The 71,719-nt window shown below is 40.7% G+C and overlaps 3 protein-coding genes, 2 long non-coding RNA genes and 1 pseudogene across 10 annotated transcripts; 3 read left to right on the top strand and 3 right to left on the bottom strand.

Moving 5' to 3' along the window:
• Nucleotides 1–947: 947 nt before the first annotated feature.
• On the bottom strand, nt 948–4,177 carry LOC146558429 (uncharacterized). Its single transcript, XR_014888600.1, has 3 exons — nt 4,036–4,177; nt 2,076–2,120; nt 948–1,502 (listed from the first exon to the last, which is right to left on the bottom strand). It is a non-coding gene; the product is annotated as an uncharacterized LOC146558429 (long non-coding RNA).
• Nucleotides 4,178–10,003: 5,826 nt separating this feature from the next.
• Nucleotides 10,004–16,937, top strand: LOC146558428 (inositol polyphosphate-4-phosphatase type I A-like). 2 transcript variants are annotated; one of them, XM_085247206.1, is made up of 5 exons: nt 10,004–10,423; nt 10,796–10,881; nt 13,136–13,319; nt 13,385–13,595; nt 14,643–16,937. In XM_085247206.1, exons 1-4 carry the CDS (start codon nt 10,301–10,303, stop codon nt 13,436–13,438), a joined length of 447 nt encoding a protein of 148 aa, XP_085103332.1. In that variant the 5' UTR covers nt 10,004–10,300; the 3' UTR covers nt 13,439–13,595; nt 14,643–16,937. The 2 variants fall into 2 exon arrangements, with proteins under 2 accessions (XP_085103332.1, XP_085103331.1); XM_085247205.1 differs by lacking the exon at nt 14,643–16,937 and having other exon boundaries at nt 13,136–13,438.
• An 11,836-nt stretch (nt 16,938–28,773) lies between these two features.
• Nucleotides 28,774–30,880, top strand: LOC146558427 (uncharacterized; annotated as a pseudogene).
• A 75-nt stretch (nt 30,881–30,955) lies between these two features.
• Nucleotides 30,956–34,637, bottom strand: LOC146558426 (uncharacterized). 4 transcript variants are annotated; one of them, XM_085247875.1, is made up of 5 exons: nt 34,389–34,637; nt 33,517–33,621; nt 32,621–32,647; nt 32,363–32,529; nt 30,956–32,138 (listed from the first exon to the last, which is right to left on the bottom strand). In XM_085247875.1, exons 1-5 carry the CDS (start codon nt 34,429–34,431, stop codon nt 32,130–32,132), a joined length of 351 nt encoding a protein of 116 aa, XP_085104001.1. In that variant the 5' UTR covers nt 34,432–34,637; the 3' UTR covers nt 30,956–32,129. The 4 variants fall into 4 exon arrangements, 2 of the variants coding, with proteins under 2 accessions (XP_085104001.1, XP_085104000.1); XR_014888707.1 differs by lacking the exon at nt 30,956–32,138 and having other exon boundaries at nt 32,420–32,529; nt 32,737–33,621; XR_014888706.1 differs by lacking the exon at nt 30,956–32,138 and having other exon boundaries at nt 32,410–32,529; nt 32,621–33,621.
• Nucleotides 34,638–46,744: 12,107 nt separating this feature from the next.
• LOC146558425 (uncharacterized) lies at nt 46,745–51,055 on the top strand. Its single transcript, XM_085247896.1, has 4 exons — nt 46,745–46,993; nt 47,761–48,761; nt 48,853–49,019; nt 49,244–51,055. The coding sequence occupies exons 1-2, from the start codon at nt 46,951–46,953 to the stop codon at nt 48,534–48,536; spliced, it is 819 nt and encodes a 272-aa protein (XP_085104022.1). The 5' UTR covers nt 46,745–46,950; the 3' UTR covers nt 48,537–48,761; nt 48,853–49,019; nt 49,244–51,055.
• Nucleotides 51,056–64,436: 13,381 nt separating this feature from the next.
• Nucleotides 64,437–71,370, bottom strand: LOC146558424 (uncharacterized). Of its 2 annotated transcripts, XR_014888768.1 has the most exons (3): nt 70,951–71,362; nt 67,779–68,238; nt 64,437–66,731 (listed from the first exon to the last, which is right to left on the bottom strand). It is a non-coding gene; the product is annotated as an uncharacterized LOC146558424 (long non-coding RNA). The 2 variants fall into 2 exon arrangements; XR_014888767.1 differs by having other exon boundaries at nt 67,779–71,370.
• Between the last annotated feature and the right edge of the window lie 349 nt (nt 71,371–71,719).

Raw genomic sequence — 71,719 nt, 5'->3', positions numbered from 1 at the left:
GGAACATCTCACCCAGGAGGTGTTCAAGAGGCACCCTTGTCAGATGCCTGAACCTCCTCAACTGGCTCGTTTAGATGTAGAGGAGTAGCAGTTAACTCGGAATGAGACAGACAGCACCTACTGCTGGGGTGGGCCTACAGGAGGGAGAGCTCATGTCGTCTCTTCAGGACACATCACTGGACCCCAAGAAGCTCTCCCCGGAGCTCCCTTTGGCTGCTGGGGTCGGCATACGTTCAACTTTAAAATCACTCTTGGTTCTTGGCTAGCTTTGTGTTAGCATCCTTTGTGTACTGATGCTTGCAAGAAGCTAAAGTTGCTTTGGCAGAATTTTCTTTCTCATATATGCACACATAAGGAGAGAGATGTTTTATAAGCTTTAGTCATCACCGTGCACTTTTCCTGATTCACACAAAATACAGCAATCTGGCACCTTCCCACAGGGTCTTGCACGAGTATTAAACATGTTCATTTGTGCTTTGGACTGTCACCAGATTTCTTCTAGAAGTTTCTTGCCAGTCAGCAACTATCTTGGCAACACCACTTGAGTTTGTGTGTTGCATGCTAACATCCTTATCATATGTGTAATAATACTAAAGCTTCATCTTATGCACACACAAAAAACAAATATGGCTCCTTCGTGCAGGGTTTTCTGGTATGTTCATTTATGCTTCCCAATTAAAAAAAAGAAAAAAAAAAAAGAAGAAAAAGCAAAGTTCTTGCTTCTCAGCCACTGCGGCCACATCCTCACCGTTTTTTAGGCAGTTATATAAACATACTGTGAGTGAGTCATAAGCTTAAATACAATAGTTGAAGGAACAAAAACTTAATGTTTAAAAATACCAGTCAAATCTGATTAAAGTAAATAAATAATAAGTATACAATGTAGTTTTAAGACTTCTCAATGTTTCGTAACATTAATGTTCTATGAACTCGTGAGTCCAGAAATCTGAATGTCATGAAAAGTATTTATTATTCGTGTATTATTATTTTACAATACAAGGTTGTTTTTTTCCTGATACTTCATGCAAACCACATTTCTCCAGGCCTGTCCTAATCAGCTTACTCAGTATCACTAGATCCAATGCTGCTCCTCCAGCAGAGCACACAAAAGTAGGAGAGACCAGAGATGCCATGGCTTAGTTAGGAGACTGTTTGCTTCAAGGCCACTAGAGGGTGCTGCCATAAAACTACAATAAATGAATTGACCTTTTGACCTGCTCACACTCTTTTATGCAAAACCCTGTTGATGTTACACACACACACACACACACACAAAGAGATTCTAGGTCTCACCAACCATGGGCAAAAAGATGACAGTCAATAAAATTCTAAAATTTTATTTATAAACACAATGAATAGTAGTTAGAAGTCCAGTGTCCCATTTAGGTACAAAGTAAAAACACACAGTCCAAGGCCAGAGCCAGCTATGCCACAAAGCCAGTTGCACTCCACACGTTGTTCACTTCAACAGGGGTAGCAATTGTCCTCTGAGACCCACCACCCTGTAAGTAGAAAGCCTGCACAGAGCGACAAAATAAGACAATTCACTATATAATTCACAGCCCATCCATCCCAAACATATCAGATCATTAGAGGTTTTGTCACATTACATACCTGCACTGAGAGACAAAATAACACAGCAGTGTTTGTAATGTGGGCTATAAGTAGACTAGCATATCAGTGCAATCAATTACACCTGCCTCCAATTAGTCCAGCCCTTTTACAGTCATTGACTGGGTGAGAAAACACGAGCAAATCAACCCAAGAGACAAGCAGGAAGACTCTCTGAAGGCTCCTGTGGCTGCACAGGCAGTCTTACAATTACGAGGTTGGAGAGTTGTTGTTTCAAAATGTTCACACTGATTTCACATGCTCATTAACTCACAACCAGCTGACCATATATATTTCTGCTGCTGAGCTGCTTTTTGATGGAGATTTTCTGAATTTATTTTGCTACCATAAGAGCAGACTCCATGCTGAAAGCATGTGCACTGTCACTTGCAATGAGTGGCACTAATGACGCTAAATTTAATTACAGGTCATGGACAGCCTTCATAAATGCTCATATTACTCACCCACACTGAATTCCAGCACAGGTTCATCTGGGTCCTGACTATTTCCTGCAAAGTAACACAAACGTCATCAGAACATTAAGTCAGAGAAACAACATTTGGAGCTTTTGTACATGATAAATTATACTGCAGTAGTAAAACAAAGTCAAGCAGCAGTACATTTATTGAAATCACCTTCAGCTGTAATATTTAAACTGATTTAGTGTCAATTTAGATTATGTTTAGATTAAAATGAAACTAGTACCCTTGTAATGTCTTTTTAAATTAGAGGTAAATATTTGTATATTTTTTACATAATATAATTATATTTACTGGATTTTCTCTCTATTGTAGTTTAGTATTATAGTTATTACTTGTTTTTTATTGACTTGTCTTGTTTTTACAATGATTTGCTCTGAATGCAGCCTTTAAAGAAAAGACTATCTGTTCAGTAACTATCCATCAGACTGGGTCCATGTTACCAGCCAAATGGGTAATAATTAAAGTAAGTTTTGAATTACGTATATTTGGGTGTTTAGGTGACACTTTTGCAAAAAAAAAAAATAATAATTAGGTTTAAAAGAACTAAACATGTATGTATTTAAAAACAATAAGTGTGTTAGAATTACTACAGCAACAGCTTGTAGCTCACTGTACTATTTTTGAGCACAACTTTGGTGCTTTTGCCTCATTTTTAAATCAGTGATCCCAGTAGCACAGTCTAAGCAGAGACCTCAGTGCTTGGCAAACAATCAATAGAATCAATAGAATTATTAAAAAGAAACAAAATAAATGCCAACCATATTAAAAAAAACATAAACTTAAGGAAAAAACTAAACTTGATTTTGTGTCTTTAGGCTATTGTTAACAGCAAGCATGAGGTTAGTGCATATGTATTATTATTGGAAAGATTACTGCAAAGAAAAAAAGGTTGAACCAGGAGGGGGCGATATTGCTCTTCTTACCATGAGTTACATGCAGGCTATTACTTACCATGTCACTCACATTTATTTCACAAAACAGCTGAACCCACTTAATTCGATTTAATTGTATTTATGCAGAGCTGAATCACAACAACAGTCTCCTCGAGGTGGTATAGATTGTAAGGTAGAAAGTCTACAATTAAAAAGAAAAAACCTCAATACAGTGGGAAGGAACAACTCACTTTTAACAGGAAGCACCCTCTGGCAGAACCACGGTCAGGGAGGGGCAGCCCGCTGCGACCCTTTGGGGATGAGGAGACGAAAAAGGGGACAAAAGACACACTGTGGACGAGAGCCAGAGATGAACAAGAACTAATTATTGAATGCAGAGAGGTGTATAAACACATGGTGGGAATCCCCCAGCAGGGTAGTCCCAGGGTAACTAAGGGAGGATTCATGGTCACCTGATTCAGCCCTAGCTATATGCGTTGGCAAAAAGGTAACTTTGAAACTTAATCTTAAAAGTAGAGATAGTGTCCGTCTCCTGCATTCAAACTGGGAGCTGGTTCCACAGAAGGATGATCCCCTTCTACTTCTAAATATCCTAAAAACCACAAGGAAGCCCACAGTCTGAGAGCAAACTATCAAACTACGAGGTCTTTAAAATAAGATGATTATTCAAGACCTCATGTGTGATGGGAAGGATTCTGAATTTGATGCTGGACCCACAAATCATAAAAGAGAAACACTAACTCACACACACCAGAAAGTGCCAAGAATTATAATTATATGTAATTTAGTTTTGCGTTCCTTTATAATGCTTTCAACTATACAAATAAGACACTTCATGGGGGCGCCTGAGCCTTGTAGACACAACAAATACTGAACAAACCTCATGCGCCCTGTTGTTGACAAAACGATAAAAATGAATGTGTACTTCTGTCTTATTTAGGTCATTTTTGTAGTTTTTGTAGACAGACTACTGTAATTTCTCAATAAAATGTCGCTTATTATCGCTCACTCTCAAGAACAAAAACGTGAGTAATTTCCCAGTAGCTCACCATATTTGGGATCTTCTAACATCCACACTTCATGTTTAAACGGTGGTGCGGAGGCGGTGTACCGTCGCAGGCCGGATGTAGCATTCAGCGCGGTGTGCCTTTTTTTCAGTTGCTAAGCAACAGATTTGTCCCGCCCCTTTCGTTATGACGGGGCGGGCCAGTCCTTTGACTGGTGACGTTACAAAGAAACGTCAGGTGACGTTACAAAGAAACCTTAAACCGACCTTATATATAGACCTGGCTGTTCAGTTGAAACGCATTCACACAGCGGGACAGCAGCGCTTTAAACGTTCAAACACGGAGTTTAACACAAAACAACATTTTAGACATAAAAAACAAAAAAGTGAAATGGCAAGCTCGAACTGTAACACAATGACAAATGATGAAACAGTTCAGACCAATGGGGATAATTCTACAGTACATGCTTTGGTATCCCTCTTGAATAACTTGTTCAGTAGTTATTCGATCAAGCAGTGGGGAGAGCTTATCTCAGGCTATCCGGATTGCTTCACTGCTAAGCGGCTTGTAGGTTTTGTAGAGGACGTAATGGACCTGTGTGCACAGTCAGTAGCAGTATCACCACTGAGGTCTTCCCAGAAGTCCCCTGTACATGAAAACTGTTCTGTCCACACCACTACTGGCAAAACGGTTTTGTCACGTGTGAAATTTTTGGACGATTCTGCTGAGCAGGAGTTTGATACAGCACAGAATATAGATGCTAACAGCCAAGAAACAGCTAACACAGAAGAAAGCTGTCAAAATGCTGACCAACACAGTGCTGCAAAAGCAGAAAACAATCCAATTCCAGATCCCCAGCAGCAGAAATCCTGTGTTGAACATGAAGCCAGCATCCCACCGTTAACAAACGTAAGTCAAACGGAGTCATATAAAAAGATACAGCATCACAGATCTTCTGTAGACTGTGAGCCACCTGAAAAAACCTTAGACTTTGAAAGATGGTTAGAGACATTAATTCAGGCTGTGCTTTCAAAGCTTGGTAAACTTTTAAAGTGCCCTCATTCTCACCAAAAACGTTTGTTGGATCTACTCTTGGACAAATTCAAGGGGATGGATTTGCATTTAGACCGAAAAGTGCAGAATTATTTTGACTGCATTGCTAATGCGATTTTCACTGATATTTGTGACAAATTACATAAATTGTCACTAATATCATTGAAAATGGGGAGGAGTGGGGAGGAGGGTTCAATGAATTTAATGGAACAACCAATATTTAATATCATAACTACTTCAGTATTCCAAGAACACCTGTTGGCAGTAACAGTTACTGATAGACTGGAATCATATGAAAAGAAAGAAAGATGCAGATTTTCAGTGGAAATCTTTGTGGAAGGACTGATTTCCCAGGTTTCAAAAAAATCAGGCACAGTCTTCAGCATTGAAAGTGCTGAAGCTATCTCCAACCGGCTTACCATGAAAATCTGGACTGAAATCAGGGCCAGATACGACAAAATCCCACCAGAGAAGTTCAAGAAACTCAGCGAGAGGGTTTTCAAATCCCTCTGTAAAAGATGGAAGCATGCATCTTTGGTGACATTCTGGCAATTAAACTTCCAAGATCTTGATGAAGATATTGTTAAAACTTTCAAAAGAAAGATATTCACAGAACCAAGTTGCATATCTAAGTGCTTCTCATCGGTGCGGGCATTTTTTGGGAGGTGTAAGGGAAGAAACAAAGTTTCCACTTTATAGTGACATCGTGATATCAACAGCAAAATATTTTCTAAAACTCACTGGACACTTTAAATGAGCTAGTTTTACATTTAGATCAGATCAAGTCATTTTTGAAATCCCCAGGAATGGTCGCGGCAGATGGCCACCCCGCCCTGAGCCTGGTTCTGTCGAAGGTTTCTTCCTCTTAAAAGGGAGTTTTTCCTTCCCACTGTCGCCTCGTGCTTGCTCAGAGGGGTTTGTTCTTTTGGGGTTTTCTTTTTAATACTGTAAGTTGTTACCTTACAGTGTGAAGCACCTTGAAAACACCATTGTTTCCTTTGGTGCTATACAGATTGAAGTGACTTGCACTGATAACATAACTAAGCTGGGACTTTAATTTAACATCAATAAAATTATAAAAATATTACATCTTGATTTCTGCTTGTTTTCATTGTCTGTGACTTAATGAATACAAATGTGTAATTTAACAGATTCTTTCTTTATGTTAGTCTGACCGGTGATTCCACGTTGGCCTTAGGTGTTGGCGCGGATACGCTGCAGCCCCTGAGCCATTAATGGCCCAGCACACTACAGTAAAAACAAAACAACAGCCATCTGTCCAACTAGGAAAGGAAAATAATAAACTGCCTCCTTGGAGGCAACCTGACTCAAAACAGTTGCAGTCCAACTCAGACCGACTGCAATCACTCTCAGGCAGATTGATGAAGATCTGCAAATAACTGTTGTCTAATTTATAAACGCAGACAGATTGCCAACACGTCTGTTCACAATAGAGGACTGTACTTACATGGTTGCAAACTGGTTGTTATCTTGCTTATATGAAAACATTGCTTTGGAGCAATGAAACTCAAACACATTCATTTTTAAAATGCTTCAAAATGAAATTTTGAAGCATTTGGCTTTATGCTTTGAAAGTGCCGTTGTGAGTGGGAGTGTGAAATCCTTACTTGATGTGTTCCCTTTGCCTTTACTGTTTTCAGTTTTATCAGTTTTCAGTTTTATTTGTCATATGCAAGTTAGCACAGGGTCAACATTGCAATGAAATGTGTTTGACGAGCAGCAGTCACTCAGCAGCATGGTACAGTAGAAGAAAATATAATAAAATATAATAAAATAAAATAAAAAATAGAAAAATAGTAAAGAGCAAAATATTTGAAAGACGTGGTAAAAGAGAAAAGATGACTAAATATATATATATATGTATCTATAAATATATGTACACTAGTGATTAAATAAGAAAATCTTGAAAAGAAATATGACGGGAGGTCAGATGGGATATTGCACAGGAATGAGCAGCAGAAAATTACAGTATTACTCAGACTTTTAATAGTCATATTGTCAGTTTTGGCCGACGGTCATGGGTCACTTCCACTAAAATAGCACGAGACTGGAGTAAAATGTACTTTATTAATGAGAACACATGGTGATACAGCAAAGAATCCAACCCTTCTGAAAAGCAAATGGCTTCCTGTTATACTCTACCTGATTCAGGTGAGCATCTGGAATAGACCAAGTCTGGGGGTCAGCAAACCAAAGGGAAACAAAACCCTCCCCATAAGAAAACCACTACAATATAACCAACACATCATAGACATATGAAGATTTGTAACAAGTCCTATAAATAACTCCATAACATATAAAGATTTGTAACAAGTCCTATAAATAACTCCATAACATATAAACTTCAGTCTCTTCTATATACATTAAAACAGCGGTCCCCAACCTTTTTTGCGCCACGGACCGGTTTATGCCCGACAATATTTTCACGGACCGGCCTTTAAGGTGTCACAGATAAATACAACAAAATAAAACTAGTACCGGTACCGGAAAAAAAGAAGATTTATTCATAACACACGTGAAAGACCCAGGAAAACAGAGTTAACGATAAAAACGATAACAAAATAACGATAAAAAACGATAAAAACTCTGAAAACCATACATTTCACACCCGAGCCTCATCTCTCGACCAAACGACGGTCCGTGGCCCGGCGGTTGGGGACCGCTGCATTAAAACACCTTAACCACAGTTAGGTTTCAGCCCTCGCTGACTCAGAACAAAGTAAGACAATCAGAGTTCGATTGGTTTTTACTTGTGCAGGGGAAGCCTGGTCGGATTCTCAGAGTTGCAAGCTCTACACCCAAACTCAGACAACTCCAACTCCAGCCTCCACTCGCAGCCTTTTATTGAATGAAAACAGTTACACAACCGCCCATTGTAAACCCCATATGTTGTGTGGTAAAAGCTAAGGCACTGTGTGTGTGTGTGTGTGTGTGAGAGAGAGAGAGAGAGAGTGTATGTGTGTCTGTATACGTGACTTCCTGCTTACAAACGTTTTAACCGCATCTCTAGTCATAAAAGGGTCATCTCCCCTCAACCTCCTCTCTAACAGTCCACCATTTACATGGTGAGCCCATAAAGGGCAGGAAGTGAACATTCCTTACCAAATAAGGAAACCAGAATCTTACATAGATTGTGCCTGCAGTTGAAAACTATAGCTAGTAACATCCCCAACATCCTACATGTGGGGGAGGAACAGAAAATATCTGAACATACAGTTCAAGACAAGGTCCAAGCACAATAATGACAACTTTTAACAAAATCACTCCAACACACACTCCCCTAGCCTGGCACATTGGTTTTCTCCAGGAGCTCATAAGCAGGTGATTGAGCTGCTTTTACTCTTTACAAAGTGAGTACTGTTAACACTTCTCTTTTTACATATACAACTAATTTAGGTTACAGACAAATGATTAAATGTGAACAGCTCTAACACAGGTTCTTTTCCTGACACAGGTAGGATGGCCAGTCCCCCTGTCTCTTCACCTTTAACGAGTCACTTAAATAACAACCCAAAAAGCCTAATAAAGAATCACAATCAACCAGTGTGTGTTTTTCTTCATTACGGTTTTTAAATACAAATCAGTCAGTCAATTAATAAAAATACAAGTAAGGGTAATGGAACCCCTGGTCTCCATTACACACATAAATACCATAAAGACACTAAGTCGTAGAGCTCTGAACTCCTTGCTTCTATGATATTTACACTTCTTCTTGGCCTTCTCCTTCACTCTGAGTCACTCCAGGATAAACGCATCAGCTCAGACATACAATAATTAAAATATGTGTAGGTGACCGTTTGGCAGAAGACGATGTCGAGGCGGTACTGCAGTGACACGTCCGTGGCTATCGTCGGGGCGGTGTCCTGCATCAGAAGGAAGTCAATAGACTTCTTGGCTTTGTTGCTCATCATGGCGCTGTAGTCCGTGGGCGTGGCCTGCAAAAAGTGTAAATAAACCATCAGAGACCAAACACAAATATGCCTTCCAACCACTAGTTTAGACAACATCTTGCAAAGAGTGTGTATTTCAGAGTGCAGTTGTTTTTAAATTTGACAGAAACAGAAAAAAGGACGGAACAGAAGGACAACAGGGAAAGCAGAAGCACCGACACACTGAAATCTTTTAGGGTCAAGCTCCAGAACTAGCCACAAATCCTGCTGGAAAGAACCTAAAAATACTTAAAAATACTTGCAGAGATCGAATGGAGCCGTTTGACTCAAAAGCCTGGTGTCAGGCATGTTCTTTAATAAATAAGAAACGAGCTGATATGTTACAGACCCCAGTCTTTACGTAAAGAAAAAGCTGACATTTAGAGAGAGAGGTCTGGGCTTCTCTGCTTGGGCTGCTGCCCCCGCGACCCGGCTCCGGATAAAGTGGAAGAAAGTGGATGGATGAATGAATCTTGAAAATGAACAAGTCTTCCAGTACAGAGTAAAACGTGAGAGTGAAAATATTGCGTGTACTTAAAACCCCTGGAGGGTCTTGGGTCGATTTGTGGCTATTTTCAAATTTTGATTACATGCCATTTGCACAGTGTTGAATGGACTATAGCCAAATTCTCCAAAAAAAAAGTTTGATATGATTTTATTTCAAAATTCAAGTCTGACTTCCTTCAATTAGCTTCAGTGGCTAAGCTACAGACAAACTTACACTATTGTGCTTAGTGGTCGATTTGTGCCCCATTGAAACCCATTATAAACGCTATTTTTCACTGCAAATTAATTACGGTCAAAGGGATCGTTGATGTTTAGCGTTCATTTTCATTTTGCAGGACGGGCCTTAGAGTTGTAATGTTTTTATTTGTCCACCGGGTGGCGCCCTTGCTCCACATTTGACCCCGGGCTGGAAAACAGCGGGCTGCTTAGATAGACCTGCGGGAAATGAAGCCTCATTTCCGGCGTGCAGCAGCGGCTTCGCCCGCTGATCGGGCGGGACAATTTTTTTGGTCCCTAGGACCGTGAGAGGGTGCTTTTTTTTTTTTTTAGTCAACAGGAAATGACGTATTTGTTGTCACGTGGTATCGGGCGTGTGTGCTGGAAAAATGGGTCCCCGGTGATCGTGCCCCGGTAACAATGGCGTGTCCAGCGGGGTGGCCTGGGGGGGCACAGGCCACCCCCCAAACCAGACTGGCCACCCCAGGTGCCACCCCAAAGGCAAAACAATAAAATTCAATCAAATATCAAATGTCCGATTATGTTTTCACGGTGACGCTCAGATATCCGAGTGTAAGTGAATGCAGCATCGCTTCTGCGCTATGCGCATCACGTTAGCAAAGGTAGGAGAGCCAAGCGCGAAAGACGGCACTGCAGGAAACAATTTTTCGGTGAAAGAAAATGAGGACAGAATAAATGTCCCGGTAAGTAATATCAAGTTTGTTGAGTTTAGTAAACTTCGGTGAAATTAGAATACCAAGGAAAAAAATAACACTTAAAGAATTATTGCAGCTGTGGAATATTTCAGACAGTATGCTACTGAGGGCAGCTAACATAAGAGTTATGCGTTATAAGATATAATCTAAGTCGTAACATTGCTGTATGGAGCTGCAGATTTGGTTGCAGGTTAACATAGCTGGACTGGCCATCGGGCATACCGGGCATATCCCCAGTGACTTATTTTTTATTTTTTTTGTAATGGCATGAACAATGAGAGGTGGTGGATTGGCCAGATGCAGGTCGATGTGTAGAAATAACTCAGTTGTTTGGTGGTGGCTATGACGGGGCTTCCACAGAGGCAACAGGTGGATGAGGGAAGGGGAGGCAGGAGGAGAGACCCGAAGCAGCCACCAGTCCGAGTGTCAGGTGAACTGAACTTCAGGTAAGAAGTTATGACCTGCAGTCTATCTGGGTCAGATATAAACCAAGTTTAGGTGGAGTTTATTTTCATGTTGCTGACTTTTTACTGTCAGTTGCAATAACTCATACTGCGTTCTAGCCAGTTTGACGGAGTTTTTATACAGCTGGGTGGGTGCTATGATGTTACTGATAGTGAACTTTATTTTATTCATAAGGTTAGTAGAGTTGCCAACGGCTCCTTAAAAAAATGGAATGGTCCCTCATTCAGAGAAAATATTACGCGTTTCGTATTGAGCTGAGAAGAGACGCAGTTTGTCCCGGACTTTAGCTAGAATGGAAAAAAGACACAAAGCTGGATTTATTCTGTCTTTATGCTGCACAGCTGCCTCTTCTCTCATTCTCTCCCCCTCCCTCTCCTGTTGCTACTTCAATCATGAAACTGATCAATGATCAGCTGATCGGCTTTTCTCTCTTGTTTATCGCCCACTTTGCGCCAGAAAGAGGAAACCAGCAGATGTTGCGCTAAACAACAGCAGCACGTTTAAGCTTGATCGGCTGTTGTTAGAATGTATTTAATATTAATTTCTAGTATCAGCTGATGTTTGCTGGAGCCACAGCTGTAAAGCTGCTGGTCATGATGTCTGTTTAGATATGTGGTGAGAGGGAAACATGAAGATGAAACCAGGAGATGTCCTTACTGAACCATCAGAGCTGAACAGGTGATGGAGAAACAGGTTTACCTTTTAGGTGACATGAATGAGTTGAAGGGAAGTTATGAACTGTTTCTGAGAGACAAATAACACCAGGATCCTTTTTTATGTAGCAGACAGCTGGTAACTGTGCAGGGGCGGGTCTAGCAAAGTTTTGCCAGGGGGCCAGGTAGGGCATTAACAGGGAAAGGTGGGCACAAAGAAATACTTTTCTTTCTTATTCTCATTTAAAATACCTAGTTTTTATTAAATAATTATCTAAATCTTACAACCAAAGTTTTTATCTGACGTAAAATGTATAGAAATCATACATATACCAACAAGACTGTACATCACTGTCACAACAGGGTTTGTTTTCAGTCAAAGTCTTTATGGCTTTACTACCTGGTGGGTCGGTCTGTAGTAAAAATGCCCAATTTTTTTGTCCCAGTCCAGCCCTGCAGGTTAATACTGGCAGTGTCACCATGCCAGCTGACTGTATTTTATCATCAGCCAGTGTTGTTCTTTATCAATATTACCAAAGTTTACGATAAGGCAGCATAGAAAGTATTTACTTGCTTTCAGGTTTCATTCAAATGTTAGTCTTTTCAGTTGTTTCCCCACTTTTTTCCTGTTTCAAAATCAAACACCAGTTTGTGAGAAGATTATCTTCTTTTTTTAACAGGCAGATAAAGTTTTGCATTGGCATTGGCTAATTTGTCAATTGTTTGTTACAAATGTTCGTATTTTAATATTCAAAAATGTTTTTGCCCAAAACATATGTGCACTATATGTCAGTAAAAATACTATGCAAATATTGTTGTCCTTGACTGCTGAGTAAACACTGACAAAGCACTGATTGTATCTCTTGTACTTTATCAACGCAGTATCTAAAAACTTTGCACCGTAGTGGTTAAAATCTCATTCTAATAAGAGTTAAAAGTGCATTTGGTTATTAGGTTTATAGGATTATTGAATTATGGTTAAGGGTTGGTAGAATTTTTTTTTAAAACATTATCTGCCAATTAAATCTGCCACCCTTCTCCAAATCTGTGCCCCTACCTGGCCCCCCCAACAAAAATTTTCTAGACACGCCACTGTACACAGATGGTCTGAATTTGTGAAGCGAGTGGTATCGCATTTATCGAAGTCGGCTCCTCGTTGTTTTTTCTAAGCCACGATTAGGCTCATTGAGAGCAGGCATGTGCATGCAGACAGTGTTTGTTTTTACATCTGGTGGGTAACGTCCCTCCCTATATTTTTGGAACAGTACCTCTGAAGCTTGATTTAGATTTCTGCAGGAAATTTACGTTCTAACTTCAGATGTAACACCTCTTAACACTAAACCGGTCCATCATGCTGTTGTTTCCAGTTACAGCGTATATTTCCTGTTGAAGCATATTTCAGGCATAAGACAGAAACATTACAAAAATATACACCTGCAGGCCACTCTATTGTCTTTATTTGACTAAATGCACTAAATTGCTGCCACAAGCTTTTGAACACATGTACCTAATAAAGTGGCTGGTGAGTGTCCTCAGTCCCAGCTCGGATACAGATGTGTCGGTGTGTCTTTGTTCCCTGCAGTAGTGCCCTCTCCAGCTCAGTCATCATCCACATACCCCAGGACACTGTCCGAGCCAAAGAGATCATCGCCTACGTCAACACGCTGAAGACTCAGGTCAGCTATTACGCAGAGAGGCTGTCTCAAGCTGCCAAAGACCAATCGGCCAGCGGACTGGAGTGGACGCTCGCCAGTCTGGTTGACAAGGTACTAAAAGTGTTTGACGTTACGTGGGGACGCTTCATATTTCATTCATACCCTCTTCCTTTCAGACCCGTCAGCTGGTGACAGTGTGCGGCTGCAAGCTGCTAGCTTCAGCTATTTAGGCCCTGAACGCAGTACGAGTACATCGCAACCAAAGCTTCTCCTTCCGCTGAGTCTGAACAAGTAGTGCTCCGCAATGACCAGGATACGCTGAGAGCAAAGTACAGCGGTCACAACAGCCAGTCGTCACTGCACGTGGACTGGCACGAAGAGGAGTGGGTGAGTTGATCAGCAGTTATTGGCTGTTTTCTGATTCCAGATTTTTTATTTCTTTAGCATGACAACAGACAAGCTTAGTTTCTTGGCACACATTGTGGATACAGCTTGATATCTTAACTACACTCTGAACTCTGTTTTTCTTTTCTTGTTGCTTCTTCTTCTTCTTGAGTCATCCCTCTCATGTTGATTTCCAGCTCAGGTCACTCCTTACTTTTAAGAAGTTGGAGGATTCGTGAGCAGATTTTTCCTTCACCATATCAGCCGACTTTATTCTATGAGAAAATACTCTTAAATGACTCGTCTTTAAAAAGTGTTCAGTGTTTTATGTCTGGTCTGTGTGTCATCTTTGTCTTTACAATGTTGCAGCAATACTTTAGTAATGATATGATATGATATGATATGATATACCTTTATTAGTCCCACAAGGGGAAATTTAAATGTTGGTTTAGTGTAAGCTCAGCTTTTTAACTAATGTAAGAAGTGTTATGACTGACTCGTTTTTAATACCTAAATCTGGCCTCAGTGCACAAACCTAAATGAATCGGTACATATGAAAGCGCCCAAGTCACGAGCTGTGTTCAAGGACATGGATAAAACAAAAAGGTTCAAATTTGTGCCCAAAAACCCCACAAATCAGTGTCACTGTTTTAAAATCTGCTGCGAGACCGCTCTAAATGTCAGCTTTTTCTTTACGTAAAGACTGGGGTCTGTAACATATCAGCTCGTTTCTTATTTATTAAAGAACATGCCTGACACCAGGCTTTTGAGTTAACGGCTCCATTCGATCTCTGCAAGTATTTTTAAGTATTTTTAGGTTCTTTCCAGCAGGATTTGTGGCTAGTTCTGGAGCTTGACCCTAAAAGATTTCAGTGTGTCGGTGCTTCTGCTTTCCCTGTTGTCCTTCTCTTCCGTCTTTATTTCTGTTTCTGTCAAATTTAAAAACAACTGCACTCTGAAATACACACTCTTTGCAAGATGTTGTCTAAACTAGTGGTTGGAAGGCATATTTGTGTTTGGTCTCTGATGGTTTATTTACACTTTTTGCAGGCCACGCCCACGGACTACAGCGCCATGATGAGCAACAAAGCCAAGAAGTCTATTGACTTCCTTCTGATGCAGGACACCGCCCCGACGATAGCCACGGACGTGTCACTGCAGTACCGCCTCGACATCGTCTTCTGCCAAACGGTCACCTACACATATTTTAATTATTGTATGTCTGAGCTGATGCGTTTATCCTGGAGTGACTCAGAGTGAAGGAGAAGGCCAAGAAGAAGTGTAAATATCATAGAAGCAAGGAGTTCAGAGCTCTACGACTTAGTGTCTTTATGGTATTTATGTGTGTAATGGAGACCAGGGGTTCCATTACCCTTACTTGTATTTTTATTAATTGACTGACTGATTTGTATTTAAAAACCGTAATGAAGAAAAACACACACTGGTTGATTGTGATTCTTTATTAGGCTTTTTGGGTTGTTATTTAAGTGACTCGTTAAAGGTGAAGAGACAGGGGGACTGGCCATCCTACCTGTGTCAGGAAAAGAACCTGTGTTAGAGCTGTTCACATTTAATCATTTGTCTGTAACCTAAATTAGTTGTATATGTAAAAAGAGAAGTGTTAACAGTACTCACTTTGTAAAGAGTAAAAGCAGCTCAATCACCTGCTTATGAGCTCCTGGAGAAAACCAATGTGCCAGGCTAGGGGAGTGTGTTGGAGTGATTTTGTTAAAAGTTGTCATTATTGTGCTTGGACCTTGTCTTGAACTGTATGTTCAGATATTTTCTGTTCCTCCCCCACATGTAGGATGTTGGGGATGTTACTAGCTATAGTTTTCAACTGCAGGCACAATCTATGTAAGATTCTGGTTTCCTTATTTGGTAAGGAATGTTCACTTCCTGCCCTTTATGGGCTCACCATGTAAATGGTGGACTGTTAGAGAGGTTAAGCCATATACGAGGTTGAGGGGAGATGACCCTTTTATGACTAGAGATGCGGTTAAAACGTTTGTAAGCAGGAAGTCACGTATACAGACACACATACACTCTCTCTCACTCACACACACACACACACACACACACACAGTGCCTTAGCTTTTACCACACAACATATGGGGTTTACAATGGGCGGTTGTGTAACTGTTTTCATTCAATAAAAGGCTGCGAGTGGAGGCTGGAGTTGGAGTTGTCTGAGTTTGGGTGTAGAGCTTGCAACTCTGAGAATCCGACCAGGCTTCCCCTGCACAAGTAAAAACCAATCGAACTCTGATTGTCTTACTTTGTTCTGAGTCAGCGAGGGCTGAAACCTAACTGTGGTTAAGGTGTTTTAATGCAGCGGTCCCCAACCGCCGGGCCACGGACCGTCGTTTGGTCGAGAGATGAGGCTCGGGTGTGAAATGTATGGTTTTCAGAGTTTTTATCGTTTTTTATCGTTATTTTGTTATCGTTTTTATCGTTAACTCTGTTTTCCTGGGTCTTTCACGTGTGTTATGAATAAATCTTCTTTTTTTCCGGTATCGGTACTAGTTTTATTTTGTTGTATTTATCTGTGACACCTTAAAGGCCGGTCCGTGAAAATATTGTCGGGCATAAACCGGTCCGTGGCGCAAAAAAGGTTGGGGACCGCTGTTTTAATGTATATAGAAGAGACTGAAGTTTATATGTTATGGAGTTATTTATAGGACTTGTTACAAATCTTCATATGTCTATGATGTGTTATATCAGCCCGTTCTCACTCCCGAGGCGTAACATGTCGACGTTTTGTCACGTCCCGCGGCGTTCCTGAGGAACGTGAAAGGAGACCTTCGGCGTTCTTATGGTACGCGGCGGGCTATGGCTGGAATCCAGTGCAATGACGCTCCCGCGGTAATAGACGTTCCAGCCCTGTATTCCAGCCCTAAACCTAACCTTATCCCTAGCCCTGACCATAACCTTATTCCTGACCTTAACCAGGACTTTAATGATGTTAAATAGCGTGTTTCTAAGCGATTTGAAGAAAAAGAGCAAACATGTGTAGATTCAGTCCAGACAGTTCTCATATTTCCTCTTTTTTCCGAGGTCGTCATTTAGGAACGTGGTGGGTAGCCAAAAACGTAATATGGTGACGATTTGTCACCTAGCGTAAAATGTTACGCTTTGGGAGTGAGAACGTGTTGGTTATATTGTAGTGGTTTTCTTATGGGGAGGGTTTTGTTTCCCTTTGGTTTGCTGACCCCCAGACTTGGTCTATTCCAGATGCTCACCTGAATCAGGTAGAGTATAACAGGAAGCCATTTGCTTTTCAGAAGGGTTGGATTCTTTGCTGTATCACCATGTGTTCTCATTAATAAAGTACATTTTACTCCAGTCTCGTGCTATTTTAGTGGAAGTGACCCATGACCGTCGGCCAAAACTGACAATATGACTATTAAAAGTCTGAGTAATACTGTAATTTTCTGCTGCTCATTCCTGTGCAATATCCCATCTGACCTCCCGTCATATTTCTTTTCAAGATTTTCTTATTTAATCACTAGTGTACATATATTTATAGATATATATATATATATATATATATTTAGTCATCTTTTCTCTTTTACCACGTCTCTCTAATATTTTGCTCTTTACTATTTTTCTATTTTTTATTTTATTTTATTATATTTTATTATATTTTCTTCTACTGTACCATGCTGCTGAGTGACTGCTGCTCGTCAAACACATTTCATTGCAATGTTGACCCTGTGCTAACTTGCATATGACAAATAAAACTGAAAACTGATAAAACTGAAAACAGTAAAGGCAAAGGGAACACATCAAGTAAGGATTTCACACTCCCACTCACAACGGCACTTTCAAAGCATAAAGCCAAATGCTTCAAAATTTCATTTTGAAGCATTTTAAAAATGAATGTGTTTGAGTTTCATTGCTCCAAAGTAATGTTTTCATATAAGCAAGATAACAACCAGTTTGCAACCATGTAAGTACAGTCCTCTATTGTGAACAGACGTGTTGGCAATCTGTCTGCGTTTATAAATTAGACAACAGTTATTTGCAGATCTTCATCAATCTGCCTGAGAGTGATTGCAGTCGGTCTGAGTTGGACTGCAACTGTTTTGAGTCAGGTTGCCTCCAAGGAGGCAGTTTATTATTTTCCTTTCCTAGTTGGACAGATGGCTGTTGTTTTGTTTTTACTGTAGTGTGCTGGGCCATTAATGGCTCAGGGGCTGCAGCGTATCCGCGCCAACACCTAAGGCCAACGTGGAATCACCGGTCAGACTAACATAAAGAAAGAATCTGTTAAATTACACATTTGTATTCATTAAGTCACAGACAATGAAAACAAGCAGAAATCAAGATGTAATATTTTTATAATTTTATTGATGTTAAATTAAAGTCCCAGCTTAGTTATGTTGTCAGTGCAAGTCACTTCAATCTGTATAGCACCAAAGGAAACAATGGTGTTTTCAAGGTGCTTCACACTGTAAGGTAACAACTTACAGTATTAAAAAGAAAACCCCAAAAGAACAAACCCCTCTGAGCAAGCACGAGGCGACAGTGGGAAGGAAAAACTCCCTTTTAAGAGGAAGAAACCTTCGACAGAACCAGGCTCAGGGCGGGGTGGCCATCTGCCGCGACCATTCCTGGGGATTTCAAAAATGACTTGATCTGATCTAAATGTAAAACTAGCTCATTTAAAGTGTCCAGTGAGTTTTAGAAAATATTTTGCTGTTGATATCACGATGTCACTATAAAGTGGAAACTTTGTTTCTTCCCTTACACCTCCCAAAAAATGCCCGCACCGATGAGAAGCACTTAGATATGCAACTTGGTTCTGTGAATATCTTTCTTTTGAAAGTTTTAACAATATCTTCATCAAGATCTTGGAAGTTTAATTGCCAGAATGTCACCAAAGATGCATGCTTCCATCTTTTACAGAGGGATTTGAAAACCCTCTCGCTGAGTTTCTTGAACTTCTCTGGTGGGATTTTGTCGTATCTGGCCCTGATTTCAGTCCAGATTTTCATGGTAAGCCGGTTGGAGATAGCTTCAGCACTTTCAATGCTGAAGACTGTGCCTGATTTTTTTGCAACCTGGGAAATCAGTCCTTCCACAAAGATTTCCACTGAAAATCTGCATCTTTCTTTCTTTTCATATGATTCCAGTCTATCAGTAACTGTTACTGCCAACAGGTGTTCTTGGAATACTGAAGTAGTTATATTAAATATTGGTTGTTCCATTAAATTCATTGAACCCTCCTCCCCACTCCTCCCCATTTTCAATGATATTAGTGACAATTTATGTAATTTGTCACAAATATCAGTGAAAATCGCATTAGCAATGCAGTCAAAATAATTCTGCACTTTTCGGTCTAAATGCAAATCCATCCCCTTGAATTTGTCCAAGAGTAGATCCAACAAACGTTTTTGGTGAGAATGAGGGCACTTTAAAAGTTTACCAAGCTTTGAAAGCACAGCCTGAATTAATGTCTCTAACCATCTTTCAAAGTCTAAGGTTTTTTCAGGTGGCTCACAGTCTACAGAAGATCTGTGATGCTGTATCTTTTTATATGACTCCGTTTGACTTACGTTTGTTAACGGTGGGATGCTGGCTTCATGTTCAACACAGGATTTCTGCTGCTGGGGATCTGGAATTGGATTGTTTTCTGCTTTTGCAGCACTGTGTTGGTCAGCATTTTGACAGCTTTCTTCTGTGTTAGCTGTTTCTTGGCTGTTAGCATCTATATTCTGTGCTGTATCAAACTCCTGCTCAGCAGAATCGTCCAAAAATTTCACACGTGACAAAACCGTTTTGCCAGTAGTGGTGTGGACAGAACAGTTTTCATGTACAGGGGACTTCTGGGAAGACCTCAGTGGTGATACTGCTACTGACTGTGCACACAGGTCCATTACGTCCTCTACAAAACCTACAAGCCGCTTAGCAGTGAAGCAATCCGGATAGCCTGAGATAAGCTCTCCCCACTGCTTGATCGAAAAACTACTGAACAAGTTATTCAAGAGGGATACCAAAGCATGTACTGTAGAATTATCCCCATTGGTCTGAACTGTTTCATCATTTGTCATTGTGTTACAGTTCGAGCTTGCCATTTCACTTTTTTGTTTTTTATGTCTAAAATGTTGTTTTGTGTTAAACTCCGTGTTTGAACGTTTAAAGCGCTGCTGTCCCGCTGTGTGAATGCGTTTCAACTGAACAGCCAGGTCTATATATAAGGTCGGTTTAAGGTTTCTTTGTAACGTCACCTGACGTTTCTTTGTAACGTCACCAGTCAAAGGACTGGCCCGCCCCGTCATAACGAAAGGGGCGGGACAAATCTGTTGCTTAGCAACTGAAAAAAAGGCACACCGCGCTGAATGCTACATCCGGCCTGCGACGGTACACCGCCTCCGCACCACCGTTTAAACATGAAGTGTGGATGTTAGAAGATCCCAAATATGGTGAGCTACTGGGAAATTACTCACGTTTTTGTTCTTGAGAGTGAGCGATAATAAGCGACATTTTATTGAGAAATTACAGTAGTCTGTCTACAAAAACTACAAAAATGACCTAAATAAGACAGAAGTACACATTCATTTTTATCGTTTTGTCAACAACAGGGCGCATGAGGTTTGTTCAGTATTTGTTGTGTCTACAAGGCTCAGGCGCCCCCATGAAGTGTCTTATTTGTATAGTTGAAAGCATTATAAAGGAACGCAAAACTAAATTACATATAATTATAATTCTTGGCACTTTCTGGTGTGTGTGAGTTAGTGTTTCTCTTTTATGATTTGTGGGTCCAGCATCAAATTCAGAATCCTTCCCATCACACATGAGGTCTTGAATAATCATCTTATTTTAAAGACCTCGTAGTTTGATAGTTTGCTCTCAGACTGTGGGCTTCCTTGTGGTTTTTAGGATATTTAGAAGTAGAAGGGGATCATCCTTCTGTGGAACCAGCTCCCAGTTTGAATGCAGGAGACGGACACTATCTCTACTTTTAAGATTAAGTTTCAAAGTTACCTTTTTGCCAACGCATATAGCTAGGGCTGAATCAGGTGACCATGAATCCTCCCTTAGTTACCCTGGGACTACCCTGCTGGGGGATTCCCACCATGTGTTTATACACCTCTCTGCATTCAATAATTAGTTCTTGTTCATCTCTGGCTCTCGTCCACAGTGTGTCTTTTGTCCCCTTTTTCGTCTCCTCATCCCCAAAGGGTCGCAGCGGGCTGCCCCTCCCTGACCGTGGTTCTGCCAGAGGGTGCTTCCTGTTAAAAGTGAGTTGTTCCTTCCCACTGTATTGAGGTTTTTTCTTTTTAATTGTAGACTTTCTACCTTACAATCTATACCACCTCGAGGAGACTGTTGTTGTGATTCAGCTCTGCATAAATACAATTAAATCGAATTAAGTGGGTTCAGCTGTTTTGTGAAATAAATGTGAGTGACATGGTAAGTAATAGCCTGCATGTAACTCATGGTAAGAAGAGCAATATCGCCCCCTCCTGGTTCAACCTTTTTTTCTTTGCAGTAATCTTTCCAATAATAATACATATGCACTAACCTCATGCTTGCTGTTAACAATAGCCTAAAGACACAAAATCAAGTTTAGTTTTTTCCTTAAGTTTATGTTTTTTTTTTATATGGTTGGCATTTATTTTGTTTCTTTTTAATAATTCTATTGATTCTATTGATTGTTTGCCAAGCACTGAGGTCTCTGCTTAGACTGTGCTACTGGGATCACTGATTTAAAAATGAGGCAAAAGCACCAAAGTTGTGCTCAAAAATAGTACAGTGAGCTACAAGCTGTTGCTGTAGTAATTCTAACACACTTATTGTTTTTAAATACATACATGTTTAGTTCTTTTAAACCTAATTATTATTTTTTTTTTGCAAAAGTGTCACCTAAACACCCAAATATACGTAATTCAAAACTTATTTTAATTATTACCCATTTGGCTGGTAACATGGACCCAGTCTGATGGATAGTTACTGAACAGATAGTCTTTTCTTTAAAGGCTGCATTCAGAGCAAATCATTGTAAAAACAAGACAAGTCAATAAAAAACAAGTAATAACTATAATACTAAACTACAATAGAGAGAAAATCCAGTAAATATAATTATATTATGTAAAAAATATACAAATATTTACCTCTAATTTAAAAAGACATTACAAGGGTACTAGTTTCATTTTAATCTAAACATAATCTAAATTGACACTAAATCAGTTTAAATATTACAGCTGAAGGTGATTTTAATAAATGTACTGCTGCTTGACTTTGTTTTACTACTGCAGTATAATTTATCATGTACAAAAGCTCCAAATGTTGTTTCTCTGACTTAATGTTCTGATGACGTTTGTGTTACTTTGCAGGAAATAGTCAGGACCCAGATGAACCTGTGCTGGAATTCAGTGTGGGTGAGTAATATGAGCATTTATGAAGGCTGTCCATGACCTGTAATTAAATTTAGCGTCATTAGTGCCACTCATTGCAAGTGACAGTGCACATGCTTTCAGCATGGAGTCTGCTCTTATGGTAGCAAAATAAATTCAGAAAATCTCCATCAAAAAGCAGCTCAGCAGCAGAAATATATATGGTCAGCTGGTTGTGAGTTAATGAGCATGTGAAATCAGTGTGAACATTTTGAAACAACAACTCTCCAACCTCGTAATTGTAAGACTGCCTGTGCAGCCACAGGAGCCTTCAGAGAGTCTTCCTGCTTGTCTCTTGGGTTGATTTGCTCGTGTTTTCTCACCCAGTCAATGACTGTAAAAGGGCTGGACTAATTGGAGGCAGGTGTAATTGATTGCACTGATATGCTAGTCTACTTATAGCCCACATTACAAACACTGCTGTGTTATTTTGTCTCTCAGTGCAGGTATGTAATGTGACAAAACCTCTAATGATCTGATATGTTTGGGATGGATGGGCTGTGAATTATATAGTGAATTGTCTTATTTTGTCGCTCTGTGCAGGCTTTCTACTTACAGGGTGGTGGGTCTCAGAGGACAATTGCTACCCCTGTTGAAGTGAACAACGTGTGGAGTGCAACTGGCTTTGTGGCATAGCTGGCTCTGGCCTTGGACTGTGTGTTTTTACTTTGTACCTAAATGGGACACTGGACTTCTAACTACTATTCATTGTGTTTATAAATAAAATTTTAGAATTTTATTGACTGTCATCTTTTTGCCCACGGTTGGTGAGACCTAGAATCTCTTTGTGTGTGTGTGTGTGTGTGTGTGTGTGTAACATCAACAGGGTTTTGCATAAAAGAGTGTGAGCAGGTCAAAAGGTCAATTCATTTATTGTAGTTTTATGGCAGCACCCTCTAGTGGCCTTGAAGCAAACAGTCTCCTAACTAAGCCATGGCATCTCTGGTCTCTCCTACTTTTGTGTGCTCTGCTGGAGGAGCAGCATTGGATCTAGTGATACTGAGTAAGCTGATTAGGACAGGCCTGGAGAAATGTGGTTTGCATGAAGTATCAGGAAAAAAACAACCTTGTATTGTAAAATAATAATACACGAATAATAAATACTTTTCATGACATTCAGATTTCTGGACTCACGAGTTCATAGAACATTAATGTTACGAAACATTGAGAAGTCTTAAAACTACATTGTATACTTATTATTTATTTACTTTAATCAGATTTGACTGGTATTTTTAAACATTAAGTTTTTGTTCCTTCAACTATTGTATTTAAGCTTATGACTCACTCACAGTATGTTTATATAACTGCCTAAAAAACGGTGAGGATGTGGCCGCAGTGGCTGAGAAGCAAGAACTTTGCTTTTTCTTTTTTTTTTTCTTTTTTTTTTAATTGGGAAGCATAAATGAACATACCAGAAAACCCTGCACGAAGGAGCCATATTTGTTTTTTGTGTGTGCATAAGATGACGCTTTAGTATTATTACACATATGATAAGGATGTTAGCATGCAACACACAAACTCAAGTGGTGTTGCCAAGATAGTTGCTGACTGGCAAGAAACTTCTAGAAGAAATCTGGTGACAGTCCAAAGCACAAATTAGATATTCACTGAGATATTCAACATCTCTTTATCTCAGTCGGTGATCCCCACATGCTTCAAAGAGTCCATCATTGTTCCTGTCCCGAAGAAACCCCACCCTGCTTCTCTCAATGACTATCGCCCTGTAGCCCTCACCTCAGTAGTGATGAAGTGCTTTGAACGCCTGGTCAGAGACTTCATCATTTCTTCACTACCAGACACACTGGACCCACTACAGTTCGCTTACCGTCCAAATCGTTCCACAGACGATGCCATCTCTCATCTCCTCCACACATCACTCACTCACTTGGACACTAGAAGGGGGAATTATGTTAAAATGCTCTTCATAGACTACAGCTCTGCATTTAACACCATAATTCCCTCCACACTCACCACCAAGCTGGAGCATCTGGGACTCAGCTCATCTATGTGTCAGTGGATCTCCAACTTCCTAACTGGCAGACCACAGGCAGTAAGGATGGGCGGACATGTCTCAGCCTCCACCACTCTCAGCACTGGAGCCCCCCAGGGGTGTGTTCTGAGCCCCCTGCTGTACTCTTTGTACACATATGACTGTGTGGCCACTACCAGCTCCACCACCATCATCAAGTTTGCTGACGACACCGTCGTGGTGGGCCTGATCTCTGATAACAACGAGACGGCCTACCTGAAGGAGATTAGGAATCTGGAGAACTGGTGCCAGAGGAACAACCTCCTTCTAAACGTCAGTAAGACAAAGGAGCTGATAGTGGACTTCAGCACTAAGCAGGAGAGGAACTACCAGACCCCCGTCATCAACGAGTGCCCAGTGGAGAGAGTGGACAGCTTCAAATACCTCGGAGTTCACATCACGCAGGACCTGTCATGGTCCTGTCACATCAACACCGTGGTGAAAAAGGCCCGACAGCGTCTCTACCACCTCAGACGCTTGAGAGACTTCCAACTGCCCTCCAAGGTGCTCAGGAACTTTTACTCGTGCACCATAGAGAGCATCCTGGCGGTAAACATCTTAACCTGGTTCGGGAACAGCACCATGCAGGACAGACGAGCTCTACAGAGGGTTGTGCGGTCAGCTGAGCGCACCATCCGCTCCGAGCTCCCTGACCTGCACTCAATCTACAGCAGGCGGTGCTGGACCAAGGCCAGGAAGATGGTGAAGGACCTCAGCCATCCCAGAAACGGACTGTTCTCTCTGTTGAGGTCAGGAAAGTGATTCTGCTCCCTGAAGACCAACACAGAGAGACTGAGGAGGAGCTTCTTCCCGCAGGCGATACGGTTTCTCAATCACACCACCACACAGTACTGACCCACACATGTGGTTCTTACACACACACTGGACTTTCTGGACTTTGGTTTTGCACAACACTGGTCACTATATTCTTCATTTCCGGTTAATACTTGTACAGCTGCTGTTATTGTGTATATATTTATTTATATTTAGATTTCTTCATACATTCTTATATAGTTCTATATTGTGTATTGTGTATTTTGTTGTACAGTTATTTTATTTTCAACTTTAATTTATATACACTCAACAAAAATATAAACGCAACACCTTTGTTACTGCTCCTATTCCCCATGGGATGGACGTAGAGACCTAAAATTCATTCCAGATACACAATATAACCATCCCTCCCAAACAGTGGTCACAAATCAGTCCAAATGTGTGGTAGTGGGCACATCTGCTATATTGAGATAATCCACCCCACCTCGCAGGTGTGCCACATCAGGATGCTGATCTGACATCATGAGTAGTGCACAGGTGTACCTCAGACTGCCCACAACAAAAGGCCACCCTGGAATGTGCAGTTTTTTGCGCTATTGGGGGTCTGGGGACCCAGAACCGGTCAGTATCTGGTGTGACCACCATTTGCCTCATGCAGTGCAACACATCGTCGCATGGAGTCTATCAGATTGTCAATTGTGGCCTGTGGAATGTTGGTCCACTCCACTTCAATGGCTGTGCGAGGTTGTTGGATATTCGTGGGAACTGGTACACGCTGTCGTATACGCCGGTCAAGCACATCCCGAACATGCTCAATGGGTGACATGTCCGGTGAGTATGCTGGCCACGCAAGAACTGGGACATTCTCAGCTGCCATCTGCCCTGAACAATGTGAACCATGATTCATCCGTGAAGCGCACACCTCTCCAACGTGCCAGACGCCATCGAATGTGAGCATTTGCCCACACAAGTCTGCTACGGCGACGAGCTGGAGTCAGGTCAAGACCCCGATGAGGACGACGGGCATGCAGTTGAGCGTCCCTGAGACGGTTTCTGACAGTTTGTGCAGAAATTGTTTGGTTGTGCAAACCAATTGTTCCAGCAGCTGTCTGGGTGGCTGGTCTCAGACGATCTTCGAGGTGAACCTGCTGGATGTGGAGGTCCTGGGCTGGTGTGGTTACACGAGGTCTGCGGTTGTGAGGCCGGTTGGATGTGCTGCCATATTCTCTGAAACGCCTGTGGAGACGGCTTATGGTTGAGAAATGAACATTCAATGCACGGGCGACAGATCTGGTTGACATTGCTGCTGTCAGCATGCCAATTGCACGCTCCCTCATTGCTTGTGGCATCTGTGGCATTTTGCTGTGAGACAAAACTGCACATTCCAGGGTGGCCTTTTGTTGTGGGCAGTCTGAGGTACACCTGTGCACTACTCATGATGTCAGATCAGCATCCTGATGTGGCACACCTGTGAGGTGGGATGGATTATCTCAATATAGCAGATGTGCCCACTACCACACATTTGGACTGATTTGTGACCACTGTTTGGGAGGGATGGTTATATTGTGTATCTGGAATGAATTTTAGGTCTCTACGTCCATCCCATGGGGAATGGGAGCAAAAACAAAAGTGTTGCGTTTATATTTTTGTTCAGTGTATGAAGACGTGGATTCTCCTTTTCACATGTTAGCATGTTGTTTGGCCAGCTGTGGCTTACATTACCACAGCTGTGATAAAATTATCAGGAGTACTTCTATGTCTATGAGGGGAAAGCTTTCCTTGTTTACATATAATATAATAATGATACAGATAATGAAAGTCAGACAAAGTGGATCATGTCTTTTACAAAGTGCATAAATAAATCAAGCAGATTTTTTTTCGGTTGTGGTTTCTGAGTTGTGAAATGTCTGCAGCTCCGGAGTGGACTGTATTTGATTTGTCACATTGAAAGAGGGCCAGAAAATTACATAATCAGTGAAGCCAAACACATGTCTCTTTCCTAATATGGGCAATGTCTTTAGTAAAACTCAGCTGTAAGCATGTCTCCAGGCTCTGAATTGAAGGATTTTAGCACACAATGTTATGTGTTTTCAAACTCACAAAATCATATTTTACGTTCTTGAAGCAATAACCACGTGAAACTGAAGTTTAAATACTTTTCTTCCCTACATCCTGTGTGCAAGAGTCAATTATAGCATCATTTGGAGAGTTATATTTCATTTAGCATGTTATCGCATATCTGAAGGGGACCTAAAATAAAGCACAGTTCAGTCAGAGGGTCTCTTATTGATTGAAATCAACTTTTCCTGCTTTTAGGAGATAACTGAAAGTATACATGAAAGTGCCTTATCTTTTATAACCACAGGTTTTTTTTATATAATGGGTGTTTGTGTAAACTGTGTGTCACAGAAATAAAAGGCTGCTGTGGCGTGATGGTTCTTCGTAGTGGTCTGACACCGAGGGCAGAGGGGCTGCTCTGAGATCCTTCCCTTGCTAGCATGTGAAAAACCGGTTGAGCTGTTCGTCTTGTTTCATTAACGGGAATAAGTCTCTAAAGCAGCGGGGCCTGTGGAAGCGCAGACCCAACACTTTCCAGTAGCATAAGATTTTTTGCCAAGAAGTGCGACAGCAAAGAACTGATTGTCCAAATATAAGTTTCCTTACTTTTTCTATGAAGTTTATATGTTTGTAAAAATAAAGTAAACCATCTGCTCTAAACAGGTTTACATAGACTCAAGATTCCTTTTATCATTTTCTTGAAAATGTGTTTTTGGGGTGTTTTGCAAAACTAACTTTCCTCAGTCACACACTTTTTTCCTTCAGTTAAAAAACTTGTAGATCTGGCATATTGATCGATCACAGGTTTGATAGCTTATCTCTGGACAGTCAGCTTAAAGAAGAATTTGCAAAGTTCATTGTATTTATTTAAGATCATTTTTGACAGCCACAGCTGTGACACATCAATGATTTTTATAAGATATTTATCACAGACTGACAGAACTACGAGAAACACCTTTTAGTTATCGTCCTTTTTAGTCGTCTGAAAAGTTCATATAAAAGCAGAGGTTTCTCTGTTTTAAAGACACAGAACATTTTTAAGACACAATCACACAAGTAGATATTTCAAGAAGACAGTGTAAACAAACATTTAGGGGCTGTGGTTTCACATGTTGCTCCACCTATCATGCGTTAGAGTCACCTTCCAGTAAGTTTCCAGGTCACTTACCCAGTATATGTACTCAGACTGGAACCAGTATGTTTGAGATTCATACAACCAGAAAACTGTCTCCTCTGTTTATTGTGTGAATTCACACTATTGAGATCCTGTTTCTCTTTAAACTTTATTCTACCTTATTCTAGTTGCTCCGACCTTTGCTGGTTAACTACTCCCTCCGTTTTCAGCCGATTTCCACCATTTAAACTTGAATCTGTTCTGCTCCCTGTGCTAATGCCAGCTGTATCTTTTGGTGGTCATACCTTTCATACTTTTTGAGATATTACAGTTTTTGCCCGTTGCTTGAACACTACAAACCCATGCTTAGACTAAAGTAACACAACTTGAAGCTTTTGTTACCATACCTCAAACACATGTACCCCTACCTTAAACAAAAGCGCTGCTTTGCACCCTAGTTGCAATTATGCAACACACTTACTCCTTTATGCAACACACATGGTCCTGCATGCTACACTCTATTTCATACATAAGACACTTTGTTCACAAAATGAAATTTCAGGGTGCCATTTGGAAAACACATGTACCCAAAATACAAAACACATCGGGTAATTGCAACCACTCAAATACACACCTGAAGGCACTTACTTGTAAAACTGAACACCAATTAGCCAACTACAAAAAGCCCTCAGTTTAGCCAATTCAAGAACTTTGCAAGCATGGATGGAGGGAGAGCAGGAGGAGGAGGAGCAGCAGGTCGATGTCGAAGTCGAAGTCGAAGAGGCCATGCACGGACCCATATTTCTGATGATATAAGAGCAACTTTGGTGGACCATGTCATCAACCATGGCCTGACTATGAGGGAAGCTGGGCAGAGAGTCCACCCACATCTAAGCTGCTTCACAGTGGCATCTGTAATAAGAACATTCCGACTAGAAAACAGGTCTGTCTTCACCTCTCTACCTTCTACTCCACTCAGATGGTTTTTATAGCACTGTTCTACAGTATATACCATTACCATATCAAGTGTACAGGGTATTGCAGGGTGCTAAGGCTCCTTTTGCAGCCAAAGTGGTAGTTTCTGTGAAACATAGCATGATTACTTATATTGAAGTACAGTGGATGACACAGTACATACAGTAAAGTACTGTAAGAAAAATAAGCAAAGCGATGACAATATGTGGTTGTATTTCTCTAGACTGACTCGAAGACCTTCTGGGGGAGGACGCCAACGCCTGTTCACACAACAGCAGGAACTTGCCGTTGTGGACCTAGTGAGGGCAGACAATGCCATCTGTCTCCACCAGCTACGAAAGCAAATACTTGCAGACAGGCAAGTGTTCAACAGCATAAACCATGTGAGCATCACCACCATCAGACGCATCTTGGGTAAACACAGCATCACCATGAAGCAGCTCTACAGAGTCCCATTTGAGAGGAACAGTGACAGGGTCAAAGGACTTTGAGCTGAATATGTACGGGTAAGTGTAACTGTCCTTTACATGTACAATACAGTATTGGTGAAATCCAGTAGCAGCTGAATATGTACCATATCAGTACCACATGGATCCATTCTGAGAGCTACACAGGTACCTGTGTGATGGGGTTCTGTATGTGTAGCACTGTAGTACAGTAATATGTTCTCTTGGCCATGGATGGAGTTGCACAGCCTCATGAATTCATTTTCATTGATGAAGCTGGATTCGACCTGTGCAAAACAAGACGACGGGGTCGTAATGTCATTGGTCAAAGGCAATTGTGCACGTCCCAGGGCAGCGCAGGGGAAATGTCACATTGTGTGCCGCCATAAGCCTTCGAGGGCTTCTGCATCATCATGCAAAACTAGGTCCATACAACAGCCAACATATACTCACATTTCTAGATGCTCTCCATAACATAGTTGTACAGAACAGACCAGATCAGCCCAGGTTTGTTTCCATCAGGCTGCTCTGGTCCAGGCCTGGTTCTCCAACCACAACCAACTTGAAGTGGTATACTTGCCCCTTACTCACCATTTTTAAACCCTATACAGGAATTTTTTTCGGCTTGGAGATGGCGTGTATATGACCGCCAACCACATGCCCGCATGCCTCTTCTGCAGGCAATGGAACAGGCCTGCGGCGACATTCAGGTGACAGCAATCCATGGATGGTTTCGACATGCAAGAGGATATTTTCCCCGGTGCCTAGCGAGAGAAGACATTGCTTGCGATGTCGATGAGGTCCTGTGGCCAGACGCCAACAGACGGCGGGATCCATGAGCCCACGTATGCACAATTGTCATGATTTTTTGTGTTTACAGTATGGTGTTTTTTCTATTACTGTATTATGGTGTTTTTTGGGTTTTTTTTGCTTTCTCTGAATTCATGGTAAATGGCCTGCATTTGTATAGCGCTTTACTCAGTCCCTAAAGACCCCAAAGTGCTTTACACTACATTCAGTCATTCACCCATTCTCATGGTACTGCAATGTACAATACTGAGTAGGCCTATTTGTTGTTTTGGTTGTTTGAAAATGTGTCTCCTGAAAATATGCCTTCTGAATAAACAATGAAAGACTGCAGTGTTTTATATAAAGTAGACTAGTGTGCTCCCCCTGATCTGTAAGTGTTTGCATATGATGCAAGTATGTGTCATTTTGTCAACAGTTACATTTTGACAAAGGAATGTTAGGTTTTGACAGCAGAGTTTAGGTTTTGAGAGTTTCAATTTGGCACAGATGTGAATGGTATATTTCCCAGTGTTGTGTCGTGTGTACCCAGAGGTTGCCCTTTGTTACAAATTAAAGTCTACAAATCAATGACATCACACTGGCCTATGTTTATTCAGTCTATGATTACATGTCAGTGAGATCTTGGAGCTGCCAGCATGCAAAGCTGCAGCTTTAGAATTTAGGCTCTAATCCTTTTTTCCACCATTTTTTTTATTTTTCTTCTTCCTTTGTTTCTCAGACATGTATGTGTTTTTTTTTTTTTTTTTTTTCTCCCATCATTTCCTCTTATTGTCCCTTTACATACTCTTTGCCTCGCTCCAGTCTACTGCCAGAGTTTCAGTATTTTATTCACTTAATAGCAGGACAGAATACCACGTGACTGTGGCCTTGTGTTATACCCTCTCTGCTGCAGTGATGCTGCAGACAAACACAAACATCGTGATCAGACATTTAAGAAAAGCCTCTTACAGATGAAGGTCTGTGTCTCTTGACCTAAACACATAATCAAGTTAAATCTAATTTATGTTCATCAGTGCCCCTCACACTGTAACTTAAAGTAATACATTTGTTACTGGTTAATTACAGAAGCACGTTTGTGAGCATAAAGATGTAAGCCTTGGACCATCGGGATGAAATGTGGTTGGGAAACTTAACAAGCATTGATAAAGCTTCATCAGTAGTTCGAACAATGCCTCAAAACCTTCGCTCACCACAGGTGGTTAGCAGACTGTGGTTGTACCATGCAGCCTAATAACATGCAGTAAATTGCAGGTTAAAGCAGTCTGCTTACACATTGTTAAACGAGGGAAGGGAACTAATGTGGCTGTCACATGACCCTTTTGTCCCATTTCATCCCAGCATTTGATTAAATTGCTGCTCACTACTTAAAACTGATCACATAAAACTATTTTTCTTCATCTTTTAATGATTACCAAAGTCTGTGAATCCCCAAATTGTTCAGTTGTTCTTTTTGCTCCCTATGAGGTCACTTTTACCATGTGACAAAAACAACACCCCACTGTACACACTTGAGCCACCAGCAACTTTATAAATCCCCAATAAAAAGCTGACAGGTTGCAATGATGTTCCAAATAACTTATTAAGAAAACAACTAAATACACAGAAAATATTATGAAAACTGGTTTATTTTATATCTCCTAGTTTGAAGTGAAGCAATAAAAACATGTATAAAACATCACAAACTGTAATATTATACAAATGCTTACGTCCTGCTGATGCAATGGAGACATCTTCCAGTGACAGTCTTCATCCGTGTGAGTGTGAGGAGGCTCCTAAACCCACCGACACAGAAGTGCATGTTCACAACTCCCTCTGTGCAGGTGGGGTCAGGGCCCTCCTCACCCTGGGTGAAGAGGGGTGGTGCTGTGGCCAGTCAGGTATGAAGTGCTGAGAGTGGATCTTTGGTCCTCTGTGCAGCTCTGTCCACTCTCAGCTGCCCTGCAAAGCAATAACACGAGAAAGACGTCATTTTAACACAAAACAGCATTTCCATTGTTGGTAGCTGCAGCATGTTGTTAAAATGCAATTTTAAACTCAACATATACACACAATAACTATAACTAAACTTAAACCTACAGTACTGTAGGACGATGATTTACACCAGCTATTGGAAGGATTTAGTCTTCAAGACAGTTTGTAGCCAATGTGAGGTGATAACTTACATAGCTGGAACACAGCACCACTCTCCAGTTTGTCATTTGGTCATCCATCCTTCTCATCGGGTTGGGGTAAGGCTGTCTTCTGGGTGGAGTATCTCTCTGTGTTAGCTCCGTCCTGGGCGTTGAGTGTCTGAAGTGCTGAATGCTGGGAGAGGACAAGTGTAAAGCACCTGAAGACAAAAAGACAAAGAGAAAAGCATGAATTCACAGATCACAGAGTTGTTCACTTTACTTTTCTTCTGTTATGTGTTTTTACCTTACCTCTGATCCCTGAGCCACAGGCTATACCTTATGTAAAAACAAGAGACTACAGTCAGTTCACGACATCATTTTAAACCTTTTCTACTTATTTGTGTTGACATTAAGTACGGACTTACCTTTGTCCTGCATGGTGAGCTAGAGCTTGAGAAAAAAATGTTAGTCATTTACAAACACTGCAAAGGCCAACTTAAACATTTAAAGCTTAAAAACAAGTTCTAACATAATCTAGTCAGAGTCGCTGTCATCAAGTGAAAGGTTAAAAGGCCTTTCCCAGAAGCGTCTGACACCAACAGAACCCGAGGATGTTGAAGGGCCATAAAACGTGTCATCACTTACCTTGCACCTCTTTGCACTTACCTCATCAGTGCAGGTGTCGTCTCCGCTTCTCTTTGCTGAGGAGGTGAGAGCTGAGGTTGAAGGAGACGCTGAGAGAGTAGCGGAAGAAGGAGCAGGAGAGGAAGGAGCTGAGGGAGCAGGGGAGGAAGCAGCTAAGGGAGCAGGAGAGGAAGCAGCTGAGGGAGGAGCAGAGGAAGCAGGAGAAGCTAAAGGATCACCAACCGGGAAGAGTGGGGCGTTGGCCTGGCCGAAAGGCGGCATGGCGAACGGGGCAGCACCTGGAGCAATAGGATGTTGCCAATCGTGCCAAAACGGCTCTGGAGGGAGCTCCTGGATGAGAGGGGAATCAGCTCTCTCATCCATGGTGTCATACCCCGAGTCGTCACTAGGCCAATCGGCCCACTCTTCTGAGTTGTTCCAGTCAGAGGAATTGTCAGTGTCTTCACTCACCTCTTCGACGTCCTCAGGTATGTAGGGAGGGTACTCACCTTCCTCTTCACTGTCATCAGGATCCTGTGCTTCAGGAGAAGAGGGTGAGGATGGGAGAGGGATATACTCACCATACTCACCTTCACTGACACGCTCGGTATCAGAGTCATCCAGGATCCTGATGACCTCTGGAAGGCCTTCTTCTGCAGGACGCTCAACCACGTAGTCGAGACGACCTGTGAGGAAACAAGTTTAAAATAACATTAAGAATGTAATAAACATCAAGTGCTAAAGGAACAGAGCTACATCTGTTAGTTTGAGCAGACGATGAGAGAAAAGCATTTTAGGCTACATTTATGTCAGACTGAATGACACTTCTACTTGTTCATGCAAGCAAAAAACAGCTAAGTCAACTAAGTTCACATCATTAACTGCTATATAATAAGATATAGTAGTGGCATAACATAAGGATACCATTATTACTCCTGTACTATGATTACTGTTTTCATATTCTTTTTTATATTCATTTATTTTTGTTATTTTTTATTATCATGTTTTGTAGCAGGGGAAAAGTTATAGTTTATTTCAATAAAGCCTTTGATCCAAGAAGAACAGGATGTTAGGAAGGGACCGGGATCTGGTGTGTTTACACCTGTGTGTTCTGACGTCATGACATGCTGAAGATGCTGTTACCACAGAGACTGATTTTGGGGCATTTTACAAATTTTAGTCCGTTAAGCTATTTTTAACCAAATCATTAAAAAAGTGTCAAATTTGAAGCCTTCAAATCAAAGTAACACCTTTTTTTTCAAATTCATACACCAGTCGTTAATAATTTCTACACCTCTCCCGGAAAATTTAAAGCATACAAACAATTTACGGGGAAAAATCTTGGAATAAGCATATTTTGATAACATTAAAACTTGATATTCACACTGGAACTTATTAAATTATTACAGTCATTTAGTAGCTCTTAAAATAACTGAAGAAATGTTAAAAGTACCTGCAGCGAAGTCCAGGGGGCTGTCGAGTCCACGACGAGCCATCTTCAGGCTTTGCTGTATGAAAAACAAGTACAAACAATCCAAAGATGAAGTACTTGTTGTGGCGAGCAAGTCAAATCCGCTTTCAGTAAATATTTTCCGAAAACTTAACTTTCCACAGGCTGAGGTTGGAGCAGGTCAAAACAAGTCCAATAGCAAGTGTAAAGGGACGAATGGAACCTTGTGCAGCATTTATATACCCTCCGCAGGCCATGGTTACGGTTGCCAACATTTTTCTTTTAAAAGCTAACAATAACTTAGCGTTCTCGCTACTCACTATGCTGTTAAACAGCTATATGTTAGCAATGACAACATTTAACAATGCTAGCCGTGCTGATTAGCCTTAGGATTGCTTGAGGTTGTTTCCAGCTCTAGTGGTCATAAGCGAACTTAGTTCTGTGCCAGCTTTTAGCACGAAAATCAATCTTGTAAAGCTCACTATTAAACTGACAAAGCCTTAGAGCCTAGAAACTATGATACTTAAAACTGTGCTATGTTTGTCTCATAGCATATAGCAAGACCCCATAACTGACCTTTGACCTCTTCTCAAGATTAGATAATGCTATATAGAGCTATTTTAACACTATGTTTCTTACTGCCATTGTTTGACAACATATAAGCATAAAGGAAATGATATATGGAGATTCTAAATATCAGGTTATTATGACTTTATTATAAACTTTACAGTAACAGTTCAGAACTATTAAGCAAGCTTAGTTTTGGAAAAATCCCATTTGTGATCAAAACTTTTTACTTCATATTTATTACTAAATAATTCAATAAATTATACTCAAGTACTGAATAGTCACAAAAAATAGTAATTATGCTGAAAATTATGTTAAAGTGGTTTTCGACTGAGCATATAAACAAAAGCCTGGGAAAAAGTTCTGTTGAACAACACACATATGTTACCAATATTGTAGCCGGTGTTATTTAATAATTTTTTTTATTTTTGATACAATTTCAAACTTTATTAACCTTTTCAATAAAACAAAGTCTCAGATTTAATTATTCTGAAACTAAGTTTAAGCTTCCCAGAACGTTTTGTTGCAAGTTACATTACTGATATAAGAAATATAAAATGTTTGTATTGTTCACCCACAAGTGCAGTCTCTGGCTCAAACACAGAAGCTTGATATGTTTGGTTGTCAGTCCAGACATTCCTAAAGAAAGTTGTCCTTCTTCAGCTCCAGACCTTTCTAGATAAAAATGGCATTAGTGAAGTATTTCAGTCTGGTTTTAAAAACGCACCACAACACTGAAACTGCTCTTGTAAAAGTTTTTAATGACCTTTTAACTTTTCTGACTTGGGAGATTTTGCCATTTTAATACTGTTAGACCTCAGTGCTGCATTTGATGGGATTCTTATCGCTCGGCTTGAGCACTGTGTCAGAATCAAAGGGACTGCTTTGGAGTGGTTTAAATCTTACCTGTCCAGCCAAAGTTTTTCTGTTAGATTGGGGGAAACATCGTCCTCAGAAGCCTCACTTTCTTGTGGGGTCCTCAAGGAGTCCAATCTTGGTCCAGTTCTCTTTTCTATTTATATGCTCCCCATGGGTTCAATTTTTTGAAAAACATGGGATCTCATTCCATTGCTATGCAGACAACTCACAGATTTACCTGCCACTGAAACGTGAATCTGTGAGTCGTCTGAAGGGTTTGCTAGATTGTTTGGAGGATGTTGAGGATGGCATGGATGGCTTTTAACTTCCTTAACCTAAATGAACAGAAAACAGAGGTGATTGTGTTTGGTCCCTGTGACCGCTGTGACTTTGGCCCTTTAGGAATTCATAATAATAATAATAAAAACCTTTGCAAGGAACCCAGGAGTGTTTTTTTTTTACTCTAATCTAATGTTTGATAAACAGATTAATGCTGCCTTTGCTGTAACTGCTCCTAAGCTCCCTTCACGTCAGGACTTCCCCAACATTGGACACTTTTAACTGACCATTCATCCTCCTCTTTCTCTCATTTTTTACATTCATCAGGTCCTCAGAGTACTCGTTCCATCTTCCCAACACACTCTTTTCACTGTTTAGCACATTTCCATCTTTATCCATCTTACTCCACAAATAGTCTTTTCCTTCGGGGCCGACAAACTGACAACTTTCAACATAATCCATTTGATTTCCAGCTTCAAACTCGTGATAATGACGGACACTCTCTTCACCCTGAAACAGCATTCATGAAATCTTCCTTCAAGATTACAACTACTTGATTTACAGTGGAGTGAAAAAGTCTTTGGCTTCTTCCTTATTTCCTTTTTTTGTATGTTTTTCACATGTGAAAGTTTCAGATCAATAAACAAATTTAAATATGAGGCTATTTAAAAAAAACAAACATCAATCATCCAAACAATTTATTCAAAAAATGGAATTTTGAAACAAGTGAGCTGTAAATACAAAATTGCAGTTGCACTAAAACACATTTTTGCATTGTCCAACTTTCTTATCTCTCGTCTGCTCTCACAGTGAGTCACACACATTTGTATTTACAGAGCACACTTTGACAAGTAGTCTAAACTCTGGGTGAAGTGTGTGATCACACCGAGTCCCAGCTGGTTTGAGGAGCAGACTGAGTCTCTGCAGGGTTTAAACTCAGTCCCTGGAAAACAGACACAGTCCAGTTATATCTGGATGAAAACTGTCTCTGTGAAGGCAGTTTTGTTTTTGTTAACACTCCCTCAGAGAGGGACAGCTGGTTCATGTTTATTTAATCCCATTATCCAAAGACACTTCTACATCATCATCCACAGTTATGGGTCAATGACAATATCAAATAACAAGATCAGAATAACAACCTTAGGATTATTGAGATTTGTACTTACTGTGGTTTCATCCATCTGAGTTTTGTTCCCTAAAATGAGAGAAGAAAGTCAATTTCAGTTTTGTTTTAAAATTCAAAATCATTCAATCTTAAATGTACCTTTATGTCTTGTCCTTATATTGACTGTTGCAGCAGTTATTAAAAGCGCTGCTAATCCCACAGAGACAACAATGAACCTCAAAGAAACAAAAAATCTGTCAAACACAAAAAATGTGATTATTAAAATTATTTGGTTGCAGTTTTCTGTTCCGTGTAAATTCCTTTCTTTTAAAAATGTAACAGCATTTTATTAATAAATGTGCAAATTTCTGTGATATGATTTGTATTTAAAAGTATTTATATACAAAGTTAAAGTGAGTTTTCATTTGCATATCATTTCAAAAGCTCAAATAAATTTAAAATAAACAGATATTTATGCAACCAGCTTAATCTTCAGTCCTGCTTTTGAAGGACTCTTCATTGTTGGGGTTGTTTCTGATTTTGTGCTTATTTCAGTTTTTCTGGCTGGATTCTTTGTTGTTTTTGTGTCACCTGAATAAATGAAAAAGTAAAAGCACAAAAGTTTTTCATGTTTCTCATCTGATGTAAACATGAGAAACAATATTCTACTTTCACACTTGAAATATTTAAGTAAATGTTTGATGTGATTTTACTTATATTACAGTTTTTGCCCACTGCTTGAACACATTTTGCAAAACCCCGCTCGCTGTGCCAAAACTGTACACACAAGTACACATGACACAACACTGGGAAATATACCATTCACATCTGTGCCAAATTGGAACTCTACTCCCAAAACCTAAACTCTGCTGTCAAAACCTAACATTCCTTTGTCAAAATGTAACTCTGTTGACAAAATGACACATACCTGCACCATATGCAAACACTCACAGATCAGGGGGAACACACTAGTCTTCTTTACATAAAACACTGCAGTCCTTGATTCCCATTGTTTATTCAGAAGGCACATTTACAGGAGACACATTTCCAAACAACCATAAACGCAAATAGACCTACTCAATACTGTACATTGCAGTACCATGAATACAGGTACAGCAAATAAAACAACAACAACACAATAGTACTGCAATAGAAAAAACACTATACTGTAAACACAAAAAACCATGACAATTGTGCATAAGTGGGCTCATGGATCCCGCCGTCTGTTGGGGTCTGGCCACAGGACCTCATCAACATCGCAAGCAATGTCCTCTCCCGCTAGGCACCGGGGTAAATATCCTCTTGCTCTCCCTCCATCCATGCTTGCAAAGTTCTTGGAATGGCTACGCTGAGGGCTTTTTGTAGTTGGCTAATTGGTGTTCGGTTTTGCAAGTAGGTGCCTTCAGGTGTGTATTTGAGTGGTTGCAATTACCCGATGTGTTTTGTATTTTGGATACATGTGTTTTCCAAATGGCACCCTGAGATTTCATTTTGTGAGCGAAGTGTCTTATGTATGAAATAGAGTGTAGCATGCAGGACCATGTGTGTTGCATGAGGGAGTAGGTGTGTTGCATAATTGGTACTGGGGTGCAAAGCAGCACTTTTGTTTAAGGTAGGGGTACATGTGTTTGAGGTATGGTAACAACAGCTTCACGTTGTGTTACTTTAGTCTAAGCATGGGTTTATAGTGTTCAAGCAACGGGCAAAAACTGTATTGTCTGTTTGTCTCTGTTTGTCTCTGTTTCCCCTGCGAAAGACTGGCGACCTCTCTGGGTTGTACCCCTCCTCTCGCCCTATGATAGCTGGGATAGGCTCCAGCTCCTCTGTGACCCTGGTAAAGATAAGCGGAAGATAATAAATATATGGAGTATGTTGATGTGGTGGAGGAGGTACAAGTATCTGGGCATCCACATCTGGCCATTTTCTCTAACAGGCTGATTCAGTTCCACTGTCACAAAGACTGAAACAAAAAGCATTTCATACCCCACATGTGATCACCTTCTATTATAAGCTACAACAACAATAATAATAATCATCATCATCATCATCATCATCATCTCATCATTGTTGTCCATGTATCTTCTCGTCTTCACTGCGTAGGCAGATCCTTAAGTTTCCTACGCTACGCTACACCAAAACCACGAATACAGTTTTTTTAATTGGTTTGGCGCAGTTTTCACAAGCAACTGGTACATTTTCAAAACTCTTAGTACTTATATCACAACAGATCATCAAAAGTGCACCTTTTTCAAACATTTCAGCATATTTTCAATTGTGTTAGTACAATACACATAATGACAAAATATCATTTTCACTACACAAAATAAGTGTTTCATCTAAATAAATGTTTCGTTCACAGTTACTGCCTTTCATAATGTTGTCACTATAAAATTTTTGATTTGCATCTCTTATCATTCAGTTTACAGTTTTTTCTGAATGCTTAAACCCTAACTGTGATTCCTGTAGCACAATCTCTAAAACTATTCAGACTTATAGCAAAACCACTCACTGAGTTTGCAAAACTAAAAGCACAAAAACTGCTTTGCACTCAGTTTGCAATTTTGTAACACACACTTTGCAAAACTGTAGGCACAATTCACTGCACAACACTCAATTACCAAATTTCCAACACACTCCTAGCAAAGTATACACATGTATGGCTATCATTAACACTAATTTGCCAACTGTCTGGCACACTTTCACATGTCAAAACTTTCTTAGATAATTAGTTCACTTTGCAATCAGCCTAAGCACTATAATACAGGTAAGCTGTGTGTGCGGAGTACAATGGAGGGAGCAGAAAGAGTGAGAAGTAGAGGAGGCCGAGGAAGAGGACGTGGAGGTGAAGAAGTAGGATGAAGAGGACGACAAGGACAAGGAGGAGCAAGAGGAAGACGAGGAGGGGGGAGAGGAAGATGAGGGGGGGGGGAGAGGAAGGGTAGGAAGAGTAAGAAATAGAATTGTAGAGCTACAATAGTGGACCATGTAATCAACCGTCGAATGACCCTGAGGGTAGCTGGCCAACGGGTCCAGCCTAACTCGAGCCGCTACACTGTAGCAAGCACCATAAGGACATCTTGAAATGAGAATCGGTGAGTACAGTCACTTCGCACAAAGATTTGTAGCACTGCCATATGCCAATGAGAAACACACCAATACCATTGATGTAAAAATACTGAAATTGTTACTTTACAGAATTGCTAGATGACCAGATGCTGGGGGCAGAGGAAGCATGTTCACTGCAGACCAAGTAACCCATATAGTCATTATGGCGATTGCAAATAATCCTATACTTGGAAATGAACACTTGTGTTTGTTTTGATGTGTGTGAATAAACACCAGTACTTGAAGTTTGGATCCCTCTATGCTTATGGATCTATGACAGAAGTATGAGCTCAAACTGACATAGCCTATCTTGTGCACAGAGAAAGCAAAAGCCAGATGTGTTTTGTATTCATACCATCAGTGTGCAGTTGGCGCATTGTGTGCTTAGTAGATGATGGCTTGTGTGTACTGTTTGATACGGAAACACCATTTTTATGAAGGTGTGAAGAGTTAATCTAGCTGTGTTTGCTTTTGCAAGAGAACTACAATGTTTGATTATTAGGTGACAGGTTTTCTTATTTGTGTGAAGAGTTTTGCAAAATTAGCCAATAGTTACAAAAAATGTGCTTAAGCAATCGGAAAAAACTGTAATACATTTTTCTGTCATTTAATTCAACCGATCTTAATGTTTAATCAATGAATCATTCATTATGTCCATGGATTTTCAACTTGACTGATTGTTGTCTGGTCATTTGTAAGTTCCTTTTAAGAGGAACAATGTCCAGGTGAAACAACTGCGTTCAGAATATATTCAGGTACAACACTAAACTGGCATGCAATTACTGTAACAGAGGGTGATGGAGCTGGACGCTGCTGTGAATCATCACAAGTATATTTTTGTTGATGAGGCCGCTTTCAATCTAGCAAAAACTAGACACAGAGGACGTAACCTTATTGGGCTACCATCCACGTCCCTGGACAACGTGGGGGGAACATCTCATGTGTGCAGCTATATCTGAAGATGGTGTGGTAGGCTGTAGACCAGTTCTAGGGTCATACAACACTGAACACCTGATTTTTTTTTTTAAATGAACTGGAGTAGGCCTGTCAGGGAGAAGACATCGTCTATGTTGTTGTGTGGGACAATGTCAGCTTCCACCATGCACAGCTGGTTCAGGAATGGTTTCAAACACACCATATTCCCCTTTCCTCAACCCAATTGAGAAATTCTTCTCTACATGGTGGTGGAAGGTGTATGATCGCCATCCCCATGAGCATTTCTCCCTTCTTCAAGCCATGTGTGGAGCTTGTGGTGATATAACTGCTGAGCAATGTCAAGCCTGGATTCGTCTTGCCAGGAGATTTTTCCCACGGTGCCTGAACAACGAAGACATCCACTGGGATGTTGATGAAAACTTATGGCCCAATGTTAATGACCGGCTTGATTAATTGTATAAAAGTGATAAAAAATAAAATAAAAAATATATTGTGCTTATGTAAATGACTTGTTGTTTTTTCTCCCTTTTTCGTGTGTGTGTGTGTATATGTGTATATATATATATTGTTAAGATTCAAAGTTGAGGAAGGAGAGTACACACCACCCAGGGTCCAGAGGATCTTTGGTCAAACAATGATTTTAATGAATACACGCGTGGGAAGACACTCTGTACGCAGACAGCCAGTAGTCCTCGACTTAATCAAAGCATGAACAGATATTTTATAGCATCAGGGTTTGTTTACTGACGCCCCTTCATACGTCACAGACACATTTTATACATAGATCAAATCAAAACCACAACGACTTTTGACACAGTTTAAAAGAACAATTGTCTCCTATCTTCACAACAGGTGCTTCCTGTCACTGCCGGATGCTCGCAGCAGTTCTGCGACAAACTGCTCTTGTTGCAACCCCAGCAAAACATGATTAAACTTTCACCTATAAATGATTCTCTAACTAAGTGTGTGTCTGTGTGCTAACCACAATTGCACCCTGTTTCACCTCGCGACTAGCTCCTGACCCCTCACCAGATAGAGAGACAGAAACCACTCTCGTATGTGTAATAATCGAACTGAAACTATGGATATGACTTTTACTAAATAAATGTTTTAATCAAGAACCTCTACTAAACATAATAACTGTGTGCATAAGCATCTTAAGGCCTTCTTAAAGCTATCTGTTACATTGTTAAAGCAATGATCATACTGTTGCTTAAAATAACTTCCTGCTTGTGCAAACTCTCTGCAAGCCTGTTTCCTGTCAGCCTGTGACTTTTAGCCTTTCTGAACGACACACACTGTTCAACCCCTGAATGCAATATAAACTCCAGATTATATTATTAATGCAATGGTAATCATGACAATTATTTAACAATAGCAGTAAAATAATTTCCCTTCTCCACAATATATATGAATATATTTTTTATTTTTTTTATTTTTTATTTTTTTTGTTATGCCTGAACATAAGTGTAATACTTGCTGTGTAAAGTTTTACAGTTCAGTTACACTCATTCATCACCAAGGACAATTTGAAACGCTTACCTTGTATTATTTGCTCCTGAATGAAATGATTGGTAAAAGTACTACGTTGAAAAAAGATCTTACTGTTTTGTTTGGGTGAGTAAAGCAAATGTTCTCAGTATATATCACAATGATCATATGTTCTGCAACAATGATTAAGTGGAATGAAAATATGTGCAAATACAATGAACTCATGACATCAGATTTGAAAGAATGACTAGTGGTGTTACAAATGTGATCAAATGTGAGTTTTGTACTGAGAGATTTGAAAATGCACACTTTAGTTGTGAAAATAGTACCAAACCAATTAAAAAAAACTGTAAAGTTCAGGTAAGGTTTTGTCTTTGTGTATTATTTATTTATTTACTATATTTATATTTATGTATTTATTTACTCAGTAACATCAGTAATGAGAGCTCACAGAGAGCACAACCCTCTCTGAAGGTCAAGGGCTATACATCAGCTATTACACCATGCAGAGTTTTTATGGATTGTTTATGCTGATGTGAGCATAGTTAACTGAGTCCTCCTGCAGCAATCATGTGAGTAACTACAAAACATTTGATGGGCGACTTGTTAACTGCAAAACAGAACTTCATAGACGTTGGTGGAGAGGCTGAGCATGGGCAAACAAAGAATCCATCATATTTGATCCACAATTTCTTTGAAAGTAAAAATAATGTATTGAACACAGAAGCATGTGATCTCTAAGCGCCCTTCCACTACTTCCATCGAACCGCTTATCCACTTCAGGGTCACAGTGTTATGTCACTTTTCCAGGTTCGTGGTGATGATGAAGGTGATGCAGTGACCTACAGCACTGTGAAGGCTCATTCCTCTTCTGCTGCAGCCACTGCTGATCCCAGCAGCCTCTACTCTACTCTCAGTTTCCCAGTCACATAGTTCAAGTTGACAAAAAGGACTCGCATTTAAGTTAAAGACTAATTTTGTGTTTGCATGCAACAGATTGATAGCGACGTGCTAATTATCATAAACTATTAGATAGATACCATTATTATAACAAACATTTGGTTTCAAATCCAGAAGCACGTCTTTATATCCTCCATTAAAACTATATAAATAAATGTAAATAGAAACTTTATTTTCTTTATGAAATCAGACCAGTGTGTTTCCAGAATGTGATCACTGGAGGGCAACTTGCATGTGACAAATAAAGTTCTGATTGATTGATTGAAGTGTGAATATCTAAATGTACCCACATAAGCCTGGTATAGATATTAAAGATATAGTTATACATTTATATTTTACAAAAACATTTCCGCTAACATTTGTACATTATTAACATATTTGCAACTTAACAACAAAAAGTTGTTCCTGGTTAGTTCAGCAGAAGACATGTGGAGGTTAAATGTCATTTAAACCCTGCTTACACTTGCTGTTCACTTTAATTTAGCTTCAGTTTTTTATTTCCTGTTTTACTTTGAAGTTTACTTTTCTTTCATGTCTCGCATTAGTCCTACTTTTTATTCTGTTATTTCTCAATCTGCCCATATTGTCTTCATCTGTGTTTATCCTAAACCTCAACTAGTCCTCGATGTATATAAAGTCCTGTCCTCCTTTATCTTTCCCTGATCATTTGTTGGATCTTGTGATTCGGGTTTCTTCTTTAAGTTTTGTTTAGTTCCTTCCACATTCAGTTCTCAATTTTGTTTTCGTTACATTTTAATTTGAGCAATTTTTAAGTCTGCTGTTTTCCATTTTATTTCTGCACATAAATAAACATTCATATTTGTAAACCATTTCTTTATTAATATTATTTTTTATTACAAAGTTATACTACTAATCTCTTCTCACTATTACAACTAGCATGAAAACCACCTGACGTTCTGTAAGTCTCTGTTATCCCAATAGAAAAGCTCTGATACGTATAAGAATTTTCTCAAAGGACTTCTAAATACCCTCTTGGTTTTACAGCTTGACTTGATGAGCAATAACACTGTGATGGAAAATGTCTTTATTCTATGTATTCATAACATATTTTAACAATAGAAGAATATAAGGGGCACCTTTGGGGGTGGGAGGTATGCCCCCCACACCTCCACCAGTGACGGCCAGAAAGGGCACCTTTTGCACGTATGAGGACGCACACATGCACACTGATGCACGCGCGTTCGCTCATCTGAAAAAGTGGCACTTCCGGGCCACGCGGTCCCCACTGCGCACGCTCTATGGCCTCCATATTAATGATCAATGATAACTGAAGAGGAAGCTTGAACCCTGGCTCTGGACATTTTCATGACAGTGGCAGTGCAGACATCTGCATGTTTTTTTCCATCATAAAGACTGTGATATGAAGCATCATCAAAGTGTCACTTCAGTAATGCTGCTGAGAGAAAGAAGTGTTCACTCGTGTTTTTTAATAGGTGACTTAAAACACCAAACTCTAATTTCAGGGGTTTATTTTAAGTTTAAAGAATATAACAGCTGGTAAGACAGCTGGTTTAGTCACTGTGAATGTTAAAGGAGATTTGTTAAACCATTGCTTAATGGCCCGTTAAGCAATGGTTTAACAAATTTGCAGTGCAAGTCACTCTTTACTAACACATTGTAGATCAGTTTATCTACAATGACACATGATTTTTGAAGTTTTCTGTGTGAGGGTTTAGTCTCTCACACCTTACCCTTTCCTCCCCAGTATCACAACAGTATGACTCCAAAGTACGGTTCAGTAAACAAACAAGGACTCTAATGTCAGAACAGAAAGATGCAGTTGGAAGATAATTGATTGTGTTTTTATGACGTGTAGTAAACTATACCCCTCTTCTTCTTCTATGTTGTTGTTCTTGTGTGTGTGTGTGTGTGTGTGTGTGTATACCTTAGAAGTCAAAGTATACTAATACTTTTGTAAGTATTAGTCATACTTACAAAAACATTAAGCGTCTTCCCCCACCCTCAAAGACAGACAAAAAAAGGTTTTTGCACGTACCACTTTTCCACGACACCACACAGCCAGCCTGAATGCATTTTAGATGCATCCTGAAGCGAAATCAGTTTAGTTGCAAAACTCATTGACAAACCAATGGCCATTTTTTTCAATTTCCATTAGTCTAACTACAATACTGAAGATATAAACCTTTGTGGATCCTTGAGCTGTTAAATGAGCTTTGAAGTATTAAAATAATTTACATAGTGAGAAACTTGTTCTTAATCAAGTGGCCAATTTAGACATGACCTTTGCCAGTACTGAGTCAGGATGAGCTCACAACCAATCATCCGTAACTACAACGACAAGATCCAAACAAGACATTAAATTATGTTACTAAAAATTCTGAAATAATTTGTGGGTATTACAGTTTTTTCTGAATGCTTAAACCCTAACTGTGATTCTTATAGCACAATTTCTAAAACTATTGATACTTATAGCAAAACCACTCACTGAGTTTGCAAAACTAAGAGCACAAACACTGCTTTGCACTCAGTTTGCAATTTTGTAACACACACTTTGCAAACCTGTAGCTACAATTCACTGCACAGCACTCTTTTTGCAGAACTGTAAACACAACTCACTGCTTTACACTCAATTTCCAAATGATCAATGCACTCCTAGCAAAGTATACACATGTATGGCTATCATTAACACTAATTTGCCAACTGTCTGGCACACTTTCACATGTCAAAACTTTTTTAGATAATTAGTTCACTTTGCAATCAGCCTAAGCACTATAATACAGGTAAGCTGTGTGTGCGGAGTACAATGGAGGGAGCAGAAAGAGTGAGAAGTAGAGGAGGCCGAGGAAGAAGACGTGGAGGTGAAGAAGTAGGATGAAGAGGACGACAAGGACAAGGAGGACCAAGACGAAGACGAGGAGGAGGGAGAGGAGGATGAGGAGGGGGGCTAATCAGCACGGCTAGCATTGTTAAATGTTGTCATTGCTAACATATAGCTGTTTAACAGCATAGTGAGTAGCGAGAACGCTAAGTTATTGTTAGCTTTTAAAAGAAAAATGTTGGCAACCGTAACCATGGCCTGCGGAGGGTATATAAATGCTGCACAAGGTTCCATTCGTCCCTTTACACTTGCTATTGGACTTGTTTTGACCTGCTCCAACCTCAGCCTGTGGAAAGTTAAGTTTTCGGAAAATATTTACTGAAAGCGGATTTGACTTGCTCGCCACAACAAGTACTTCATCTTTGGATTGTTTGTACTTGTTTTTCATACAGCAAAGCCTGAAGATGGCTCGTCGTGGACTCGACAGCCCCCTGGACTTCGCTGCAGGTACTTTTAACATTTCTTCAGTTATTTTAAGAGCTACTAAATGACTGTAATAATTTAATAAGTTCCAGTGTGAATATCAAGTTTTAATGTTATCAAAATATGCTTATTCCAAGATTTTTCCCCGTAAATTGTTTGTATGCTTTAAATTTTCCGGGAGAGGTGTAGAAATTATTAACGACTGGTGTATGAATTTGAAAAAAAAGGTGTTACTTTGATTTGAAGGCTTCAAATTTGACACTTTTTTAATGATTTGGTTAAAAATAGCTTAACGGACTAAAATTTGTAAAATGCCCCAAAATCAGTCTCTGTGGTAACAGCATCTTCAGCATGTCATGACGTCAGAACACACAGGTGTAAACACACCAGATCCCGGTCCCTTCCTAACATCCTGTTCTTCTTGGATCAAAGGCTTTATTGAAATAAACTATAACTTTTCCCCTGCTACAAAACATGATAATAAAAAATAACAAAAATAAATGAATATAAAAAAGAATATGAAAACAGTAATCATAGTACAGTAGTAATAATGGTATCCTTATGTTATGCCACTACTATATCTTATTATATAGCAGTTAATGATGTGAACTTAGTTGACTTAGCTGTTTTTTGCTTGCATGAACAAGTAGAAGTGTCATTCAGTCTGACATAAATGTAGCCTAAAATGCTTTTCTCTCATCGTCTGCTCAAACTAACAGATGTAGCTCTGTTCCTTTAGCACTTGATGTTTATTACATTCTTAATGTTATTTTAAACTTGTTTCCTCACAGGTCGTCTCGACTACGTGGTTGAGCGTCCTGCAGAAGAAGGCCTTCCAGAGGTCATCAGGATCCTGGATGACTCTGATACCGAGCGTGTCAGTGAAGGTGAGTATGGTGAGTATATCCCTCTCCCATCCTCACCCTCTTCTCCTGAAGCACAGGATCCTGATGACAGTGAAGAGGAAGGTGAGTACCCTCCCTACATACCTGAGGACGTCGAAGAGGTGAGTGAAGACACTGACAATTCCTCTGACTGGAACAACTCAGAAGAGTGGGCCGATTGGCCTAGTGACGACTCGGGGTATGACACCATGGATGAGAGAGCTGATTCCCCTCTCATCCAGGAGCTCCCTCCAGAGCCGTTTTGGCACGATTGGCAACATCCTATTGCTCCAGGTGCTGCCCCGTTCGCCATGCCGCCTTTCGGCCAGGCCAACGCCCCACTCTTCCCGGTTGGTGATCCTTTAGCTTCTCCTGCTTCCTCTGCTCCTCCCTCAGCTGCTTCCTCTCCTGCTCCCTTAGCTGCTTCCTCCCCTGCTCCCTCAGCTCCTTCCTCTCCTGCTCCTTCTTCCGCTACTCTCTCAGCTTCTCCTTCAACCTCAGCTCTCACCTCCTCAGCAAAGAGAAGCGGAGACGACACCTGCACTGATGAGGTAAGTGCAAAGAGGTGCAAGGTAAGTGATGACACGTTTTATGGCCCTTCAACATCCTCGGGTTCTGTTGGTGTCAGACGCTTCTGGGAAAGGCCTTTTAACCTTTCACTTGATGACAGCGACTCTGACTAGATTATGTTAGAACTTGTTTTTAAGCTTTAAATGTTTAAGTTGGCCTTTGCAGTGTTTGTAAATGACTAACATTTTTTTCTCAAGCTCTAGCTCACCATGCAGGACAAAGGTAAGTCCGTACTTAATGTCAACACAAATAAGTAGAAAAGGTTTAAAATGATGTCGTGAACTGACTGTAGTCTCTTGTTTTTACATAAGGTATAGCCTGTGCTTCAGGGATCAGAGGTAAGGTAAAAACACATAACAGAAGAAAAGTAAAGTGAACAACTCTGTGATCTGTGAATTCATGCTTTTCTCTTTGTCTTTTTGTCTTCAGGTGCTTTACACTTGTCCTCTCCCAGCATTCAGCACTTCAGACACTCAACGCCCAGGACGGAGCTAACACAGAGAGATACTCCACCCAGAAGACAGCCTTACCCCAACCCGATGAGAAGGATGGATGACCAAATGACAAACTGGAGAGTGGTGCTGTGTTCCAGCTATGTAAGTTATCACCTCACATTGGCTACAAACTGTCTTGAAGACTAAATCCTTCCAATAGCTGGTGTAAATCATTGTCCTACAGTACTGTAGGTTTAAGTTTAGTTATAGTTATTGTGTGTATATGTTGAGTTTAAAATTGCATTTTAACAACATGCTGCAGCTACCAACAATGGAAATGCTGTTTTGTGTTAAAATGACGTCTTTCTCGTGTTATTGCTTTGCAGGGCAGCTGAGAGTGGACAGAGCTGCACAGAGGACCAAAGATCCACTCTCAGCACTTCATACCTGACTGGCCACAGCACCACCCCTCTTCACCCAGGGTGAGGAGGGCCCTGACCCCACCTGCACAGAGGGAGTTGTGAACATGCACTTCTGTGTCGGTGGGTTTAGGAGCCTCCTCACACTCACACGGATGAAGACTGTCACTGGAAGATGTCTCCATTGCATCAGCAGGACGTAAGCATTTGTATAATATTACAGTTTGTGATGTTTTATACATGTTTTTATTGCTTCACTTCAAACTAGGAGATATAAAATAAACCAGTTTTCATAATATTTTCTGTGTATTTAGTTGTTTTCTTAATAAGTTATTTGGAACATCATTGCAACCTGTCAGCTTTTTATTGGGGATTTATAAAGTTGCTGGTGGCTCAAGTGTGTACAGTGGGGTGTTGTTTTTGTCACATGGTAAAAGTGACCTCATAGGGAGCAAAAAGAACAACTGAACAATTTGGGGATTCACAGACTTTGGTAATCATTAAAAGATGAAGAAAAATAGTTTTATGTGATCAGTTTTAAGTAGTGAGCAGCAATTTAATCAAATGCTGGGATGAAATGGGACAAAAGGGTCATGTGACAGCCACATTAGTTCCCTTCCCTCGTTTAACAATGTGTAAGCAGACTGCTTTAACCTGCAATTTACTGCATGTTATTAGGCTGCATGGTACAACCACAGTCTGCTAACCACCTGTGGTGAGCGAAGGTTTTGAGGCATTGTTCGAACTACTGATGAAGCTTTATCAATGCTTGTTAAGTTTCCCAACCACATTTCATCCCGATGGTCCAAGGCTTACATCTTTATGCTCACAAACGTGCTTCTGTAATTAACCAGTAACAAATGTATTACTTTAAGTTACAGTGTGAGGGGCACTGATGAACATAAATTAGATTTAACTTGATTATGTGTTTAGGTCAAGAGACACAGACCTTCATCTGTAAGAGGCTTTTCTTAAATGTCTGATCACGATGTTTGTGTTTGTCTGCAGCATCACTGCAGCAGAGAGGGTATAACACAAGGCCACAGTCACGTGGTATTCTGTCCTGCTATTAAGTGAATAAAATACTGAAACTCTGGCAGTAGACTGGAGCGAGGCAAAGAGTATGTAAAGGGACAATAAGAGGAAATGATGGGAGAAAAAAAAAAACAAAAAAAAACATACATGTCTGAGAAACAAAGGAAGAAGAAAAATAAAAAAAATGGTGGAAAAAAGGATTAGAGCCTAAATTCTAAAGCTGCAGCTTTGCATGCTGGCAGCTCCAAGATCTCACTGACATGTAATCATAGACTGAATAAACATAGGCCAGTGTGATGTCATTGATTTGTAGACTTTAATTTGTAACAAAGGGCAACCTCTGGGTACACACGACACAACACTGGGAAATATACCATTCACATCTGTGCCAAATTGAAACTCTCAAAACCTAAACTCTGCTGTCAAAACCTAACATTCCTTTGTCAAAATGTAACTGTTGACAAAATGACACATACTTGCATCATATGCAAACACTTACAGATCAGGGGGAGCACACTAGTCTACTTTATATAAAACACTGCAGTCTTTCATTGTTTATTCAGAAGGCATATTTTCAGGAGACACATTTTCAAACAACCAAAACAACAAATAGGCCTACTCAGTATTGTACATTGCAGTACCATGAGAATGGGTGAATGACTGAATGTAGTGTAAAGCACTTTGGGGTCTTTAGGGACTGAGTAAAGCGCTATACAAATGCAGGCCATTTACCATGAATTCAGAGAAAGCAAAAAAAACAAAAAACACCATAATACAGTAATAGAAAAAACACCATACTGTAAACACAAAAAATCATGACAATTGTGCATACGTGGGCTCATGGATCCCGCCGTATGTTGGCGTCTGGCCACAGGACCTCATCGACATCGCAAGCAATGTCTTCTCTCGCTAGGCACCGGGGAAAATATCCTCTTGCATGTCGAAACCATCCATGGATTGCTGTCACCTGAATGTCGCCGCAGGCCTGTTCCATTGCCTGCAGAAGAGGCATGCGGGCATGTGGTTGGCGGTCATATACACGCCATCTCCAAGCCGAAAAAAATTCCTGTATAGGGTTTAAAAATGGTGAGTAAGGGGCAAGTATACCACTTCAAGTTGGTTGTGGTTGGAGAACCAGGCCTGGACCAGAGCAGCCTGATGGAAACAAACCTGGGCTGATCTGGTCTGTTCTGTACAACTATGTTATGGAGAGCATCTAGAAATGTGAGTATATGTTGGCTGTTGTATGGACCTAGTTTTGCATGATGATGCAGAAGCCCTCGAAGGCTTATGGCGGCACACAATGTGACATTTCCCCTGCGCTGCCCTGGGACGTGCACAATTGCCTTTGACCAATGACATTACGACCCCGTCGTCTTGTTTTGCACAGGTCGAATCCAGCTTCATCAATGAAAATGAATTCATGAGGCTGTGCAACTCCATCCATGGCCAAGAGAACATATTACTGTACTACAGTGCTACACATACAGAACCCCATCACACAGGTACCTGTGTAGCTCTCAGAATGGATCCATGTGGTACTGATATGGTACATATTCAGCTGCTACTGGATTTCACCAATACTGTATTGTACATGTAAAGGACAGTTACACTTACCCGTACATATTCAGCTCAAAGTCCTTTGACCCTGTCACTGTTCCTCTCAAATGGGACTCTGTAGAGCTGCTTCATGGTGATGCTGTGTTTACCCAAGATGCGTCTGATGGTGGTGATGCTCACATGGTTTATGCTGTTGAACACTTGCCTGTCTGCAAGTATTTGCTTTCGTAGCTGGTGGAGACGGATGGCATTGTCTGCCCTCACTAGGTCCACAACGGCAAGTTCCTGCTGTTGTGTGAACAGGCGTTGGCGTCCTCCCCCAGAAGGTCTTCGAGTCAGTCTAGAGAAATACAACCACATATTGTCATCGCTTTGCTTATTTTTCTTACAGTACTTTACTGTATGTACTGTGTCATCCACTGTACTTCAATATAAGTAATCATGCTATGTTTCACAGAAACTACCACTTTGGCTGCAAAAGGAGCCTTAGCACCCTGCAATACCCTGTACACTTGATATGGTAATGGTATATACTGTAGAACAGTGCTATAAAAACCATCTGAGTGGAGTAGAAGGTAGAGAGGTGAAGACAGACCTGTTTTCTAGTCGGAATGTTCTTATTACAGATGCCACTGTGAAGCAGCTTAGATGTGGGTGGACTCTCTGCCCAGCTTCCCTCATAGTCAGGCCATGGTTGATGACATGGTCCACCAAAGTTGCTCTTATATCATCAGAAATATGGGTCCGTGCATGGCCTCTTCGACTTCGACTTCGACATCGACCTGCTCCTCCTCCTCCTCCTGCTCTCCCTCCATCCATGCTTGCAAAGTTCTTGAATTGGCTAAACTGAGGGCTTTTTGTAGTTGGCTAATTGGTGTTCAGTTTTACAAGTAAGTGCCTTCAGGTGTGTATTTGAGTGGTTGCAATTACCCGATGTGTTTTGTATTTTGGGTACATGTGTTTTCCAAATGGCACCCTGAAATTTCATTTTGTGAACAAAGTGTCTTATGTATGAAATAGAGTGTAGCATGCAGGACCATGTGTGTTGCATAAAGGAGTAAGTGTGTTGCATAATTGCAACTAGGGTGCAAAGCAGCGCTTTTGTTTAAGGTAGGGGTACATGTGTTTGAGGTATGGTAACAAAAGCTTCAAGTTGTGTTACTTTAGTCTAAGCATGGGTTTGTAGTGTTCAAGCAACGGGCAAAAACTGTAATATCTCAAAAAGTATGAAAGGTATGACCACCAAAAGATACAGCTGGCATTAGCACAGGGAGCAGAACAGATTCAAGTTTAAATGGTGGAAATCGGCTGAAAACGGAGGGAGTAGTTAACCAGCAAAGGTCGGAGCAACTAGAATAAGGTAGAATAAAGTTTAAAGAGAAACAGGATCTCAATAGTGTGAATTCACACAATAAACAGAGGAGACAGTTTTCTGGTTGTATGAATCTCAAACATACTGGTTCCAGTCTGAGTACATATACTGGGTAAGTGACCTGGAAACTTACTGGAAGGTGACTCTAACGCATGATAGGTGGAGCAACATGTGAAACCACAGCCCCTAAATGTTTGTTTACACTGTCTTCTTGAAATATCTACTTGTGTGATTGTGTCTTAAAAATGTTCTGTGTCTTTAAAACAGAGAAACCTCTGCTTTTATATGAACTTTTCAGACGACTAAAAAGGACGATAACTAAAAGGTGTTTCTCGTAGTTCTGTCAGTCTGTGATAAATATCTTATAAAAATCATTGATGTGTCACAGCTGTGGCTGTCAAAAATGATCTTAAATAAATACAATGAACTTTGCAAATTCTTCTTTAAGCTGACTGTCCAGAGATAAGCTATCAAACCTGTGATCGATCAATATGCCAGATCTACAAGTTTTTTAACTGAAGGAAAAAAGTGTGTGACTGAGGAAAGTTAGTTTTGCAAAACACCCCAAAAACACATTTTCAAGAAAATGATAAAAGGAATCTTGAGTCTATGTAAACCTGTTTAGAGCAGATGGTTTACTTTATTTTTACAAACATATAAACTTCATAGAAAAAGTAAGGAAACTTATATTTGGACAATCAGTTCTTTGCTGTCGCACTTCTTGGCAAAAAATCTTATGCTACTGGAAAGTGTTGGGTCTGCGCTTCCACAGGCCCCGCTGCTTTAGAGACTTATTCCCGTTAATGAAACAAGACGAACAGCTCAACCGGTTTTTCACATGCTAGCAAGGGAAGGATCTCAGAGCAGCCCCTCTGCCCTCGGTGTCAGACCACTACGAAGAACCATCACGCCACAGCAGCCTTTTATTTCTGTGACACACAGTTTACACAAACACCCATTATATAAAAAAAACCTGTGGTTATAAAAGATAAGGCACTTTCATGTATACTTTCAGTTATCTCCTAAAAGCAGGAAAAGTTGATTTCAATCAATAAGAGACCCTCTGACTGAACTGTGCTTTATTTTAGGTCCCCTTCAGATATGCGATAACATGCTAAATGAAATATAACTCTCCAAATGATGCTATAATTGACTCTTGCACACAGGATGTAGGGAAGAAAAGTATTTAAACTTCAGTTTCACGTGGTTATTGCTTCAAGAACGTAAAATATGATTTTGTGAGTTTGAAAACACATAACATTGTGTGCTAAAATCCTTCAATTCAGAGCCTGGAGACATGCTTACAGCTGAGTTTTACTAAAGACATTGCCCATATTAGGAAAGAGACATGTGTTTGGCTTCACTGATTATGTAATTTTCTGGCCCTCTTTCAATGTGACAAATCAAATACAGTCCACTCCGGAGCTGCAGACATTTCACAACTCAGAAACCACAACCGAAAAAAAATCTGCTTGATTTATTTATGCACTTTGTAAAAGACATGATCCACTTTGTCTGACTTTCATTATCTGTATCATTATTATATTATATGTAAACAAGGAAAGCTTTCCCCTCATAGACATAGAAGTACTCCTGATAATTTTATCACAGCTGTGGTAATGTAAGCCACAGCTGGCCAAACAACATGCTAACATGTGAAAAGGAGAATCCACGTCTTCATACACTGAACAAAAATATAAACGCAACACTTTTGTTTTTGCTCCCATTCCCCATGGGATGGACGTAGAGACCTAAAATTCATTCCAGATACACAATATAACCATCCCTCCCAAACAGTGGTCACAAATCAGTCCAAATGTGTGGTAGTGGGCACATCTGCTATATTGAGATAATCCATCCCACCTCACAGGTGTGCCACATCAGGATGCTGATCTGACATCATGAGTAGTGCACAGGTGTACCTCAGACTGCCCACAACAAAAGGCCACCCTGGAATGTGCAGTTTTGTCTCACAGCAAAATGCCACAGATGCCACAAGCAATGAGGGAGCGTGCAATTGGCATGCTGACAGCAGGAATGTCAACCAGATCTGTCGCCCGTGCATTGAATGTTCATTTCTCAACCATAAGCCGTCTCCACAGGCGTTTCAGAGAATATGGCAGCACATCCAACCGGCCTCACAACCGCAGACCTTGTGTAACCACACCAGCCCAGGACCTCCACATCCAGCAGGTTCACCTCGAAGATCGTCTGAGACCAGCCACCCAGACAGCTGCTGGAACAATTGGTTTGCACAACCAAACAATTTCTGCACAAACTGTCAGAAACCGTCTCAGGGACGCTCAACTGCATGCCCGTCGTCCTCATCGGGGTCTTGACCTGACTCCAGCTCGTCGCCGTAGCAGACTTGTGTGGGCAAATGCTCACATTCGATGGCGTCTGGCACGTTGGAGAGGTGTGCGCTTCACGGATGAATCATGGTTCACATTGTTCAGGGCAGATGGCAGCTGAGAATGTCCCAGTTCTTGCGTGGCCAGCATACTCACCGGACATGTCACCCATTGAGCATGTTCGGGATGTGCTTGACCGGCGTATACGACAGCGTGTACCAGTTCCCACGAATATCCAACAACCTCGCACAGCCATTGAAGTGGAGTGGACCAACATTCCACAGGCCACAATTGACAATCTGATAGACTCCATGCGATGATGTGTTGCACTGCATGAGGCAAATGGTGGTCACACCAGATACTGACCGGTTCTGGGTCCCCAGACCCCCAATAGCGCAAAAAACTGCACATTCCAGGGTGGCCTTTTGTTGTGGGCAGTCTGAGGTACACCTGTGCACTACTCATGATGTCAGATCAGCATCCTGATGTGGCACACCTGCGAGGTGGGGTGGATTATCTCAATATAGCAGATGTGCCCACTACCACACATTTGGACTGATTTGTGACCACTGTTTGGGAGGGATGGTTATATTGTGTATCTGGAATGAATTTTAGGTCTCTACGTCCATCCCATGGGGAATAGGAGCAGTAACAAAGGTGTTGCGTTTATATTTTTGTTGAGTGTATATAAATTAAAGTTGAAAATAAAATAACTGTACAACAAAATACACAATACACAATATAGAACTATATAAGAATGTATGAAGAAATCTAAATATAAATAAATATATACACAATAACAGCAGCTGTACAAGTATTAACCGGAAATGAAGAATATAGTGACGAGTGTTGTGCAAAACCAAAGTCCAGAAAGTCCAGTGTGTGTGTAAGAACCACATGTGTGGGTCAGTACTGTGTGGTGGTGTGATTGAGAGACCGTATCACCTGCGGGAAGAAGCTCCTCCTCAGTCTCTCTGTGTTGGTCTTCAGGGAGCAGAATCACTTTCCTGACCTCAACAGAGAGAACAGTCCGTTGCTGGGATGGCTGAGGTCCTTCACCATCTTCCTGGCCTTGGTCCAGCACCGCCTGCTGTAGATTGAGTGCAGGTCAGGGAGCTCGGAGCGGATGGTGCACTCAGCTGACCGCACAACCCTCTGTAGAGCTCGTCTGTCCTGCATGGTGCTGTTCCCGAACCAGGTTAAGATGTTTACCGCCAGGATGCTCTCTATGGTGCACGAGTAAAAGTTCCTGAGCACCTTGGAGGGCAGTTGGAAGTCTCTCAAGCGTCTGAGGTGGTAGAGACGCTGTCGGGCCTTTTTCACCACGGTGTTGATGTGACAGGACCATGACAGGTCCTGCGTGATGTGAACTCCGAGGTATTTGAAGCTGTCCACTCTCTCCACTGGGCACTCGTTGATGACGGGGGTCTGGTAGTTCCTCTCCTGCTTAGTGCTGAAGTCCACTATCAGCTCCTTTGTCTTACTGACGTTTAGAAGGAGGTTGTTCCTCTGGCACCAGTTCTCCAGATTCCTAATCTCCTTCAGGTAGGCCGTCTCGTTGTTATCAGAGATCAGGCCCACCACGACGGTGTCGTCAGCAAACTTGATGATGGTGGTGGAGCTGGTAGTGGCCACACAGTCATATGTGTACAAAGAGTACAGCAGGGGGCTCAGAACACACCCCTGGGGGGCTCCAGTGCTGAGAGTGGTGGAGGCTGAGACATGTCCGCCCATCCTTACTGCCTGTGGTCTGCCAGTTAGGAAGTTGGAGATCCACTGACACATAGATGAGCTGAGTCCCAGATGCTCCAGCTTGGTGGTGAGTGTGGAGGGAATTATGGTATTAAATGCAGAGCTGTAGTCTATGAAGAGCATTTTAACATAATTCCCCCTTCTAGTGTCCAAGTGAGTGAGTGATGTGTGGAGGAGATGAGAGATGGCATCGTCTGTGGAACGATTTGGACGGTAAGCGAACTGTAGTGGGTCCAGTGTGTCTGGTAGTGAAGAAATGATGAAGTCTCTGACCAGGCGTTCAAAGCACTTCATCACTACTGAGGTGAGGGCTACAGGGCGATAGTCATTGAGAGAAGCAGGGTGGGGTTTCTTCGGGACAGGAACAATGATGGACTCTTTGAAGCATGTGGGGATCACCGACTGAGATAAAGAGATGTTGAATATCTCAGTGAATATCTAATTTGTGCTTTGGACTGTCACCAGATTTCTTCTAGAAGTTTCTTGCCAGTCAGCAACTATCTTGGCAACACCACTTGAGTTTGTGTGTTGCATGCTAACATCCTTATCATATGTGTAATAATACTAAAGCGTCATCTTATGCACACACAAAAAACAAATATGGCTCCTTCGTGCAGGGTTTTCTGGTATGTTCATTTATGCTTCCCAATTTTAAAAAAAAGAAAAAAAAAAAGAAAAAGCAAAGTTCTTGCTTCTCAGCCACTGCGGCCACATCCTCACCGTTTTTTAGGCAGTTATATAAACATACTGTGAGTGAGTCATAAGCTTAAATACAATAGTTGAAGGAACAAAAACTTAATGTTTAAAAATACCAGTCAAATCTGATTAAAGTAAATAAATAATAAGTATACAATGTAGTTTTAAGACTTCTCAATGTTTCGTAACATTAATGTTCTATGAACTCGTGAGTCCAGAAATCTGAATGTCATGAAAAGTATTTATTATTCGTGTATTATTATTTTACAATACAAGGTTGTTTTTTTCCTGATACTTCATGCAAACCACATTTCTCCAGGCCTGTCCTAATCAGCTTACTCAGTATCACTAGATCCAATGCTGCTCCTCCAGCAGAGCACACAAAAGTAGGAGAGACCAGAGATGCCATGGCTTAGTTAGGAGACTGTTTGCTTCAAGGCCACTAGAGGGTGCTGCCATAAAACTACAATAAATGAATTGACCTTTTGACCTGCTCACACTCTTTTATGCAAAACCCTGTTGATGTTACACACACACACACACACACACAAAGAGATTCTAGGTCTCACCAACCGTGGGCAAAAAGATGACAGTCAATAAAATTCTAAAATTTTATTTATAAACACAATGAATAGTAGTTAGAAGTCCAGTGTCCCATTTAGGTACAAAGTAAAAACACACAGTCCAAGGCCAGAGCCAGCTATGCCACAAAGCCAGTTGCACTCCACACGTTGTTCACTTCAACAGGGGTAGCAATTGTCCTCTGAGACCCACCACCCTGTAAGTAGAAAGCCTGCACAGAGCGACAAAATAAGACAATTCACTATATAATTCACAGCCCATCCATCCCAAACATATCAGATCATTAGAGGTTTTGTCACATTACATACCTGCACTGAGAGACAAAATAACACAGCAGTGTTTGTAATGTGGGCTATAAGTAGACTAGCATATCAGTGCAATCAATTACACCTGCCTCCAATTAGTCCAGCCCTTTTACAGTCATTGACTGGGTGAGAAAACACGAGCAAATCAACCCAAGAGACAAGCAGGAAGACTCTCTGAAGGCTCCTGTGGCTGCACAGGCAGTCTTACAATTACGAGGTTGGAGAGTTGTTGTTTCAAAATGTTCACACTGATTTCACATGCTCATTAACTCACAACCAGCTGACCATATATATTTCTGCTGCTGAGCTGCTTTTTGATGGAGATTTTCTGAATTTATTTTGCTACCATAAGAGCAGACTCCATGCTGAAAGCATGTGCACTGTCACTTGCAATGAGTGGCACTAATGACGCTAAATTTAATTACAGGTCATGGACAGCCTTCATAAATGCTCATATTACTCACCCACACTGAATTCCAGCACAGGTTCATCTGGGTCCTGACTATTTCCTGCAAAGTAACACAAACGTCATCAGAACATTAAGTCAGAGAAACAACATTTGGAGCTTTTGTACATGATAAATTATACTGCAGTAGTAAAACAAAGTCAAGCAGCAGTACATTTATTAAAATCACCTTCAGCTGTAATATTTAAACTGATTTAGTGTCAATTTAGATTATGTTTAGATTAAAATGAAACTAGTACCCTTGTAATGTCTTTTTAAATTAGAGGTAAATATTTGTATATTTTTTACATAATATAATTATATTTACTGGATTTTCTCTCTATTGTAGTTTAGTATTATAGTTATTACTTGTTTTTTATTGACTTGTCTTGTTTTTACAATGATTTGCTCTGAATGCAGCCTTTAAAGAAAAGACTATCTGTTCAGTAACTATCCATCAGACTGGGTCCATGTTACCAGCCAAATGGGTAATAATTAAATTAAGTTTTGAATTACGTATATTTGGGTGTTTAGGTGACACTTTTGCAAAAAAAAAAAATAATAATTAGGTTTAAAAGAACTAAACATGTATGTATTTAAAAACAATAAGTGTGTTAGAATTACTACAGCAACAGCTTGTAGCTCACTGTACTATTTTTGAGCACAACTTTGGTGCTTTTGCCTCATTTTTAAATCAGTGATCCCAGTAGCACAGTCTAAGCAGAGACCTCAGTGCTTGGCAAACAATCAATAGAATCAATAGAATTATTAAAAAGAAACAAAATAAATGCCAACCATATTAAAAAAAACATAAACTTAAGGAAAAAACTAAACTTGATTTTGTGTCTTTAGGCTATTGTTAACAGCAAGCATGAGGTTAGTGCATATGTATTATTATTGGAAAGATTACTGCAAAGAAAAAAAGGTTGAACCAGGAGGGGGCGATATTGCTCTTCTTACCATGAGTTACATGCAGGCTATTACTTACCATGTCACTCACATTTATTTCACAAAACAGCTGAACCCACTTAATTCGATTTAATTGTATTTATGCAGAGCTGAATCACAACAACAGTCTCCTCGAGGTGGTATAGATTGTAAGGTAGAAAGTCTACAATTAAAAAGAAAAAACCTCAATACAGTGGGAAGGAACAACTCACTTTTAACAGGAAGCACCCTCTGGCAGAACCACGGTCAGGGAGGGGCAGCCCGCTGCGACCCTTTGGGGATGAGGAGACGAAAAAGGGGACAAAAGACACACTGTGGACGAGAGCCAGAGATGAACAAGAACTAATTATTGAATGCAGAGAGGTGTATAAACACATGGTGGGAATCCCCCAGCAGGGTAGTCCCAGGGTAACTAAGGGAGGATTCATGGTCACCTGATTCAGCCCTAGCTATATGCGTTGGCAAAAAGGTAACTTTGAAACTTAATCTTAAAAGTAGAGATAGTGTCCGTCTCCTGCATTCAAACTGGGAGCTGGTTCCACAGAAGGATGATCCCCTTCTACTTCTAAATATCCTAAAAACCACAAGGAAGCCCACAGTCTGAGAGCAAACTATCAAACTACGAGGTCTTTAAAATAAGATGATTATTCAAGACCTCATGTGTGATGGGAAGGATTCTGAATTTGATGCTGGACCCACAAATCATAAAAGAGAAACACTAACTCACACACACCAGAAAGTGCCAAGAATTATAATTATATGTAATTTAGTTTTGCGTTCCTTTATAATGCTTTCAACTATACAAATAAGACACTTCATGGGGGCGCCTGAGCCTTGTAGACACAACAAATACTGAACAAACCTCATGCGCCCTGTTGTTGACAAAACGATAAAAATGAATGTGTACTTCTGTCTTATTTAGGTCATTTTTGTAGTTTTTGTAGACAGACTACTGTAATTTCTCAATAAAATGTCGCTTATTATCGCTCACTCTCAAGAACAAAAACGTGAGTAATTTCCCAGTAGCTCACCATATTTGGGATCTTCTAACATCCACACTTCATGTTTAAACGGTGGTGCGGAGGCGGTGTACCGTCGCAGGCCGGATGTAGCATTCAGCGCGGTGTGCCTTTTTTTCAGTTGCTAAGCAACAGATTTGTCCCGCCCCTTTCGTTATGACGGGGCGGGCCAGTCCTTTGACTGGTGACGTTACAAAGAAACGTCAGGTGACGTTACAAAGAAACCTTAAACCGACCTTATATATAGACCTGGCTGTTCAGTTGAAACGCATTCACACAGCGGGACAGCAGCGCTTTAAACGTTCAAACACGGAGTTTAACACAAAACAACATTTTAGACATAAAAAACAAAAAAGTGAAATGGCAAGCTCGAACTGTAACACAATGACAAATGATGAAACAGTTCAGACCAATGGGGATAATTCTACAGTACATGCTTTGGTATCCCTCTTGAATAACTTGTTCAGTAGTTTTTCGATCAAGCAGTGGGGAGAGCTTATCTCAGGCTATCCGGATTGCTTCACTGCTAAGCGGCTTGTAGGTTTTGTAGAGGACGTAATGGACCTGTGTGCACAGTCAGTAGCAGTATCACCACTGAGGTCTTCCCAGAAGTCCCCTGTACATGAAAACTGTTCTGTCCACACCACTACTGGCAAAACGGTTTTGTCACGTGTGAAATTTTTGGACGATTCTGCTGAGCAGGAGTTTGATACAGCACAGAATATAGATGCTAACAGCCAAGAAACAGCTAACACAGAAGAAAGCTGTCAAAATGCTGACCAACACAGTGCTGCAAAAGCAGAAAACAATCCAATTCCAGATCCCCAGCAGCAGAAATCCTGTGTTGAACATGAAGCCAGCATCCCACCGTTAACAAACGTAAGTCAAACGGAGTCATATAAAAAGATACAGCATCACAGATCTTCTGTAGACTGTGAGCCACCTGAAAAAACCTTAGACTTTGAAAGATGGTTAGAGACATTAATTCAGGCTGTGCTTTCAAAGCTTGGTAAACTTTTAAAGTGCCCTCATTCTCACCAAAAACGTTTGTTGGATCTACTCTTGGACAAATTCAAGGGGATGGATTTGCATTTAGACCGAAAAGTGCAGAATTATTTTGACTGCATTGCTAATGCGATTTTCACTGATATTTGTGACAAATTACATAAATTGTCACTAATATCATTGAAAATGGGGAGGAGTGGGGAGGAGGGTTCAATGAATTTAATGGAACAACCAATATTTAATATAACTACTTCAGTATTCCAAGAACACCTGTTGGCAGTAACAGTTACTGATAGACTGGAATCATATGAAAAGAAAGAAAGATGCAGATTTTCAGTGGAAATCTTTGTGGAAGGACTGATTTCCCAGGTTGCAAAAAAATCAGGCACAGTCTTCAGCATTGAAAGTGCTGAAGCTATCTCCAACCGGCTTACCATGAAAATCTGGACTGAAATCAGGGCCAGATACGACAAAATCCCACCAGAGAAGTTCAAGAAACTCAGCGAGAGGGTTTTCAAATCCCTCTGTAAAAGATGGAAGCATGCATCTTTGGTGACATTCTGGCAATTAAACTTCCAAGATCTTGATGAAGATATTGTTAAAACTTTCAAAAGAAAGATATTCACAGAACCAAGTTGCATATCTAAGTGCTTCTCATCGGTGCGGGCATTTTTTGGGAGGTGTAAGGGAAGAAACAAAGTTTCCACTTTATAGTGACATCGTGATATCAACAGCAAAATATTTTCTAAAACTCACTGGACACTTTAAATGAGCTAGTTTTACATTTAGATCAGATCAAGTCATTTTTGAAATCCCCAGGAATGGTCGCGGCAGATGGCCACCCCGCCCTGAGCCTGGTTCTGTCGAAGGTTTCTTCCTCTTAAAAGGGAGTTTTTCCTTCCCACTGTCGCCTCGTGCTTGCTCAGAGGGGTTTGTTCTTTTGGGGTTTTCTTTTTAATACTGTAAGTTGTTACCTTACAGTGTGAAGCACCTTGAAAACACCATTGTTTCCTTTGGTGCTATACAGATTGAAGTGACTTGCACTGACAACATAACTAAGCTGGGACTTTAATTTAACATCAATAAAATTATAAAAATATTACATCTTGATTTCTGCTTGTTTTCATTGTCTGTGACTTAATGAATACAAATGTGTAATTTAACAGATTCTTTCTTTATGTTAGTCTGACCGGTGATTCCACGTTGGCCTTAGGTGTTGGCGCGGATACGCTGCAGCCCCTGAGCCATTAATGGCCCAGCACACTACAGTAAAAACAAAACAACAGCCATCTGTCCAACTAGGAAAGGAAAATAATAAACTGCCTCCTTGGAGGCAACCTGACTCAAAACAGTTGCAGTCCAACTCAGACCGACTGCAATCACTCTCAGGCAGATTGATGAAGATCTGCAAATAACTGTTGTCTAATTTATAAACGCAGACAGATTGCCAACACGTCTGTTCACAATAGAGGACTGTACTTACATGGTTGCAAACTGGTTGTTATCTTGCTTATATGAAAACATTACTTTGGAGCAATGAAACTCAAACACATTCATTTTTAAAATGCTTCAAAATGAAATTTTGAAGCATTTGGCTTTATGCTTTGAAAGTGCCGTTGTGAGTGGGAGTGTGAAATCCTTACTTGATGTGTTCCCTTTGCCTTTACTGTTTTCAGTTTTATCAGTTTTCAGTTTTATTTGTCATATGCAAGTTAGCACAGGGTCAACATTGCAATGAAATGTGTTTGACGAGCAGCAGTCACTCAGCAGCATGGTACAGTAGAAGAAAATATAATAAAATATAATAAAATAAAATAAAAAATAGAAAAATAGTAAAGAGCAAAATATTAGAGAGACGTGGTAAAAGAGAAAAGATGACTAAATATATATATATATATATATATATCTATAAATATATGTACACTAGTGATTAAATAAGAAAATCTTGAAAAGAAATATGACGGGAGGTCAGATGGGATATTGCACAGGAATGAGCAGCAGAAAATTACAGTATTACTCAGACTTTTAATAGTCATATTGTCAGTTTTGGCCGACGGTCATGGGTCACTTCCACTAAAATAGCACGAGACTGGAGTAAAATGTACTTTATTAATGAGAACACATGGTGATACAGCAAAGAATCCAACCCTTCTGAAAAGCAAATGGCTTCCTGTTATACTCTACCTGATTCAGGTGAGCATCTGGAATAGACCAAGTCTGGGGGTCAGCAAACCAAAGGGAAACAAAACCCTCCCCATAAGAAAACCACTACAATATAACCAACACGTTCTCACTCCCAAAGCGTAACATTTTACGCTAGGTGACAAATCGTCACCATATTACGTTTTTGGCTACCCACCACGTTCCTAAATGACGACCTCGGAAAAAAGAGGAAATATGAGAACTGTCTGGACTGAATCTACACATGTTTGCTCTTTTTCTTCAAATCGCTTAGAAACACGCTATTTAACATCATTAAAGTCCTGGTTAAGGTCAGGAATAAGGTTATGGTCAGGGCTAGGGATAAGGTTAGGTTTAGGGCTGGAATACAGGGCTGGAACGTCTATTACCGCGGGAGCGTCATTGCACTGGATTCCAGCCATAGCCCGCCGCGTACCATAAGAACGCCGAAGGTCTCCTTTCACGTTCCTCAGGAACGCCGCGGGACGTGACAAAACGTCGACATGTTACGCCTCGGGAGTGAGAACGGGCTGATATAACACATCATAGACATATGAAGATTTGTAACAAGTCCTATAAATAACTCCATAACATATAAACTTCAGTCTCTTCTATATACATTAAAACAGCGGTCCCCAACCTTTTTTGCGCCACGGACCGGTTTATGCCCGACAATATTTTCACGGACCGGCCTTTAAGGTGTCACAGATAAATACAACAAAATAAAACTAGTACCGATACCGGAAAAAAAGAAGATTTATTCATAACACACGTGAAAGACCCAGGAAAACAGAGTTAACGATAAAAACGATAACAAAATAACGATAAAAAACGATAAAAACTCTGAAAACCATACATTTCACACCCGAGCCTCATCTCTCGACCAAACGACGGTCCGTGGCCCGGCGGTTGGGGACCGCTGCATTAAAACACCTTAACCACAGTTAGGTTTCAGCCCTCGCTGACTCAGAACAAAGTAAGACAATCAGAGTTCGATTGGTTTTTACTTGTGCAGGGGAAGCCTGGTCGGATTCTCAGAGTTGCAAGCTCTACACCCAAACTCAGACAACTCCAACTCCAGCCTCCACTCGCAGCCTTTTATTGAATGAAAACAGTTACACAACCGCCCATTGTAAACCCCATATGTTGTGTGGTAAAAGCTAAGGCACTGTGTGTGTGTGTGTGTGTGTGTGTGTGAGTGAGAGAGAGTGTATGTGTGTCTGTATACGTGACTTCCTGCTTACAAACGTTTTAACCGCATCTCTAGTCATAAAAGGGTCATCTCCCCTCAACCTCGTATATGGCTTAACCTCTCTAACAGTCCACCATTTACATGGTGAGCCCATAAAGGGCAGGAAGTGAACATTCCTTACCAAATAAGGAAACCAGAATCTTACATAGATTGTGCCTGCAGTTGAAAACTATAGCTAGTAACATCCCCAACATCCTACATGTGGGGGAGGAACAGAAAATATCTGAACATACAGTTCAAGACAAGGTCCAAGCACAATAATGACAACTTTTAACAAAATCACTCCAACACACTCCCCTAGCCTGGCACATTGGTTTTCTCCAGGAGCTCATAAGCAGGTGATTGAGCTGCTTTTACTCTTTACAAAGTGAGTACTGTTAACACTTCTCTTTTTACATATACAACTAATTTAGGTTACAGACAAATGATTAAATGTGAACAGCTCTAACACAGGTTCTTTTCCTGACACAGGTAGGATGGCCAGTCCCCCTGTCTCTTCACCTTTAACGAGTCACTTAAATAACAACCCAAAAAGCCTAATAAAGAATCACAATCAACCAGTGTGTGTTTTTCTTCATTACGGTTTTTAAATACAAATCAGTCAGTCAATTAATAAAAATACAAGTAAGGGTAATGGAACCCCTGGTCTCCATTACACACATAAATACCATAAAGACACTAAGTCGTAGAGCTCTGAACTCCTTGCTTCTATGATATTTACACTTCTTCTTGGCCTTCTCCTTCACTCTGAGTCACTCCAGGATAAACGCATCAGCTCAGACATACAATAATTAAAATATGTGTAGGTGACCGTTTGGCAGAAGACGATGTCGAGGCGGTACTGCAGTGACACGTCCGTGGCTATCGTCGGGGCGGTGTCCTGCATCAGAAGGAAGTCAATAGACTTCTTGGCTTTGTTGCTCATCATGGCGCTGTAGTCCGTGGGCGTGGCCTGCAAAAAGTGTAAATAAACCATCAGAGACCAAACACAAATATGCCTTCCAACCACTAGTTTAGACAACATCTTGCAAAGAGTGTGTATTTCAGAGTGCAGTTGTTTTTAAATTTGACAGAAACAGAAATAAAGACGGAAGAGAAGGACAACAGGGAAAGCAGAAGCACCGACACACTGAAATCTTTTAGGGTCAAGCTCCAGAACTAGCCACAAATCCTGCTGGAAAGAACCTAAAAATACTTAAAAATACTTGCAGAGATCGAATGGAGCCGTTAACTCAAAAGCCTGGTGTCAGGCATGTTCTTTAATAAATAAGAAACGAGCTGATATGTTACAGACCCCAGTCTTTACGTAAAGAAAAAGCTGACATTTAGAGCGGTCTCGCAGCAGATTTTAAAACAGTGACACTGATTTGTGGGGTTTTTGGGCACAAATTTGAACCTTTTTGTTTTATCCATGTCCTTGAACACAGCTCGTGACTTGGGCGCTTTCATATGTACCGATTCATTTAGGTTTGTGCACTGAGGCCAGATTTAGGTATTAAAAACGAGTCAGTCATAACACTTCTTACATTAGTTAAAAAGCTGAGCTTACACTAAACCAACATTTAAATTTCCCCTTGTGGGACTAATAAAGGTATATCATATCATATCATATCATATCATTACTAAAGTATTGCTGCAACATTGTAAAGACAAAGATGACACACAGACCAGACATAAAACACTGAACACTTTTTAAAGACGAGTCATTTAAGAGTATTTTCTCATAGAATAAAGTCGGCTGATATGGTGAAGGAAAAATCTGCTCACGAATCCTCCAACTTCTTAAAAGTAAGGAGTGACCTGAGCTGGAAATCAACATGAGAGGGATGACTCAAGAAGAAGAAGAAGCAACAAGAAAAGAAAAACAGAGTTCAGAGTGTAGTTAAGATATCAAGCTGTATCCACAATGTGTGCCAAGAAACTAAGCTTGTCTGTTGTCATGCTAAAGAAATAAAAAATCTGGAATCAGAAAACAGCCAATAACTGCTGATCAACTCACCCACTCCTCTTCGTGCCAGTCCACGTGCAGTGACGACTGGCTGTTGTGACCGCTGTACTTTGCTCTCAGCGTATCCTGGTCATTGCGGAGCACTACTTGTTCAGACTCAGCGGAAGGAGAAGCTTTGGTTGCGATGTACTCGTACTGCGTTCAGGGCCTAAATAGCTGAAGCTAGCAGCTTGCAGCCGCACACTGTCACCAGCTGACGGGTCTGAAAGGAAGAGGGTATGAATGAAATATGAAGCGTCCCCACGTAACGTCAAACACTTTTAGTACCTTGTCAACCAGACTGGCGAGCGTCCACTCCAGTCCGCTGGCCGATTGGTCTTTGGCAGCTTGAGACAGCCTCTCTGCGTAATAGCTGACCTGAGTCTTCAGCGTGTTGACGTAGGCGATGATCTCTTTGGCTCGGACAGTGTCCTGGGGTATGTGGATGATGACTGAGCTGGAGAGGGCACTACTGCAGGGAACAAAGACACACCGACACATCTGTATCCGAGCTGGGACTGAGGACACTCACCAGCCACTTTATTAGGTACATGTGTTCAAAAGCTTGTGGCAGCAATTTAGTGCATTTAGTCAAATAAAGACAATAGAGTGGCCTGCAGGTGTATATTTTTGTAATGTTTCTGTCTTATGCCTGAAATATGCTTCAACAGGAAATATACGCTGTAACTGGAAACAACAGCATGATGGACCGGTTTAGTGTTAAGAGGTGTTACATCTGAAGTTAGAACGTAAATTTCCTGCAGAAATCTAAATCAAGCTTCAGAGGTACTGTTCCAAAAATATAGGGAGGGACGTTACCCACCAGATGTAAAAACAAACACTGTCTGCATGCACATGCCTGCTCTCAATGAGCCTAATCGTGGCTTAGAAAAAACAACGAGGAGCCGACTTCGATAAATGCGATACCACTCGCTTCACAAATTCAGACCATCTGTGTACAGTGGCGTGTCTAGAAAATTTTTGTTGGGGGGGCCAGGTAGGGGCACAGATTTGGAGAAGGGTGGCAGATTTAATTGGCAGATAATGTTTTAAAAAAAAATTCTACCAACCCTTAACCATAATTCAATAATCCTATAAACCTAATAACCAAATGCACTTTTAACTCTTATTAGAATGAGATTTTAACCACTACGGTGCAAAGTTTTTAGATACTGCGTTGATAAAGTACAAGAGATACAATCAGTGCTTTGTCAGTGTTTACTCAGCAGTCAAGGACAACAATATTTGCATAGTATTTTTACTGACATATAGTGCACATATGTTTTGGGCAAAAACATTTTTGAATATTAAAATACGAACATTTGTAACAAACAATTGACAAATTAGCCAATGCCAATGCAAAACTTTATCTGCCTGTTAAAAAAAGAAGATAATCTTCTCACAAACTGGTGTTTGATTTTGAAACAGGAAAAAAGTGGGGAAACAACTGAAAAGACTAACATTTGAATGAAACCTGAAAGCAAGTAAATACTTTCTATGCTGCCTTATCGTAAACTTTGGTAATATTGATAAAGAACAACACTGGCTGATGATAAAATACAGTCAGCTGGCATGGTGACACTGCCAGTATTAACCTGCAGGGCTGGACTGGGACAAAAAAATTGGGCATTTTTACTACAGACCGACCCACCAGGTAGTAAAGCCATAAAGACTTTGACTGAAAACAAACCCTGTTGTGACAGTGATGTACAGTCTTGTTGGTATATGTATGATTTCTATACATTTTACGTCAGATAAAAACTTTGGTTGTAAGATTTAGATAATTATTTAATAAAAACTAGGTATTTTAAATGAGAATAAGAAAGAAAAGTATTTCTTTGTGCCCACCTTTCCCTGTTAATGCCCTACCTGGCCCCCTGGCAAAACTTTGCTAGACCCGCCCCTGCACAGTTACCAGCTGTCTGCTACATAAAAAAGGATCCTGGTGTTATTTGTCTCTCAGAAACAGTTCATAACTTCCCTTCAACTCATTCATGTCACCTAAAAGGTAAACCTGTTTCTCCATCACCTGTTCAGCTCTGATGGTTCAGTAAGGACATCTCCTGGTTTCATCTTCATGTTTCCCTCTCACCACATATCTAAACAGACATCATGACCAGCAGCTTTACAGCTGTGGCTCCAGCAAACATCAGCTGATACTAGAAATTAATATTAAATACATTCTAACAACAGCCGATCAAGCTTAAACGTGCTGCTGTTGTTTAGCGCAACATCTGCTGGTTTCCTCTTTCTGGCGCAAAGTGGGCGATAAACAAGAGAGAAAAGCCGATCAGCTGATCATTGATCAGTTTCATGATTGAAGTAGCAACAGGAGAGGGAGGGGGAGAGAATGAGAGAAGAGGCAGCTGTGCAGCATAAAGACAGAATAAATCCAGCTTTGTGTCTTTTTTCCATTCTAGCTAAAGTCCGGGACAAACTGCGTCTCTTCTCAGCTCAATACGAAACGCGTAATATTTTCTCTGAATGAGGGACCATTCCATTTTTTTAAGGAGCCGTTGGCAACTCTACTAACCTTATGAATAAAATAAAGTTCACTATCAGTAACATCATAGCACCCACCCAGCTGTATAAAAACTCCGTCAAACTGGCTAGAACGCAGTATGAGTTATTGCAACTGACAGTAAAAAGTCAGCAACATGAAAATAAACTCCACCTAAACTTGGTTTATATCTGACCCAGATAGACTGCAGGTCATAACTTCTTACCTGAAGTTCAGTTCACCTGACACTCGGACTGGTGGCTGCTTCGGGTCTCTCCTCCTGCCTCCCCTTCCCTCATCCACCTGTTGCCTCTGTGGAAGCCCCGTCATAGCCACCACCAAACAACGGAGTTATTTCTACACATCGACCTGCATCTGGCCAATCCACCACCTCTCATTGTTCATGCCATTACAAAAAAAATAAAAAATAAGTCACTGGGGATATGCCCGGTATGCCCGATGGCCAGTCCAGCTATGTTAACCTGCAACCAAATCTGCAGCTCCATACAGCAATGTTACGACTTAGATTATATCTTATAACGCATAACTCTTATGTTAGCTGCCCTCAGTAGCATACTGTCTGAAATATTCCACAGCTGCAATAATTCTTTAAGTGTTATTTTTTTCCTTGGTATTCTAATTTCACCGAAGTTTACTAAACTCAACAAACTTGATATTACTTACCGGGACATTTATTCTGTCCTCATTTTCTTTCACCGAAAAATTGTTTCCTGCAGTGCCGTCTTTCGCGCTTGGCTCTCCTACCTTTGCTAACGTGATGCGCATAGCGCAGAAGCGATGCTGCATTCACTTACACTCGGATATCTGAGCGTCACCGTGAAAACATAATCGGACATTTGATATTTGATTGAATTTTATTGTTTTGCCTTTGGGGTGGCACCTGGGGTGGCCAGTCTGGTTTGGGGGGTGGCCTGTGCCCCCCCAGGCCACCCCGCTGGACACGCCATTGTTACCGGGGCACGATCACCGGGGACCCATTTTTCCAGCACACACGCCCGATACCACGTGACAACAAATACGTCATTTCCTGTTGACTAAAAAAAAAAAAAAGCACCCTCTCACGGTCCTAGGGACCAAAAAAATTGTCCCGCCCGATCAGCGGGCGAAGCCGCTGCTGCACGCCGGAAATGAGGCTTCATTTCCCGCAGGTCTATCTAAGCAGCCCGCTGTTTTCCAGCCCGGGGTCAAATGTGGAGCAAGGGCGCCACCCGGTGGACAAATAAAAACATTACAACTCTAAGGCCCGTCCTGCAAAATGAAAATGAACGCTAAACATCAACGATCCCTTTGACCGTAATTAATTTGCAGTGAAAAATAGCGTTTATAATGGGTTTCAATGGGGCACAAATCGACCACTAAGCACAATAGTGTAAGTTTGTCTGTAGCTTAGCCACTGAAGCTAATTGAAGGAAGTCAGACTTGAATTTTGAAA

Source organism: Mchenga conophoros, linkage group LG15 (genome assembly GCF_057382185.1).
Source record: "Mchenga conophoros isolate Kocher_MC1m ecotype Shallow Benthic linkage group LG15, M_conophoros_male_GT1.1, whole genome shotgun sequence".
Taxonomy (NCBI): domain Eukaryota; kingdom Metazoa; phylum Chordata; class Actinopteri; order Cichliformes; family Cichlidae; genus Mchenga; species Mchenga conophoros.
This window is presented reverse-complemented; position numbering and strand designations above follow the sequence as displayed.

Bases quoted from the DNA above. Each gene is read 5' to 3' on its own strand.
- LOC146558428 (XM_085247205.1), top strand. From the start codon at position 10,301: ATGCAGCATCGCTTCTGCGCTATGCGCATCACGTTAGCAAAGGTAGGA. The intron at 10,424-10,795 runs GTAAGTAATATC...GGGCTTCCACAG, and splicing joins AGGACAGAATAAATGTCCCG to AGGCAACAGGTGGATGAGGG. The intron at 10,882-13,135 runs GTAAGAAGTTAT...TGTTCCCTGCAG, and splicing joins TCAGGTGAACTGAACTTCAG to TAGTGCCCTCTCCAGCTCAG.
- LOC146558426 (XM_085247874.1), bottom strand. From the start codon at position 34,431: ATGGCTCGTCGTGGACTCGACAGCCCCCTGGACTTCGCTGCAG. The intron at 33,622-34,388 runs GTACTTTTAACA...GTTTCCTCACAG, and splicing joins CCCCCTGGACTTCGCTGCAG to GTCGTCTCGACTACGTGGTT.
- LOC146558425 (XM_085247896.1), top strand. From the start codon at position 46,951: ATGGCTCGTCGTGGACTCGACAGCCCCCTGGACTTCGCTGCAG. The intron at 46,994-47,760 runs GTACTTTTAACA...GTTTCCTCACAG, and splicing joins CCCCCTGGACTTCGCTGCAG to GTCGTCTCGACTACGTGGTT.